Source organism: Carassius auratus, chromosome 32, assembly GCF_003368295.1.
Source record: "Carassius auratus strain Wakin chromosome 32, ASM336829v1, whole genome shotgun sequence".
Classification (NCBI taxonomy): domain Eukaryota; kingdom Metazoa; phylum Chordata; class Actinopteri; order Cypriniformes; family Cyprinidae; genus Carassius; species Carassius auratus.
In genome coordinates this window covers 35,282,586-35,342,078 of record NC_039274.1, presented here as the reverse complement: position 1 = coordinate 35,342,078, position 59,493 = coordinate 35,282,586, and the positions used below count along the sequence as shown (strand labels likewise).

At 37.6% G+C, this 59,493-nt stretch overlaps 2 protein-coding genes across 5 annotated transcripts; one reads left to right on the top strand and one right to left on the bottom strand.

Moving 5' to 3' along the window:
- Positions 1–15,436: 15,436 nt before the first annotated feature.
- Positions 15,437–19,401, top strand: LOC113052349 (acidic leucine-rich nuclear phosphoprotein 32 family member A-like). 2 transcript variants are annotated; one of them, XM_026216809.1, is made up of 7 exons: positions 15,437–15,600; positions 17,621–17,770; positions 17,882–18,004; positions 18,265–18,463; positions 18,554–18,684; positions 18,770–18,824; positions 18,946–19,401. In XM_026216809.1, the coding sequence occupies exons 1-7, from the start codon at positions 15,547–15,549 to the stop codon at positions 19,008–19,010; spliced, it is 777 nt and encodes a 258-aa protein (XP_026072594.1). In that variant the 5' UTR covers positions 15,437–15,546; the 3' UTR covers positions 19,011–19,401. The 2 variants fall into 2 exon arrangements, with proteins under 2 accessions (XP_026072594.1, XP_026072596.1); XM_026216811.1 differs by having other exon boundaries at positions 15,439–15,600; positions 18,566–18,684.
- Positions 19,281–57,298, bottom strand: LOC113052346 (coronin-2B-like). 3 transcript variants are annotated; one of them, XM_026216808.1, is made up of 12 exons: positions 57,085–57,298; positions 39,066–39,266; positions 28,682–28,798; positions 27,901–28,050; positions 27,468–27,632; positions 26,902–27,021; positions 26,127–26,231; positions 25,328–25,424; positions 24,742–24,854; positions 23,298–23,388; positions 23,068–23,207; positions 19,281–22,976 (listed from the first exon to the last, which is right to left on the bottom strand). In XM_026216808.1, the coding sequence occupies exons 1-12, from the start codon at positions 57,097–57,099 to the stop codon at positions 22,809–22,811; spliced, it is 1,482 nt and encodes a 493-aa protein (XP_026072593.1). In that variant the 5' UTR covers positions 57,100–57,298; the 3' UTR covers positions 19,281–22,808. The 3 variants fall into 3 exon arrangements, with proteins under 3 accessions (XP_026072593.1, XP_026072591.1, XP_026072592.1); XM_026216806.1 differs by lacking the exon at positions 57,085–57,298 and adding an exon at positions 40,310–40,915; XM_026216807.1 differs by lacking the exon at positions 57,085–57,298 and adding an exon at positions 40,310–40,907 and having other exon boundaries at positions 26,902–27,018.
- Between the last annotated feature and the right edge of the window lie 2,195 nt (positions 57,299–59,493).

Sequence of the window (59,493 nt, the reverse complement as noted above, 5' to 3'; positions counted from 1 at the left end):
ACCGGACATCACTACACTGCAGTGCGTGAATGCGCTCACAACAGACCTGGAAGAGAAGATATTTTTGGACCAAAATGTATTTTCAATGCTTCAAAAAATTCCAACTGACCCTTTGATGTCACATGGACTACTTTGATGATGTTTTTATTACCTTTCTGGACGTGGACACTATACTGTACACACACTTTCAATGGAGGGTCAGAAAGCTCTCGGACTAAATCTAAAATATCTTAAACTGTGTTCTGAAGATGAATGGCGGTCTTACGGGTTTGGAACGACATGGCGGTGAGTCAATAATGACATAATTTTCATTTTTGGGTGAACTAACCCTTTAATGTTAATCCAAATGAAAGCAAGAAAACCACTCAAGGCTCTTCACTGAATTTCTTTGAAGTTTTAACCAGAATTAATCCACAGTCAAACCAAAAATTATTCAGACACCAGTGAGTGCAGGGCACTAGTTCACTTATGTAAGTGAGTACAGCTAAATAAAATAAACTGACATATTATACACAAAAATTCTTTATACAGTGGACTACCAGTAAAATTTTAAAAACAAATTTGGGACCTCTTTACTTCAAGATAGGTTTCAACACACTGACTGGAGTATGTTTGCTTCTCAGACTACCTGTGGCTCTCACACGGACATTGATATCTTCAACTCCTCTGTACTGGATCACAGTGCGGGCTTTCAGCAGAAGTCGCACCTCCTTGTTCATCCATGGCTTCTCAACACCACCACTGACAGCGTTACAACAGAAAAACAGATAACAACATACTCTAATCAGAAGCCATGGATGAACAAGGAGGTGCGACTTCTGCTGAAAGCCTGCACTGCCTTCAGGTCAGATGACGCTCAGGCCTACAGTAAATCCAGGGCTAACCAGAAAAGGGGCATCAAAAAGGCCAAGTACTGCTACAAGCTGAAGGTAGAGAAACACTTTTCCAACTCTGACCCCCGACGCATGTAGCAGGGCATCCAGATCATCAGTGACTACAAGTCAAGCAACTCCACTCCAACGGTCACGGACGTCTCCTTCATTAATGAGTTAAATGACTATTATGCTCTCTTCAACAGCGACAGCAAGGAGACAGCCACCAAAATTCCACACTCAGCAGACCACCAACCTCTCAAACTCAACTCCACAGATGTCCACACTGCATTGAGCCAGATCAGCGCACGCAAGGCTGCTGGCCCGGATGGCATTCCTGGATGTGTGCTTAGGGCATGTGCAGAGCAGCTTGCAGGGGTCTTCACAGACATTTTCAACCTGTCCTTCACTCAAGCAACTGTGCCAAAATGTTTTAAGTCCACATCCATTGTGCCAGTACCGAAACACTCCTCCACAATGTGCCTGAATGACTATCCCCCCGTAGCACTCACACCCATCATTATGAAGTGTTTCGAGCGACTGGTCCTAGCACACCCCAAAGACTGTCTCCCACCCACACTGGACCCACACCAATTTGCCTACTGCAGAAATAGGAGCACAGAGGATGCAGTATGCACAGTGCTGTACTCTGCACACACACACCTGGACCATAACAACAAGTATGTTAGGATGTTGTTTGTTGACTTCAGTTCAGTATTTAACACCGTCATTCCCTCCAAGCTGACCGCAAAACTTGGAGATCTGGACATTAACACCTCCCTCTGCAACTGGATTGTGGACTTTCTGACCAACAGGCCTCAGCATGTTAGGTCAGGCCACACCTGCTCCACCACCATCACACTTAACACTGGCGTACCACAGGGCTGTGTGCTGAGCCCATTCCTTTACTCCCATTACACCCATGACTGCAAGCCTGTGCATGGATCCAACTCCATCATTAAGTATGCAGACGACACCACGGTGATTGGCCTCATCACAGACAACGATGAGACTGCCTACAGGGAAGAGGTACAGCACCTGGCCACATGGTGCGCTGACAATAACCCGCTCCTTAACACCAATAAGACTAAGGAGCTCATTGTGGACTCCAGGAAGAAGAAAGGAAGCACGCATGACCCCATCCACATTAACGGAATGGTTGTTGAACGTGTCTCCAGCTTCAAGTTCCTGGGAACCACCATCTCGGAGGAACTGTCCTGGACCACAAACACTTCCAGCCTGGTCAAGAAGGCTTACCAGCGCCTTTTCTTCCTCAGGACAATGAAGAAGAACCAGCTGTCTTCAGCCATCATGGTGAACTTCTACCTGTGTGCGATTGAGAGCATCCTGACCAGTTGCATCAAGTCTGGTATGGGAACTGCTCAGTGGCTGATCACAAAGCACTGCGGAGGGTGGTGAAAACTGCCCAACACATCACAGGGACACCACTTCCTGCTCTTGAGGACATCCAGGGGAAACGCTGTCTCCGACGAGCTTGCAGCATTCTCAAGGACTCCTCTCACCCTGACCATGGACTGTTTAACCTCCTGCCCTCCGGGAGGCGCTTCAGGAGCCTCCGGACAAGGACCACAAGATTCAGGAACAGCTTTTTCACTAAAGCTGTCTCCTTGCTGAACTCTGCCCTCTGACACCCCTCAACACCACACACACACAGACCCCCCCCCCCTTTCAACACTACATCTGACTGATTTATTTATTTATTTACAACAAGCAAAAAACTGTAACTTTTTATAACTTTCACTTGTCTGTTCATCCAAGAACACTGAATAATCAATTTGCACACTTAAATACTTTCTATGCACTTTACTGTCTATTGCAATAGTGTAATTATGTTCATATGTACATAGTTCTGCCTATATCTTACATACACTTTTACATAATCCATCTGTACAGTATGTTCATAGTACACCTATCTGTATATCATGCTAATAGTATTTAAAATCTGTAAAATTATGTCCATAATACTTATCTGTAGTTATTGTACATATTGTAGACCTTGTATATTCTGTACTTACTGCTTATTGCACTTCTGGTTAGATGCTAACTGCATTTCTTTGCCTTGTACCTTACATGTGCAGTGACAATAAAGTTGAATCTAATCTAATCTAATCTAAAAATTATTCAGACTCTTAGAACTGACCATGTTTTGCTTAAGTATTCTTTTCTTTAATTGCTAATGCAACCTTTTTACACCACAGACGGAACAAAACAAAAATGCCATTGCTTGGTAATTGGTCAACAAAGTATAGATAGTTGTGTAAATATTTTCATACTAACAGTTGTCAGAATTTTTGAATGATTGCACATCATTAAATAACTTTCTATCAAAGTTATATGATGTTATCAATATGCAGTTTAACTCTGAGTTATTGTCATATTTGATCACCATTTTCTAAACTATAGCAAATAAACTGTTATAATTTGAGAAATTTGAGAAAAGTTGTCTGAATAAATTTTGGTTTGACTGTATAGAATTTTTACACTAAAGACTATGCAGTGCTATTTTACATTTGATTATTATGGTTCTGTACCTGGACACCTACAAACTTGAAAAAAAAAAAACAGCACAGGTAAATACATAGAACAAACATAAAAAAATATTTAAACAATTTCAAACAGGGCCCACTGGTACAACCTGCACCGGGGCCCCGCAAACCCCAGATACGGCCCTGGTCATGTGCATGTTCACTCTCTCTTCCTCCACGTCATACTTTATATTTGAAGCTATGAGCATCTGTATGTGTTCTGCCCGGTTAAAGCTTTTGGTACTAATTAGGCTAATGAAGTAGGCTATTGTGAATATATTAAAGCTATATTTATCTCATTTTAGGAATATTCCAGTTTCAAGACAACATTCAACAAATCAGTGTCATTTAATAAATCAAAGTGGTTTCTCAAATGCTGTTAATAGAGAACGGTATTAAACACTTAAAAAAAAATATATAATTAATAAAACTTTGATAAGCACATTTTAACATCCACAAGTGAATGTAAGTTTCCATGCTTCAAGCCAGTATTTTAGATTTTTTTCAACTGCTGCCTCTGTGAATGGTTTTACCCATGAGACTCATTATTAGAGACACTGACGTCTCTCTTCTGAGAACGTGTGTGTGTGGTGCACAGATTAACACAATGAGTCAGTTTGCAGAGTGAAGGAGCATGACAATGATCCTGTACACCGCCACTGTACTGCATCACTACCCACGATCCATCTGGAAGCAATCCTAATGACCAGCCCAATGACCCTCATGAGTTCCCCAGCAAAACATGTCAAACTGCGCCAACAGTCACAAAATGCTTGTGATTATGCACCCACACACTGTTCCAACACATAGTGCTGTGATGTTGAATTAACTACCCCCATTCAAAATATGCTAAAGATAAGGGGGGAAAAGCCTTTGGAACAACTTTAAAAGCCTTATCTTTTATCTTGACAGTTCTCTTCCGGAAGTCTTTTTAGATCGGTGTTCAGTTAATTTAGTTAGACATAATGTCACCCTAGCTCCTACAATTAAATGCCTTGAGCTATTGTTCTACTTTTTTGTCATTTTATTGATATCAATTTATATTAAACTTCTATAATAATATAAAAATTTATTCATTTGTCTATTTTTGTCTATTTGTTTGTTAATGAACTAGATTGACAAAGAATGCTTTCTAGTCCATGGCTTCTTCACCTGTCAGACTCTAACCACAGCTGTAAATTAGAATGCATATTCTGAAATCTGACTATGAAATCTATTTTCCTCTATCATTTTGCTGAATGCCAAAAAACTATTCTGAAGAAAGGGCAGTCTTGGGTATGAAATGGTCCATTCAGCTCTTGAGTCACCACAGTCAGGGACTGCAGGATTCTTTGCTCCTCGGCAGCTGAAGAAGAATTACAAGTGAGAGGGAGAAGGCTTCAATGCTCAATACAAAAAGATGACTGATGTTATCTCACTCTGTGTATGTGTGTGTGCCTGAGCCACCGAGAGGAAAAGAGGGCATTGTTCTTGAGGTATATTCAGTAATTTATAGTCCACTGCAGCTCTAGATTTTTTCATAAAACATGATGATGCCCCTTTTGATGCTCCAGTGTCCTTTCGTGATTATCACCTTAATGGAAAACTTTCAGCTTAGAAAAAGAGAGAGTTGTTGGGTAGAAATGATTGAAGGCAATAATGCAATAACATTCAAGCACATTGAGAAAATATGAGACATTTCAAGAATATTGTAGATTTTCTGTTATCGTTTACTTTCAGACATTGTTTCAAACCTATGTAATTTTCTCCCTAAATTTTGAAGAATGTGGGAACCAAATAAAATCTATTGTATCCCTGCTATATGAAGAATCTGGCTTTTTAAGTATTGCTATTTACATTAGGACTGTCATATATATATATATATATATATATATATATATATATATATATATATATATATATATATATATAATTTCAAGAGATTTTGAAATTGAAATTTAGGCTTTAAGCAGTGTTAAACAGTGTTAGGGCTCCTAAAACAATGCAAAAGAATTCAAAATGAATAGTCTTTTAATAATAAATACAACAGGAACACTCAAATACACAAAATAACAGGAGAAACAATGGCACAAAAACTGTAAGATAAGCAATAACAGAAAAGAAACGGACAGGAACACAGGACTTAAATACTAGAAGTGCAATTAAGGAAATACAGGTATGACTGACTAATTAACAACCAAAAAAAAAAAAAAAAAAAAAAAACTAACTAGAAAACTCACACGAACTGAAGGCCACAAAAAGTTAATCTTCTTTGTCTATCTGTGTGTGTACGTAGTAAACATGTTAACATGTTTATGTCATGCACATATATTTTACTACTGCAATAATCCACACAAATTTGACAAAGCCAGCTTTTACAAATTATATTGTTGTCTTTCAGAATACATGTGTTTCTCTGAACATAAGGTCCATCCTTTCAGACATTCTAGACAACAGTTGATTGATTTCAGGGTTGCTGTGTGTGCTTGCTGCAATCCTTTGTTGTTTTTTATTGTTGTTGACCTCCAAGCATATAAAAGATTCATGCGGACTGCTTACTGTGTTTGATAATGTACTTCAGCGAGCCGCATCACCCAGCCAGAGAGCATCAACACCCCCTTCATAAATATTTACTATGCCTGGCCTCTTCTTCCTTTTGCTTTCCTCTTCTCTGCATTTCTTTGATTATTACTGTCACTCTGTTCTTGAGATCTCGCCAATGTGACACTGGCTGACAACATGGCAATCTGAAAGGAAGTAATGATATAAGGATGGAAAAGAATGGTTATTTTTTAGGAACTGGTGGGTATTTCTCATATGTAGGTCAGGAGTATACTGATCAGGTACATGAAAAAAAAAATTGCATATCATTTACATTATAAATCTCTATAAAACTCCTGAAAAATACAGGTACTTTTACAGTTAGATATTGTTCAAATTATATTTTGCCAGTTTTCTGTTATATATGAGCCACTTAAAATTTACAGTGAATAATGATAAAATGATTTTCCCTGTGTGAAGAAATCTGTTTTTAATTGTATTTTGCATTTTGTTTCTTCTTATTTTGTTATTTATTTTTATTTTGCATAATTTTTGTCGTATGTTACCATTGTTTGTTTATGACTCTGGATGGCTTACATTTTTACCACCTGTGTGGTTTTCTGCACATTTTAAGGTACATGCAAGTTATGGAAGTTCAAGTTGGTCGGTATTGGGGAAGTTTTAGCCTAATGGTTAGAGAGTTTGACTCCTAACCCTAAGATTGTGGGTTCAAGTCTTGGGCCAGCAATACCATGACTGAGGTGCCCTTGAGCAAGACACCAAGCCCCAAACTGCTCCCTGGGCGCCGCAGCATAAATGGCTGTTCATGGTGTGTGTGTGTGCACTTTGGATGGGTTAAATGAAGAGCATGAATTCTGAGTATGAGTCACCATACTTGGCCGTATGTCACGTCACTTTGTATATTAACATTGTACCACTTTAATATGAGTTTATAAGTTGTAAAATATTCAGGTAAAATATACTCCAATAGACCTGAAGCATTGCTACTGTATTTTCATGGTGAATTCATGTTAACCACAGCTAACATTTTTTATAGCCTACATTTAACAGTTTTTTGTTTTTTTTACAGTAAATATAAACATTTTATCAATTCAAGCCCCTGCTATGAAACAGAATTCATCCAAGACGTTGCAGATCTTTTTCAGCTTCTCACCCTATAGAGTCTCTTTCTTAATGTCAGTGTGTGGTTGTTTATTTCTGCTGCATGTTAAGCAGAAGTGTGCATTCCTCTCCTGGGTGACACACAGAAATGCTGCGAGAAAGTGAGAAAAAGAGAGGTTTGGGGGTGAGGGAGCTTGTGAAGACAGTGGCAACGGGACCACTACTGCTCATCAAATTTCCATCTTTCTCTCATCCCTCCCCCTACATGCACATACTCATTAAATCCTCTCCTCAGTGTCTATACGTCTGACAGCTCGGCTGTCGATCTATTCTACTTCTACTCTCATCATGAGCTCCCCTTCCAAGCCTTTTCACAAATCCATCTATTATATTGCTCAGTCTGCCATAAGCCCTCTGTTTCTTTCTTCTTTCTGCATCTCAAAGACTGTCTCCTAGAGCAAGGTACAATGAGCGACAAATTGTCTGCTCATAAACAAAATGCAAATGCACTCTAGTTTGTCCCTTAAGTGTCACAGAACCTTTAAGGTGGATGGAACAAACAGCTGTGTATGTCTCTAGCATACAGAAGTATTCATTCTTTAGGGACAGAAAATATTAATTTGTATATTAAAAGAATATAAATAGACTGTTAATAGTGTCTGTATTCAGTTTTGAAAAGAAACGTATGAAAGTAAAAACAAAGTAGAAGCACAAGCAAAACCTTATTTCACATGAATATGCACAATAGGCAAGCTATCCATAAAAGTTTCTGTTACAATCTTTCACTGTCGCAGATGATGATCACTTTGTGGATCATTATTTATTGCTAAACATGCAAAAGTGATGGTCTGGCTCAATATATTATAATAAACATATTGCCGATACACCACACTGATAACAAGAGAATGAATATCAAGTTATCATCCAGATCTGGTCATTCAATTCTCCTTACCTCTTACTTATAAAACAGCACAATGCTTACAATCTCAAAATACCAAGAATTGACAGAAAACGTGAGAGAGAGAGAGAGAGAGAGAGAGAGAGCAAGAGAGAGAAAAGTTAACTGGTTAACTAAGTTGCTTTACAGTTTTTTCACCAGTTAACTTTTTATCTTCTCTCTCTCTCTCTCACACGTTTTCTGTCAATTCTTGGTATTTTGAGATTGTAAGCCTTGTCTCGAACTTCTAAAAAACATTAAACATTGTCTTTTATTATGCTGTGAATCATATAAAACATTTTAACTATAACTAATTGCACAAGTTTCACACTTAACAGCAAAATATATGTAATGGATCCCCAAATTAATGTAGAATCTATATAAGGTAGACAATTTATATAATATTTGATTCATGGCATGTTTTTACTAAATACTCTTAAGCCTATTTTGCTAATACAAATATCTTTGCTCGAATGACACTTTGTACACTACATATACATTTCTAGAGAGGTATCTAAAACTCCTAGTATCTAAAAAGGAACGTGCTCAAGGACACGATGACTGTCATTGTAAGTAAATCAGTTTGCCTTATCATGAATCACGAATCACACTTTCGTGATAGTGAAGCCAGTCTATAGAGGACAAGGGAGCAATTGGAAAGAGAGAGAGAGAAAAAAAAAAAAGAGTATGAGCTCTCTGCAGGGAGAAAGTTTAGTTCAGCCTTGGGATATCCTATTAACAAGCTCGCACTGGCCTCTGTTTAGATGTGAATTGCTAAATTGGTCATTAAAATCAGTCCATCAACTTTATCACTTGATAACCAGATAGCAGGAGTCGCACTTACAATATATCTCATAACATGTGGCAGATTTCCATTTATAGAACCCAAAGTTACTGTCTGTCTGGTTCATGTCCTTCTGGCACCAGTGTGGCGTATTCCTGACAGTAAATAAACAATTATGAGGCCACTGCTGCACTACAATGTGATTATCTACAAGATAGAGGATGGAGCCATATAAAAGGAATAAAGAGAGAGATATTAGGAAAGGGAAGTGAGAGAGAGACAAAGATTTGGAGGGAAAAAAACGGTTCAAGAGAATTCAGTTTGATACAGATTCAGCAGACTGGGCTCTTTTAAAACTGAGAGATCTTAAATAAAAACAGACGAGACGTTTTTAGATTAAATGTTCTAATTTTGTGTCACAGAAAAACTGTGATTTATGAAATTGAATTATGTTGAATATCAAAGTTTTGTTGTGCTAATTTGTTAATGGTGAATATGTGGGCTTTTTTTCAATTAAATACATTAAAATACATTAATTAAATACATTAATATGTAATATGTATAAAAGTCTTATATAAGTGGAACTCATAACAATATAAATATAAAATATAAATAATACATTTTCCTCTCAGATCTCTTTTGCTGGCATTCTGATTTGTTTGTCATTGTTTATTCAATTATTCACATCAATTGTCAAAACACAATTTTAAATAGTTGATTTAGTATTTTAATGACACTGTGAGAGAATAAAAAAAACCTTATTTAAACAATTTGTATCAGTTTTTCTGGGTAGACTTCTTGCCCTACATGTACTTGCAAGAAGTTCTTAAGTGGAGCAACTTCCCTCATATTAATTATTATTTTATTTAAGTTAACATAAAGAAGATACAAAGCAATCCTACAAAATGATGTTTCTTTTCCAATTAACTAGTACATTTTGTCTTTTGATAGTTTTCCCAAACTTATGTACATTGTTTTGCACCAAAATGTTCAATTTAATCATGCCAATAAAGCACATTAAAACTGAAACTGAAAATTTAAAGAAAGAAGATGAGAGGTGACATTTCAAAGACTGTGCAGGGGGAAGGAAAACAGACCACTTGAAGACAATATCTCATGATCCTGTTGGACAGACTGTCTTCATAAATGTTTGAGAAGATGGACTGAGAGCTGCATTGTTAATGATAAAGAACATGACACTTTCTTTTTATCTACTTTGCATATAGCATTTTATTATTATGGCCATCTGTTCCTTTATTTAAAAGCTGTGCACCACATAATCACAAATACTTTTAGAAATTAACATGATATAAACTACATCTAATCAGTATTGTCTAACTGTGCTCAAGAAAAAAAAAAGAAAAAAAAAAAAGATGTGGGCATGTTCTGGTCGCCCATGTAAGTGAATCATGGAAAGTTTCTGAATCATTGCACTGCATCTGTGTGTAAACGCTGTTATGTTTGCTCTCTGAACATGTGGTGTTAAATCCTGTCATTATTTACTCATACTCATGTCATTATAAACCCATATGGTCATATTTGGTTTACTGAGCACAAAACAAGAATGTTTGTTTGCACACAGGTGGAATATGGAGTTAACATTACAGATACAGATTTCAACCCTTGGAAAGCCATAAAGGTTGTGCATTCATAACAATTCCTGAAATCTAAATCATGGCCCTTTCAAGGCATGAAACTATCTTGTGCCACTTGTAATATTAACAATGAGATGGCATAATTTGATTCAGCCACATGGTCTAGAATGTTTTTGTATAGCGGGATATCCATAACATCTAAGTGGCTATCAAATTACAATCTCCATCTTAGATCTGATCCTAGAGTCAATTAACATTAATAATGAATGCAGGGGTTTATTTCAGTTTGCTTCATCTGGCAAACACATATTGGTCTCTAAAATATACATATTTGTACCTAAATAATACATAACTTTTGAAATGGTACTGCCCCAATGAAAGCTTTTATACCTTTTCTAAGAGTTTTTTTTATTACATATCAGCATAAAAATCTGAAAAATGTAATAGTCTATAATTTCTGTTTCTGTTTATTCAGAACTGACACTGAGTTTTGCTATAGAATTATTTGAATAAGAAAAAAACTAATAAAATAATACATATAGATAGTCTCTGATATAAGTAAATAAGAGATCATTTGTTGAAATCATTTGTCCAAGTGTTTTGTACAGTAATGGATCAAGTGTTTGTAATGAATCTCATTTTCTATCAGTAGATGCGCCTGGGACTATTTAGCGGAACATAGATTCTAAATAATGACAGCTGTGAGCAGCAGAATCTATGAGCCTTACTAACAATATTCACACTTTCCCTTCTTCTTAGAGTGCCATCTTGTGGTCGATATATTTCACTGCAATGATGACCTAATAAAGTATACATGTAGTCAATAAAATATATATTTCTAAGGTTGGAGGTCGCACTTAGCTGTATGTATGATGTAACAGGAAATTTACCATCATGTGACTGTACTTTTGTGTGAGCTAAAATATATATATATATATATATAGTCTTGTATAAATGGGAAATTGAAATTCACTCTTAACAGACCTCTATATTAGTAAGGTCAGCTTTAGTGAATATTAAGGTTTTATATTCAGGAGATTGTGTTTGTTTGTTTGTTTGTTTGTTGTGTTTAACTAATGAACCAGTAGATGGCAGAAATATGCCATCGGTGTATTAAATGTACTTTCTGAGAAACGATATAATATTCTTTTAGAGGGGAATAAAAATAGTATTAATTGAAAAAGGTTATAATCAATTCAGTGACTCCCTGAAAGAATGCCCCAAATCTTAGCCCCAAATACATAATCCTTTTTAGATCAATCCTCACAAGTATTCTACTTATAGTAATGAACACATTTCTTAAAGAGAGCTTCATCTATACATTTTGTGTAATTTAATGAAAATCGGACGTGAATTAGAAAATGTATTCTCATGATTCATCCATAGATCATAATCTAACGCAGCCGTAACACTGGGTTCACCAGGCTATAGTTTTCAGCCTATGAAAGGCTGTCATCTAGTGGTGTTTCAGGAGAATGCAACCTTTGGACATGTTGACAAAGATAGTTAAACAACCTAACACGTGGGTCAGCATAAAGGTCACTGTCTTTCACCCATATTTATTTTCTGAATAATTGTGTTTAGTGAATCTTAAATTATCGAAGTGAGCCCTCAACAGCACACTTCGAAAATCTACAAAAGTCAGATTAGTGGGCTTGTGCTGTATATCATATATATCACTATATTAGATTAACGTGTTATTGAAACACAGCTATTGTTGAGACAATCATGTTTCCATAGGCCAGTGTCATAACTGCATCATGAGATGCACCTTCACAGAGTGTAAAACATGATGTTCTCCATGCAAATGTTTCCTACTTCAATTTTGCATGCGTTTTTACAGCACTGGCTGTAACCTGCCCTCTATCAATGCAATGCAATACATAAAAGGGATGAAATGTGGAGATGAAATTACTGTCAAAACCCTCAATCCAGGAGATGCTTCAAATCATAAAGCAACTCATAAACTATCATTAAACGGCCCATAAATTTATACATTCTCACTAGCCTGCACTGAATACTCCCCAAATCTCTCCATTTACACGTATGTTAGTGCTGGGCAACTATTAATAGTGATTAATCGTATCCAAAATAAAAGTTTTTGTTTACATTATATATATGTGTGTACTGTGTATATTTATGAATACACTCACATAGAGTATATGTTTATTTTATATTCATATAATTTATATTATATATAAACATATTTTTCTTAAATATATACATACGTGTGTGTATTTATATATACATAATAACCATACACAGTACACATACAAATACTAGGTAAACAGAATCTTTTATTTTGGATGCAATTAATCGTTGCCCAGCACTAGCATGTTCTCCTCTGGTGCTTTCTTAACCAAGAGCAAACCATCCAAAATGTGCAAACAACATGGAAGGGACATAATAGTTTATGGAATCTCTAATAACATTAGTTCTTGCCACTCACTCTACTGTATAAGTAATACATAGGCCTGCTGCATGACAAAATAATAATAATAATAATAAAATTATTTACTTTTTGTCCAGAAATTATTTGTAGCTAGACTCTATGCAACAAAATAATTAATAGACCACTAGTATGACAGCTGATTCATCTGTAACATTTAAACACACACGCACGCACACACACACACACACACACACACACATAAAACACATGACCATCATTCATTTCCCACTAAACTGCTCTACGTTCATATGTATCATGGTTGTTGATTTGACTAATGTTATGTTTCAGGGCGTTTCTGAACTGATCTGGGGCTGGGACTTTAAATAAAGAAACTGTAGTTAAGATCTGACTAGTTTTCTAAATGACATCCTAACTGAAAAAAATTCTGTAATGCCCCCAATATATTATTTTGAATGTGTTAGCACTGTTTTCACTACTACGCATTCGTGACATTATTCAGAAACAAGGGTTATGCCCTATTGATTTGCATTGTTATCTGAACTTTTAAATTACAATTGTGCATGTACAGTGCTGCTGTGACAAAACATAAAAAACGCCCATGGTACTCCAGTTTTTTTAAAACGCAATGAACGCCTCTGACACTGGCTAACAAAATAGCCGATCTCGTGTAACGAAGATGGTAATCAAAAGAAACGCATTGTTGTAAAGTGACACTGACATGAATTATCAAGGTTGATGATTGAACATGTCACGTGCTGATCCTTTGCTCCACAATTTTAGCATTATAGCAGATGCTCATCAATCCATCTGTCCTCTCAAAACAACCCCACGTTTTTCCAAATATCTTTTATTCAAATATCTAACCCTTCTGGGGAGAGTCACATGATACACGCGCTCTTCATTGTCACTGTCAAAACGATAAAAGTCTTCCGCGCAAGAAACAGTCTCCTGAATATGATTTCTGACTTGCATGAGCAAACATGTTCGTGCACGTTCGCTAATTTTCTACGTTTCTGTCCTGATGACGTTCCTCGCCATTCACGCACAAAAGGTAGCAGTTGGTGGTGTGAAAAGGAGCAACTGTGTGCCACAAAGCGTGCGAATGCGATTTGGCTCTGCGCACATCGTGCACGCACTCTGCAATGCAATCCACACACACAGTTGATGCAGTACTGCTAGCAAGGGCGTTCAGACAACGAGTGAGACACACCCAGAGGAAAAATGGTCTCAACTAATGCGCAAGTACAATCAAAAGGACTTAAGAATAGTCCGCTTGCGCGGGTTGGCGTCAGTGGCCAGATCGAGAGAAGAAGATTTTTTTCTGTTTTCTTCAAGGGCAAAATGTCCTGGTACGAAGTGATTTCGAAATAACGTTGTAAAACGACAGAGTCGCCAGTGAAATGCGCTCTCTCAACAAACAACCCAGCAGCTGCACTTGTGAAAACAATCATGCGCCAAGCAGTTGCTCTACAGTTTTAAGGGCTAGCGGAGCGACACACAGACATGACATCAAATATAGGTAAAGTCTATTGCTTTTTGTTCGTTTTAAGAGTCAATAAATGGTGTTATAATTATTTGAATGTCTTGTATTTTGCGAATCAAGATGGCGCTGGGCACAGTCAGGTGACCTTGTTTTTTCCCCCTCAATACCAACAATAGTCAAAGCGAGAAGCGGAAGTGAATGCTCCCCTTCAAATACGATTGGTTGGTTTGAACTGTAGGGGAAAGCGTGGGCCCGTGGTTGGTGTGTGAGATGTGGCAGTCAAGTGCATGTGATAAACTTGTTTTTATTAAGACCAGTGGCTAGCGGTAACTTATGGGCTCTGCTTTAGTGGGGGCTCGTTCGGAATAATTAAACTACGGCGATGTATATCATATCACCGCTTTTCGCTTTGTAGATTTCATACTTGTTTGTGTTTTGTCTAGTGCATTTTTTTAGGCAACCGTTCCTTGGTTCACACTGAAATATCACGCTTTATCTGTTTAAATCGTTTTTACATAAAGCGTTTATGTAACTCTTTAAAAAAAGCTCATTTGCACGAACCCCCGTATTGTGAGATGTAAGTTAGTGAGAATAATGCCCTGTGTTTACTGCGTAAACTAAGAAAGAAATAAAGATTTGTAGACGCCACCGTGTGTTCCCTCCAAAAGGGGGAGGGTTCGTGTTTTCCTGACGGTTTACCAATTCATCGGTCCAAAGTGACTGTACTTACCTGCCAGGAAACTGTGCTTCGAGACAGAAAGCAGTAGTTTAACATATTTAACACGTGTACAGCCCTCGCTTACATTACACGAGCGTTGCATTTATTGTAACCGACACGGCAGCTTATTTCAAAATGTCTCTGTAGTTCTATAACTCTTATATCCTGGTCTAAGTGTGGATAAACCCACTCTAAACTAAAATAACTACCATACCCCCATTTAGTCTGCGCCTTCGACAGTTCATATGATTTTATCGCAGATGTCACCCTAAAACAGATTCGCTGGATCAACCTAACAGTTTCTGTAACCCCACCCAGTTTGTGATCGACCGCTGATTGGTCGTCAGTCTAGTTGTGAGCGTTTTAACATTCCATTCTGCGCTTCTAATTGGCCACCGGTGACGACAATCCCACACCCAACTCCCACCCACCGAGACATCAAGTTTGTAAGACTCGCAATAGCTAGTTTGTTAAGAGGCTATAGCTGAATGTGCAGCAAAGACTCTCAAGTCTAACTGCGCTCTTTGGTTTAAATACTCATTTAGAGTTCAGTAAGATGGATATGAAAAAGAGAATTCACCTGGAGTTGCGGAACCGGACGCCGTCAGACGTAAGCATCTTTATTATTCGCGGAGTGATATTATTTTAATATAAAACTGTTGGTTTGGAGTAGTTCTGCGTGGATGAACAACGCTAGATGTGCACGCGTCAAGTTGATGTCTTGAATGAAAAGTTTGCGGCGACTTTGTTACAAGCCTGGAGCCTTGGATATTGTTATCTCCGTGTGGCCCACGAGTTTAACAGTTTTACTGCTTATTTTTTCCCCAACTTTCGCGAGACCTTTTGATGATGCTGTGGTCGGAGACTGCAAGAGCTCCGTGCATTCAGTGTATAAACAAGGGAAGCGGCGCGAGGAGCCATGTTTGTAACTTTGTAGCCCCTGAACGCGCCCTTTTCCTTTGCATCCTCAGTGCTGCGAAACTCGCCAGCCGTCAGTTCATGCCTCTCTCACACTTTCGCCCATCCATTTTCAGTTCAACATCCACACTCGCCAGTCACAGTGGTCCTCGGCCAGTTCGCGAACTTGTTGTGGGACGCATTTTTGTGAATTGCTGTGCGGGCGATTTGACAGATAGCTTGCGATAACCCGATCGCTCAAATACATTTCGTGGCATCTCTCCAGGCTTTTATTGATGGGTTTGAATCTAAATCTAAAGCATTTCCGTTTCTCAATCAAAGAAAGTTGTGTAAATACTTAGTCGGGATCCTTTCGTGTGCTTCTGGCACGTTGCTAAGCGCCTGTTTAATTTGGATTGGAAACCGAGCGCATTTGTTGTTCGGTCTCGGTATAGAAAGGAATCGTGTCACAGCAGATCCAGTTGCGTAAAGGTGCCCAAACCTATTTAAACCTGCATTATATGTCGACAACGTTACCGGAATGCAAAGAGCAAACCGGCACTCTCGCTTTCCTAAATATCCTCCGTGTTTTCTTACTATTTTTTAATTCCCGCAAGTAATAATACCATCTCTGATCAATTTAATGCAACGTTATCGAGGTCCCTGTTATTGCCCCTGTACGCAAACCTAAATGCGCTGTAATAGATCTCGTAATTAAAATGTCATAACCGTGTTGTGAGCGCTTCTGTGCGTCTCCTCTGGCAGGAGAACGAGATCTCAGCCGTGTGGCTCTTGTTATTGACACAGACTGGGCGCTTATGTGAGCGCTACGCAACTTGAAGCTGCGCTGCTCTAGATGCGAGATCTAGGACAAGCCGCCATTTTAACCAGCAACAAAGACACACGGTATTTAATCGAGCAGAGAATCGGTGCCGCCGTCTCTATGCTTTGAACCGACCAGAACCGTTGAATACAAAGAGTCGAGCGTGTGCGTAGCCGGAAATTTCATTTTTATTCCGTGAAAGTCAATACCTTTCGCTTAAAGAGCGACTCCGTTGCATTATCATGCTCCTCTCTGCCCCTCCTACTCCTGAATTCTTGGGTCCGTCCTCGTGTTTTTGCCCTTCCAAGACAATGTAATGCATTTGTGTAACACCCAGGCTATCGTTTACGCGTCTTTACTTCGCTGTTCGAGCACGCACTACAGTAAAAATGCTCTACCTTCCAGGAAAACAATGTACACCGCTTGTTGCGGAGTCAGCCATTTTGTTGGATAGGGAGTCAAATGTGAGCCTTTGTCAAAGCTCCGAAACATGCACCCCTATCTGCTCCTGTAGACCGCATGCTGAAGTAAACTTTACAACTGCATGGCGCCCGATTCGGTCGAGGCGACGTGTTTATTTTTCTCATTCTAATCTGATTAACATAATCACTTTTAGCTAAACATGGACGCTGTTTTCTGTTTGTTCGAAGTTATTGCTGATAACAATAGGTGGCTATTTACATAGTTTTATGTTCAATTTGGAGCATATTTATGCCCTTTTGCTGGGTCATCATAAAGGTAAACCCACACAGTGATCTTGGCATGCTTCAAAAGTTAGAAACAGCCCTGATGTGACTGAATTTAAGCGGCTTTGTCCACCTCCCCATTAGTTTGAAGTTGCTCAGGTGGAGACCGTAACAAATGCTGTATTCATTAATCATAACATTAAATCTCATGTGCCCTTTAACAGGTGAAAGAGCTTGTGCTCGACAACTGTCGGTCAAATGAGGGCAAAATCGAGGGCCTCACTGATGAGTTTGAGGAACTGGAATTTTTAAGCACAATCAACGTAGGCTTAACATCAGTCGCCAATTTGCCCAAGCTAAACAAACTCAAAAAGGTAATAGATGGTTTCTTGTTTTCAGCTACAGTAGTATCAGAAATGTATTCTGGGTATGCGTGAAGTCTTTGCCAGGCTTGTTAATATGGCACTGAATCATGTTTTCCACAGCTTGAGCTTAGCGATAACAGAATCTCAGGGGGTCTGGAGGTCCTGGCAGAGAAGTGTCCCAACCTCACCCATCTCAACCTCAGCGGCAACAAAATTAAAGACCTCAGCACCATCGAACCCCTGGTAAGATGTGTTTATAGCATCATTGTGGTTGTAACTAATGGAGTTTATCAACTTAGTGATGAATATATTTTAATAATTTATTATTTGTGTACGCTGATGACACTGTTGAGAGACTTTCAAGCACTACTATTATTAATATTCTTGAATTACAGATCTAAATAATGACGGTGTTGCTTGACTTGGATTTAAGATGGCTCGCAGCGATAAAAACAACAATCTATTATTCCTATTAATTTGTTCTTCTGTCTTTTCCCCAACAGAAAAAATTGGAGAGCCTCAAAAGTTTAGACTTGTTCAACTGTGAGGTGACAAACCTGAACGACTACAGAGAAAATGTTTTCAAGCTGCTCCCTCAGTTGACGTATCTCGACGGCTATGACAAAGAGGATAAAGAAGCGCCCGACTCTGACGCCGAAGCTTATGTCGAAGGCCTAGACGACGATGAGGACGATGAAGACGGTATGTTTGTGAAGAGTCTGACTGGCACCGTCCTTCAACATGTATCAGTTTTTATACCGAGATCAAGCCATTCATTTGTCACTGACCTAGTTTTGTCTACAGAGGGAGAAGAGGAGGAGTATGATGAAGATGCAGCTCCAGGAGATGAAGATGAGGAAGAGGGAGAGGAGGATGACGAGGAAGAGGGAGAAGAGGAGGAAGAAGAGGACATCAGCGGAGAGGTTGATGCCAGAATATGATCATTCCTGATGTTTAACAAATATAGTACATGTGTCAATTTGTGCCATTTTTTTTGCACACTTTTAGGAGGAGGAGGAGGAAGAGTTAAATGACGGCGAGGTAGATGATGAGGAAGACGTTGGTAAGTGAATAGATGAAGTGTTTGTAAAGTTTGAAGGGTTACCAGCAGCTGTCGAATGCTGGTAAGCAGCGTGAGAGTAAGAGTAAACAAACCATCTGGTCCTCCTGTGTTGTGTTTCCAGAGGAAGAGCGGGGTCAGAAGAGGAAAAGAGAGCTGGATGAGGAAGGGGAGGAAGATGATGACTGAACATGCACTCCCCCCATTGTGATCGGAGCGTTTAACCCCTGTATATCTGTCCTATTGTCACTCTGCGATGGTTTGGGGAGGTATTCAAATGGTAGGGGGTGGGTTAGTATAAACGAGGACACCGTTTAAATATTTGTTTTTAGCTTTTTTGTTGTTGATGTTGTTGTTGTTTTCTTATGGTTTGGTTTGTACTTTCAGTTTGATTCCCTTCATTTTCTCCGAAAGCTCTTCAAATGGCTGACAACACAGTGTGGAAAATTATCATTGTTGAAAAAAAAAAAAAAGACCAGTATGCTCTTGTAATTTTTCCCTTGTCTTTACTGTTGATGCCTAAATGCTGGTGATGACTTGTGTATTAAAAAAGAAAAAAAACAAACAACCAAAAACCTTTTAGGAGTGCATGGCTGACTCTCTATTTTAAAGTTGACTACTGGATTTCAAGGAAGAACATTTTCTAACCCACTTTTTTATTGCATCTTTGTGTAATTAGTTTCTTTGGTGTTTTCATCATCATCACCCGCGCCGTGTGACGTGCTGTTTAGGCATGAAGAACGCACCATGATGTCTGCTTGGACATGCAGAGTTCAACCTCTCAATGTGATTTTTATTTTATTTTATTTTTTAATGTTCAGAGCCGAATGTCTGCCCTTGTCAGATGAGCCCTAAACCCCTTCTCCCTTTTGTGTGGATAGTTTCAGAGGCTTTGTGTTCTTTGTAAATAATGACCAAATATATTTTTTTCTGATTCCCTTTGATAATGGCAGACATTTTCACAAATAATCTCAGTTGTAACCATTAACTGTAATAAAATGAATGAAAACGCAACCGGTTCTATGGTAGTTTGAAGTTCTGTTCTGACAGCTACAGAAAATCCATATATTGTAATTAGATGTGATTACATACTTGATCAACAGATTATGTATTTAAAGTCTTGTGCGGAAATGGCAAGTGTATGTCACCTTGCCACTGAAATAGCGGGTTAACTGATGTGAAGTGAAATTGCATAGTGACGCTCAGGGAAAATAGCTTATGACTGAATATTGTGTAGATATTCAGAAGCATCATGCCAATTTAAATAAAACATAGACAGTTTTAACTGAGATATGTCCAGTTGTCAGATCATACTGATTGAATTTTTTTATTAAAAAGAAGACTTCAGATTTCATATGAATGTCAGCATTTTTGTTCCAGTGAATATTTACTGTACACGCATGTGCTTTGCTAACATGAGCATGAAAGCATTGCATACAGCAGGGGTCTCCAACCCTGCTCCTGGAGAGCTACTGTCCTGCAAAGTTCAGCTCCAACCCCAAACAAACACACCTGAACCAGCTAATGAAGGTGCTCAGGGCTGGAACTGAAGTCTGCAGGATGGTAACTCTCCAGGAGCAGGGTTGGAGATCCCTGGCATACAGTGAAAGAGGTGTTAATTATGATCTGTGTGGATTTTTTTGAGTGAGATCGCAAGGTAAATTGAGCTAGTCTCGGTCTAGAGTCTAGACCATTGGTCTTAAACTCAATTCCCTGAGGGCCACAGCTCTGCACAGTTTAGCTCCAACCCTAATCAAACACACCTGGTCCAGCTACTCAAGGTTTTCAGGATTACTAGAAACTTCCAAGCAGGTGTGATTTGGAGCGAAACTGCAGATCTGTGGCCCTCCAGACCACTGGTCTAGGCGTTTAGATTTGATGAACCATTGGAGTAAATTCAACTCCGTACATTATTATTCTTCGTCAGGAAGAGGTTTTTACTTTGTATGCACTTACCTTTTGTGCAACATACTATAGTTAGTCAGTTAATCATAATGAATCGTGAAATACAGGGTAATGATTCCCTATCAATGTTACTCATTTTAATCAAAGACAAAGGTTAGCCTAATAGCCTCATAATTCCTTAGGCACTGTCAGCTTGAAATATTTCTACATTAATTAGGCTTGTGTAGGCAGTGAGCGCCTTGTCTAACACCAGATAAAAGGGGCCTGAGTACAACATAAGTATTCTGGCACCTCACACTGTGAACAAATTAATAACCACTTCACCTCAACATTTTCAATGATGCACAATTATCAGGCAGAAGATTTGGAACGTAACCACAGGCCATGCAAACAACCTGTTTGTCACTCTTTGGCCCATTTAAGTAGGCCCAGTGTTAGTATTAATTCCAGTGTTCCTTAAGTACTACTGCTTGTGTCTGAACTGCTCTTTCTGAACTGCTCTTTTATCATGTTAAGAGGATGCTGTGTAGTCCGTTTCATGGCAAGCGTAGGCCTTTCAGTACGTGACGTGAGCAAGTCTGTGGCTTTACCGCCCCCTAATGTCAGAATACCTTAAGTGCACTTTACCTCAAAACGCGCTATTACTATGCAATAAGAAGCAGAGGATGCTGGGGATTGTGTTACTGTTTTATGAAGCAAAATATTTACAAAGCTTGAGGCTCATATTGTTTTCAGGAAAATGGCGAACACGTGATGGTTGAATTCAGAGGTGAACCGGGCTTTCCGCGTTGGTCAAGCAAGGTTAGTTCATTTGGCAATCAGATGATCAATATATTTTTAAAAGGGACAACACATTAGCTCATAAGTGCTCTATTAAATGTGCCGTCCAACCTTTTTTTTTTTTTTTTTTTTTAAACTGGTTCAGTTTGTTCTGGACAAAACCAATGTTTAAAATCACAATTACGTTAACTTCTAGAGTGCAGCGCGCACTGAAGAGCGTGACTGCAAGGATAGCCTAATTCATGTTAACTCAAGACTCTTCACTTAAAAGTAGGAACTGAAAATGGAAATCAATAAATACGTTTGATTTAAAATTTAATAAAAAAGTAACTGTATGCTTTATGAATCACAGTAAGTCTTTAAAATGAAGTATTGCCATTAATTGTAACCATTGTTGTGTCTCATTATCGAACATTCTTTTTCTCATGTTCTCTCCAAACTTGACTTTCCTGCAGAAATGCAGTGTAAGTCTCTTATACCTATTACTAATTTATTTCATAATTGCATTTTACAATTTGTGGACTTTTATATTTTCATCAGGTGCAAACTGTATTTTTTCTAAATGTATTCTGAGATTATTCTGAGCTTTATTTAACTTAAAAACCCATTCGAATTGCCGTCATTAACTGACCTGAACATACTTCACATATGAGAAGCAACAGTGCACAACTTGTATTAGTAAAACCCAATACTTCTAGAGTCAATTGGATAAATACCATCTGTGGTGTAAGATTATTGAACTGGGGTGTTTGAGTTTCTACATTAAAACAGCACTGTGCAGTCATATCAAAATGATGCAGTAGACTTAGTGTTTACATGAGATAACAGCTTGATGGGTGAAGCATGCCTGTTTGACCTTATTAAAACACGTTTCTTCTCTATATGGAGTTTATTAAGCAATTTAGCTTAGCTAACGAGGCTAAGTTGCACAAAGAAAAAAATATGAAATAAATAATTCTAATAATTAAATCTAGTGAGGTCTACAATTATGAGATGATAATGCAATGAATAGCTTGTACCAAACCCAATCCAAATAGAGAGAATCAATCCACTGCATGTAGACCATCAGTGTGGCTGAAGGTCATGTTATGGGACAGTTTTCACAGGGTCAGTGAATCATCACTCCAATAAAGTCGACTTGGCACACAGCAGCTGTGGGGTCCACACTGGGGGTCAGAGCGAGACACTGCTTTATAAAGACAAGCGCTTGCTCTTCTGTGGTCTTGGTTTTAGGAGAAGGAAGCCTGTGTGTTTCAGCAGCGCTCACTTTAGGAGATCACAAGACACAGCACAAATCCAGTGTCAAATGCTGCTACCATTGCTGCTGCTGTTGTTATTGTTGTTGATGTTTGGGCTGATTCTTATGTTATTGAGCTCCAGCTCAAGCTGTCGAATCTTAATGTCCCTCTGCGTAAGTTCGTCCTTCAGTCGCCGCAATTCCTCCTGCTGCCTGAAGAACATCCGCAAGAGCTGCAGAGAATAAAGACCAGGGTTAAACACGCATAAACACCTCTCAGCTAGAAACACGATCTGCTAAACTGTCCTTATAACATGGTAACACCTCGTTCTCTGTACGGGGAGGCACGTTTTCTAGCAAGTCAATCCCATTGACCACTCCACCCTTCTTCTCCTTCACAGGGGCCTTGAACACCAGTTTGTTTGGTCTGTTGTAGCCCTCTTTTAAAGACATGAGCACTGGACCTAGACATGCGCATGCAGATGTGGAGTTGTTTTATTTCAGCATTTCTCTTTTCAGATATTTTTATTCTGAAAATAACTGCAGGTGTTTACCTCGGTTGATTCCACTGAGCCATTCATCGGCAGACAGAGCAGGTTCTGTCCCAGGAGTCATGGGATAAATGTCCTCCTGATATGTCTCTGACTGCAAAGAAAGAAGGATTTGATTTGCTGTTATTTTTTTATAGTTCGATGTAAGATCTTCATTAGTATTTGGTGACTCTGGGCAGGTAAACTAGTTCAGTTTAAACTAATGTGTGGAATCAAAGGCTCACAGAAGGTACACTATTATCCCTGAGTTCACTGTGCAGAACACGAAGGGTGCTCCAGGATGTGTAATTAGTGTACTGTGAGAAACTATGGATGAAAAGGTAACTCAGTATCTGAGTGAAAATAATCCCAGGTATTCAGGGACTTATTCTTACAGGTTCATGAGGGTTGGCTGAATGCCAAAGTTTCTGCTACAAATAAAACAAAATTACCAATGTTTCGGCTATGAGATAACCTAGATGTTTTCAAAACATGTAATGTGTGCAACCTCCAAATATGATGATTTCCTTCCTAAATTATAAAGGCAGCTAAAAGTATAAATAATATCTATTGTGTGATGAATAAATAAAATAAAATAGTACATTTGTTGTTTCCCTAATTAAATTATAACAATACTAATTGTATATTTGGTTTGCCATTTGACAAAAATATTAAAATTTATATAACAAAAAAATTACAATATTAAACAATATTGGTATTTTTTACCAAATATTAGAGAATTCTTTTTTCATTTAAATCTATTTGTATAACACTTTACACATTAATGATAATATATAAAGAAAATAGTTCCATAAAATAGGAAGTCAAAGGTAACGGTGCTAAAAACAGATATAACACAAATAAATACAATTCTTGAACATATTGTGTGTATGTTGCGAGGGGAAAAAAGGCATATCATATGCATAATTTATTCATAATATTAAATGCACTGTAATTTTATTCCTCCCAAATTTACAGAACACCCTCTCGCGTCCTGATCTTAAAAACCCTTGGTTATACTGTTGGCTGGGCAACATCTTCGCCCTGTATGAATGATAGATATGGATTGATAGGTTTCAGGACCCTTTGCACTGAAACACAACTGGCGCTGGATTTATTTGGGTGTCTTTTAAAATTTTGGTGTTGATAGGATGCTGCCCTTCCCACTGTTTTTAAAGCCTTCTGATAATGGGCCAACCTGCCACTGCCCATTGTGTACAGAGAACAAAACACACATGCTGTGTCTCACTTGGAGGTCATTACATGGCTCACTACTCTCGTCTCACTGAGGCGGCAGTTACACCAGCAACAAAGAGCTGATGGATTCCTCCATCCTTTCAGACGGTTTGCTTAAAAAAAAGCCATTTTGGCAGGATAGCCCAAAATTTCTCTCATCCTTCAGTGGAACTCTCAATGATTCATTTAATTAGGAACTGTGGACTTATAGCTTCATGGTGCTTATGCTCACCCTTCTAGGCACGATCATAGAGATTGGCTCAATCAGACCCTTTAGAGTGACCAACTTATAAAACCTGAAGACTTCACACGCTCCTACATCCAGCCCATGCTTCGGCATCACTCCTGTCAGAACACACATACAAGATGTTTAACAGTTTTACATACAACATAAAGCTTTGTTGGTGTTGTCTTGATACTGAACAGACCATAACACAACATGTATTTGATTTATTAGGAGAGAGTCCTACTGAGAAAATAAAAGAGCTAAGGTTATACATACAAAATTCCAGGTTTAACCCTAGAATGCATAAAGACATGAAGTCAACTTGATAGGGTGTGATTCTGAATATTTAGTTAATTCGTTGCACTGAAAATTAAGAGCAAACAAGAATGGCTTTCTATGAAGAAAACCACTAAATCCAATATGGGCCATTCTGACCCCCTTTTATCGATATGTATATGTTGTTTTGGTTTCTGTATTGTGCTTTTATTTATTTATTTTTGCATTCTAGGGTTAATTTAAAAAGTTTCCCTACGCCATGTTACAGGTGTTGCTGGAGTAGTGTGTTCATCAGAGGGTGTGGATTCAGTTTTACCGAGCCCTTTCTGTGGTGCAGGGGACCTGAACTCCATCAGATACTGCAGGTAGGGTTTCTCCAGGGTGATCTCATAGTAACGGATGTTCCCATCACCCTGCAAACACACCGTCTTAGTCAGTTCACAGATAATTACACTTTTTTTAAGCTGATCATTTGTGATGGCAATTCAAGCAAGTCTGCAATATCAACATATGATGCCCTACTGATGCATTAATGTTTGTTCAGTATATAACTGAGACATAATATTTATATATCTAATATATTTTTAAATATACACTACTATTCAGCGGTTTGTGGTTGGGATTTTTAAAAATGTCTCTTATGCTCACAAAGGCTTAAAAAACGACCAAACGTAATAATGTGAAATTATTACAATTTCAAATATCGTAATAAACGTTTTTACACCAGTCTTCAGTGTCACATGATCCCCATGATTAGAAATTATTTTATATGCTGATTTGGTGCTCAAGAAACATTACACATAATTTTCAGTGTTACTGCTTTACAACATTGCTTTCAATATTGAGTGCTTTTTTTGTTGTGGAAACTACGATTTGTCAGGATTCATTGATGTCTAGAAAGTTCAAAAGAATATAATTGATTTGATTGACACTGACCTCCTTCTGAGGTCCTTTGGAAATCTTTTGTAACATTACAATTTAATATGTTGCTGATTAGCATTATTTTCTTAAAAAAAAAAAAAAAAACACATCTTACTGACCCTAAACCTTTGATTATCTTGCACATTTATAGTACAAGCATGCAAGAATTCTTAACAGTATGGAGTTATATGTACCTTTCCTGCCAAGTAGAGCATATGTGTGTCTGCATCATAGAAAGGGAAAAGCAATCCTGAAAGGCCATCAATCTCCTCCTCAATGATTGACATGGACAGATCCTCCTGTCATGAGAGACAGTGCAGTATAAGAGCAAAAACCTTTGAATCCAGATTTGCAGAGAGCATTTTTCCCGTTTAACAAAATATTTTTGCAATGCAGGGTTTTCCCAGAACCCTGACAATGTCCTAAGAGCAACGCAACCAGCTTTCTCTTTACATGCATTCTCTCATTACTGCAGCTGAGTGTAACTGTTTAGCTACACTTACAAAGAACAATGAATGTGATTATCACACAATAATTACAGGGACGATGCTGAGAAGAAAACATAATGACTTTCAGCATGGTAATCATTAGGGTAATGCATACATCAGGGACAATGTGTATTTCTGGATGAGATTTGGGAATTATTCACCCAAAAGGCACACAGACATTTGTTTATCTGTCATGGTGAAGACTTTTCATTAACTTCATTTGACTTTATACTGAACTAATGATATATTGTAACCCCTTAAGCTACACAAACCACTAGCCCTGATCCTCACAAACCCATTTTAGCATTTACAGTTTAATTAAGACAATATTTTGTGTTTAATTAATTAGTTTTTCTTACAGGGCCTGTTGACTGGTCGCAGAATGTAGGTGATGTCAGGTTTAACTACGCTTGCAGGGTCTTTTTATTTCAAAACTTGACCCACACACACACACACACACACACACACAGGATGTTCTCACCTGGTCCCAGAGAGCAATCTGGCGTGTGTTCCAGCGGGACACACCTGTCGTTAGGAGTCGTTTCATGTTGCCTAGGAACACAACACGGCTCACTTTGTGGTTTTTAAAGTTCGCCTCCTGCTTGACAATGTAAAACAACAATAAATGAAAATTTCAGTTAATTTTTCAGTTAAAATTTCAGCAAACAATTTGACTCAATAGTGCATTTACAAATCATGCACGAAAAATAGAATTATTCTATTATATATTCAATTTAATATGCTGATTTGGTGCTCAAGAAACATTTCTTATTGTTGTTGTGCTGCTTAATATTTTTTTCAAGTTTCGTTGATGAATAAAAAGATCAAATTAACATATTTGTTCAAAATAGATTTTTTTTTTGTAACATTTGAAATGTCTTAAATATACATTTTGATTAATTGTATGCATCCTTGGTGTATAAAAGTACTAATTACCTTTTTTCAAAAGGGATGTGAAGTCTATGTTTATGTTCTATTGAACACGATTGAAATTTGACATGAGTGTGTCTGCATAGATGAGTAAGACTAAATGCACACAACCCACACCTGTAACACATTGCCAGAGCGAGGCTCGATGACGCGGAGCTTCTTGTCCTTGCAGCTGGTGGCCAGCAGGCTGCCCTCTGTGTTAAATGACATACAGAGGATCACGTCTGTGTGACAGTCAATCATTTTCACCGGCTCTCCAATCTCAAGATTCCAAATGAGAATCTACAGAAAGAGAAAAAAACAGTTGTCAAACAGATACAGTCATTAGATTGTTTTATTTTTTTAGTGAATGGCACTCACGTTCATATTATGGACAAATAGAATTATTATAAAAAAAAATTATTACAAAAAATCTTTAGTAGCAACTGTCTACACGGTTAATTTAAAAGATTAAATAGTAGTCTGGTGTTTTCATTTTGTAGCTCATATTACTGAATTAAAGTACTTAAAAAAATAATAAAAATCTAATTGTTGCAAAAGATTTCATTACCTTGTAGTCATAACCAGCACTGAAGAGAATCCCACTAGTGGTTGGGTGCCACTCTATGAGCCCCACACGCCTGCTGTGGCCATACAGTTCTAACACAGACTCTGTCAAATTCCTCCTCAGTCCACCATCAGGAATCTCCCATATCCGCACCTGACACGTACACGTACACGGGCAAACGCAAAGATGCAAAGATGCAGAACTCAGGCAAATAGCTCTTTTGAATTAATAGCACAATTAAAATAGGAAGGCAGTTTTAAACTCTATTGTCAGGTTAGTTATTAATCTATAACTTCATAAATGGTTAAATTAGACTTGAATGACAAAAACAACATAGGACATATCCTGAAGCATTACAGTGATCAAGTATTCCTGAGAGCCATCTAATCACCATCATCATTATCATCAGTGTGTGTGTGTTTTTCTTTTATCAATGTAATGTTTAACATTTATTCTGATTTTGCAGGATTAATTCACATGATTAATGTAAAACAAATTTTGACACATGAAAATGACATTAAATGTTTATGCCTTTCCTCATATATAGGTTTAATAAACAGTTTGTATTCTTTAAGTGACTTTTTTTTCTGTTCGACAGAATAATGTTTCAGGTTCATGTGTTGGTAAAAAGTCTTCCACAACCATGCACATTATGAAAAACTAAATGCTGGTTTTCTAATCATGAACCAAGTTTTCATTGCACAGAAAGAGGTTTCCACAGATTATTTGAATGCAGCTGACTAATTTGACCATTGTGGTGATTTTATATTTGAGGTTTACTCACAGAAGCATCCTCTGAACAAGAAGCGATTATGTTGTCATGAAAAGGATTCCATTTGATGTCCAGCACATTGCCTTGGTGACCGCAGACCTTCGGATAGTGAGGGTCGATACGGCCAAACTGCAAGAGAGAAGTATAGGTTAGTGACCTAATGTTGTATTTTCCCCCAGTGTATAATCTAAAAGAGTTGAAACAAAAGAATGTATGGACAAACATAACAAGATTAAAACATATACATATGGACAGTTGAAAAGATTCACATTTTCAAGAGTTGTCTGATATATGTGTATACAATCTGACAATATCACACCTGCAGATACAGCTCCGTTGTAATACAGACAAACCGCCACTGTGTGGCGCTACATAACTATAGTAATACCGTCAGTAGTAGACAATGTTAATGTTATGATGTCATGTATGTTTGATGTCACTTTCGTCCATTGACCTCCTTCTGAGGTCCTGTGGGATTTGTAGTTCAGCTCATGCATGAGCGTGTTTATGAACGACTCTTCATCTATAGGTCAGGCCTTCAACACAAAGTGAGACAGTACTGCTGGTGATCTAAGAAGAGTCATTTCATTGCTGAATAATTTTGTATACTTAGTCAAGAGAGATTTTGCTTCTTTTGGTAGCATTCATGAAATTAATGAACCCAAGGCGGTCACAAATGTTCTCTGTCCCCATGGATTTGCTCTCTGTGCTATTCTCCCAGATTAGGGTGATGGAAATCATGTCTGTGATTTGCTCTGTGTTAGATTATTGCATTAAATTAGCACTTGAGGGGTGTTCATTTAGGAGATCAAAACTCTAAAGAACAGAAAACATGAACAATTACAAAATAGAAAAGCTTTTACTACTTTAAACGAAGCCCTCAGTTAGACTTGTTCAAAGGTTTGCATACATGTGAGGATTTCTGATTTTGTCATGGTGTTTTCCAAGACTACATATAACTCTTAGACTGATCCTTTGCTCATTCATACAAACAATTATAATTAAAAAGCTAATTTATTAGAACTTTTACAACCAAAATTATTTATACAAACGGGGCATTACTAAAGACACCGCAGCCCAAAAATAAAAATATTAAATACATACATAAATAAAGTGACTTTAAAGTATTACTTTACTAAAAATACTTACATTATTAGTTGACCTTGGGGGAATAAATTAGTAAAAAATTAACTAAAGGTATAATATGACCACTTTAACAATCTTTCAATTGCATTTGCCAAAGTGTGGTAAGGAGATTTGGTTCTTATAGCTGTTTTTCAGTTTCCTAGCTCTATTAAATTATTATTACTTTTTTTTAAATTCTTGCTTATTGTTATTCTTTGTGCAAAACAGTTAGGGATTTGTGTGTAGGAGTGTGTTGGGGGCAGGCGATTGTTGACAGATGTGTTGGCTGAATAGTCGCTGTCTGAGATCTTACAGTCAGAGACAAAAGGAGATAATATATTTAGCCACACCCTCTATTGTGAGCAACACAATGATGCGTGAGGAACAGCCATGTGATTAAACTAATTATGATGCCAGTGGATGTGTAGACTACAGTCTAGACTGCCATAACTCTGATAGCACATTCTTGTAAAAATTAAAAATAAAAAAATACATTCTTAGTTGACTAATTTAACATCCTTATCAGAGAAGTTCTATGGGTTTGCTGAGCCTCACTTCAATTAGTGTCACATGAATATACATCTAATTATTAAGTCAATATACCATTATTATGAGACAGTCTAGAATACGCTATATAAGTGTCTACTGTGTACAGGTTTAGAAGTTTAGGTTTGATTATGATGTTATTATGTTATTATGTCCTAATCACACACTAAACACATTTCTGAATATACATAATCATTTTATAATACAATAATAAATGAGTTATGACTCACTAGACCTACTAAAACCTAAGAGGCAGAAACAATTTTTTCTAAATGTTAAATGCAGCAAACATCGTTTCCTCTTGTTATTAAAGTATAAACATTTTTTTAATTTACCTGCACAAATCCTACTGTATTTACAAATTGGTAGCATATTATAAAATGATAATTGTTTGCTAATTAATAAATTATTTGTGGCAAACTGATGATTGGCAGAGCCTAACAACTGATTATTATTCAGTTGTAGATATTCAGAGACAGCAGGAGGAGTATGGAGTATTATACATCATCAGAACATGACTGGCTTTTCTAAAACCTGTTCAAAATGATCCTGGATTCTTCTAACAATTTCTGAACAAAATTTTAAACAAAGGGCAATACAGTTTCTGAGTTTACTCTATGCTAACTGAGGCATTATAAAAATGGGTGTGGTCAGTAAAAAGCAATTTAGGCCATGTTAGTCTGAACTGGTTGGCACTTTCCTATCAGTGATGCCAGATGGCCTAACTCCCTTTTGTGTGTGTGTGTGTGTGTAACTGTGTGCCTGCCTGCTTGAGCCTACATTATTTTAAGAATTCAAGAAAGTCAACAGCAGCTTCGCAGGTCAAGGAGAGGAATGGTTTCATTTCCAAATGGTTAAACAGTTAAGGATGACATCATCTCGAATACCAGTCTTCTTCTATTCATACTCTTTTTTTTTTCATCTCCATCTCAACATGGTTTCTGAATGCAGTTTCCATTCAACAACTGAAGCTCCTTTGTCATAAGAGGAATTCCATCTGAAAAGTCAATGTTCTGCAACTATATCGCTCCCATGTGTCTGGCTTTCAAGCATGATAATTGCTTATTCTTAATCAGACAGTTGTATCTGTAATATAGACTAATGTCTTGGGTTGAATAAACACATTTGAAAGATTTAATAAACTACATACACACATTACAACAAACACAAAATTGCATTAAACTGCCAAACTCTCTCTCTCTCTCTCTCTCTATATATATATGGTTATAAAGTGATAAAAGGTAAACACATTAAAACATATTGGTTACATAATGCAGCCAAAGATGACCTGTAGCTTCACAGTGATTTCTCTGATCTCTATGGCAATTTCTAAGTATTACAGTATGTATTTAAACGTCACAGGGAGCTTTCAGTGCTAAACAGAGAAAGACAGACACACAAGGGAGATGCAGGATCAAGAAGCTGGGAAAAAATAGCTCCACATGGCATCCAAATAAACACATATGCGGAAGTCAGAGGGACTAAACTCTTTTCCAAGGCCGTGGAGCACATTTGGAGTCTCAAACACTCTGGATTAAGCACATTAAGGGCACAAAGCTGGCCTTCTTCATCACACATTAACTAGGCGACTCTGAATGGTCATCACAAAAGTGCTATTGATAGTTTATCCAAGTTGTCTGAGATCATGACCGAGAGTCAGCAGGCCCACTGGGCAGTGTAGCATGACCGGATGCACTAAAGAGGAGGGACAGAAGAATAGACTGATAAAGAGCGGAGATAATAGAAGAATGGGATATTGTCATATCAATGATAAACAGAGTGTGAGAATTTTTTTCCTGTGGTTTTTGTACATTCTGTCCACTTGCTGTGGAAATGGAATTTGGAGGCACATTTAAATTCACTAACTTTGCATTTCGTATCTTTAGGACTCAGTAACATGTATAAAAAATATAATAACTTAAAGGGATAGTTCTCACTCAAAAAATATGTTGGGATTTTCCATTTACTTACCTCATGATGTTCCAAATCGGTATTCGCTTGTTAAGTCTGACGTCACGTAGCAGCGCTTCCGTGTCCAAACGCTCTTATCAGTTACCATGAGAAAACAACAAAAGGTGCTAATATAAACTCACAATGTGATAGAATACTAGCAAAAAAGTTAACTCCATACTGAAGTCCCAGATAGCCAGACAATGAAAATATAAATATAAAAAATCTATATAAAAATTATTTGTGTTTGGGACGCTGTGAGCACGGAGACTGTAGTGTATACCGTAAGTTTGAAAGCGTTTAGCTTAAATGATTAATATGAATAAACAGTGCTCATAAACGGCTGCTGGGGTAGTATTCTCAAGTGAAGCGAGTTGAGGCTTGGACCCGGAAGCAGCGTTTCTTACGTCATCACTTAACAACCGAATACTATGACTTATTTTCTTACATTTAGTCAGTTATTAGATGCTTCTATCCAAAGCGACTTAAAATGAGGACAATAGAAGCGATCAAAATCAACAAAAGAGAAATGATATCCAAGTGCTATAACACGTCTCAGCTTAATGCAGTAGCAGTACACATAGCAAGGTTTTTAAATCATATAATAAATAACATATGACATATAAATCTCAATTTTGAAAAATTTACATTTAAGACTGATTTTGTGGTCCAAGGTCACACACACACACACAAACACACACACGTTTGTTTTTGTGAAAAGTGGGGACATCCCATAGGCGTAATGGTTTTTATACTGTAGAAACTGTATATTCTATCACCATTCACCAACCCTAACCCTCACAGGAAACTTTGTGCATTTTTACTTTCTCAAAAAAAAACTCATTCTGTATGATTTATAAGCGTTTTGAAAAATGGGGACATGGCTTATGTCCTCATAAGTCACCCTCCCATTGTAATACCTGTGTCATACCCATGTCACTATACAGAGTTGTGTCCTGATATGTCACAAATCATGCCCACACACACAGTAGTCAAGATTTGAAATGGATCAAAACCTTTCATCAAAGTTGTCCTAAAACCAAAACGTGTTCTAGTTTTGGGTAAACTATCTCTTTAACATACAGAAACCCTGTCTCCTATCTTTCCATATGAAGCAGACATACAAAGCTGTTCTGTTCCAGCCAGAGCACATTGATGTCTACATTGATTCGTCCACAACACTGTTATATCAGTGACAATCACCAGGAGTTTAAAGCTTCCAGTGTTGTCTATTTTACAGCATTAAAGCCAGAGATCAAACAAAGGAAAAGTATCTGCTCTCTGTTCACTTGTCAGGCTTTTCTTTTGAGCCTGTGAACAGGGTAACAGAAAGATTCAATTTAGAGCATGTCAAGCCAATGGGTGAGGGACGTCATGGTTCCATGGAGTCAGGAGTAATGGAGATAGCAAACTTGCTCTTAAAAGATACAAAAACAAACATCTGTTCCCTTCAAAATTATTAAAGGGGTCCTATTATGCTTTTTCACTTTTTTTAAATTGTAGTCAGTGTGTATGTTCAGACATAAAAACGATCTACAAAGTTACAAATCTCAAAGTCCAATCCAAAGGGAGATGTTAAATTTTTTTTAAACTCCCTTTTCAAGAACTAAAACGAACGGCTCATTTGGACTACAGCATTGTTTTCTGGGTTTTGTGATGTCAAAGCGTCCCATTAGAACATCAGTAAAAAGAATTCCCGCTTACAGAAATTCTAATGTTTTTTTGGGTGGGGAGGGAAGAGGTCATGGTTAGAACGCTTGGTTGAGTGCATCAGAAAAGACGACGAAGGAGAAGAAGTGCTGCTGCAGAGTAAGTGCATCAGAAAAAACAAAGAAGAAGAAGAGCTACTGTACTGTAAGTTTTCGCAAGTTATTACACATGCACTTGAATAATTGTGTATGTAAATATGTATGTTAAAATTATTAAAAAGACCGTGTAAGCTTTTCGCCAATCACAACGCACTGGGACAACTAACCAATCACAACACATTTTGTTTTTCAGATGGCAGGCTTTCATCAAACCTGAATCGAGCCATTTGTGCCAGGCTGGGGACAAAGGTATTTTAATAATGTAAATTATGTGAAAAAGAATGCGTTTTCCGAACCACCAAGAATGAGAGCATTTTCTAGTACAATCCCAAAACAAAATCAAGACTTTGTAAAAGAGCATAATAGGACCCCTTTAAACTACAATTCCCCTAATTTTCAACAGGGCAATGGCAATAACATGATATTCTGCTCATTAATTTGACTTTATTGTGCTGTCTGGATGCAATATAATCATGCGTAAAGAGATATTTTCATTCAGAACAGCAAGTAAGGCTGATGATACACAGGGCAACTTTTTGAACAATGTTGCAGTCAGTGGGCAACCAGGTGAGACACAAGAGCCATGACTGATCTAAAGTATTCATATAGAAATTTGTTATCCATTCACAATGGGAAAGTGCCCAGGCAATATTACAACAAAAAAAAAAAAAAAATTGCTCAAAAAGTTGCCGTGTCATCACCTGTTTCGAGTCTTTGGGTTTGGGTCATCATGTGACCCCATAAGTTTAACCAATGCAGTCTGAGCCGGAAACAGACTTAATAATAATAACCAACTCTTTATTACCTATTTTTTACAACATCCAATCTTATGGAAAAGAACCAGAAATATAAACTGTAAGAAATAAAAAGCTAAAATTTGAGACCAGAAATGCATCATGTAATTGTAAGAGTAAATAATAATGATAATAATGATAATAATAATAATAATAAGTATGCACCCATTTGTAAGAAAATGTATTTCTCTATCCAATGCTGTCAAATCATGTGACAAAAGAACGAACGACTCAAAAGACTCGATAGATGAACTAATCAATTCTCTTTCCGGCTCAGACTTCATTGGAAAGTTTATGGGACTGTCACGTGATGAAGAAACTACTCAAAGCCGAAGACTTGTCAGATTAGAGGTGAGGTGAGCTAATCATAAACTGAAGACCCAGGAAAACAATTAATTGATCTTTGCTGTTTCTTATAGCAGTGTAGTTTTGTATTATTTGTGTTGGGGAAGAAACATGTAACATTTTAATAATTTTGCTAAAACAAATTACATGAACGAAATTACTCAAAAAAAGACTTCAATTGGCTGAAAGAGACTTAAAGGTCAGACTCGGTAAAATTAATCCCTACAATATATGTGCACAATAAATGATAATACTTCATGAATATTACATGTAATGCTATTTTGGCCTCATTTCTAAATATTTTGTATATGTATCAATACACAGCTATCAGGGCCATCGCTAGTGGGGTGAAAGGTCGTGATGATTATAGGGGCCCACAACTGAGGGGGGAACCCTGGGGATCTCAAGCACCTAAAGTGATGTTCAGGACAGTTGACAGTCCGTCTTCACGAAAGCTTATAATTTTCACCTGTTTTTAAGCCTTGCCAATTTAAACATTCAAAAGGGTTTAAAGCATTCAAACACAACACGTGGAAAAGCTCAGCTCAAGTATGTTTGAATTATAATTTATAAATTTATAAAGATGTCGATCATAAAATACTACTAGAGAGTCTAGAGAGACTGGTCGGGCTTTCTGGGATGGTACTCAAATGGCTCAAGTCATACTTAGATGGGAGAGGCTATTATGTGAGTCTAGGAGAGCAAAAGTCTAAGTGGATGTCCATGACATGCGGAGTCCCACAAGGTTCAATTCTTGCAGCGCTCTTGTTTAGCCTGTATATGCTCCCACTTAGTCAAATAATGAGAAAGAACTAAATTTCCTATTACAGCTATGCTGATGATACCCAGATTTACCTTATATCCAAATGACTACAGCCCCATTGACTCCCTCTGCCAATGCATTGATGAAATTAATAGTTGGATGCACCGGCGGCGCCAGGGGGGTCTTGGGGGGTCTCAAGACCCTGCCAAAAAATGCCTTGACCCCCCATTTGACCCCCCAGCCTCTTCCTGATTAAAAAATATATATATTCGGGATAAAGATCCAAAAATGTTTCTCTTCAAACTGCGCAGAACAATAATAAATAATAATTATTTCGACATTTATTCATACACTGAACCGAGAACCGTTTCTGTCGGACGCGTCCGATTCGAGAACCGATGAGCTGATGATAACTGCGCATGCGTGATTCAGCGTGAAGCAGACTGACACAGAGCGCATCTGAACCGAACTGATTCTTTTGGTGATTGATTCTGAACTGATTCTGTGCTAATGTTATAAGCGCGGGTAAACCAAAGGCTTGAATGAAGTGCAATCATTGCCAATGATGGCATTACATCGAGCGCAAAAGAACCGGTGAACCATTTTTTTTTTTCAGCTGGTTTATTTGATCGAATTGTCCGAAAGAACCGGTTCACTTGAGCACCTGCTCCTTTGCCCCTTAAGTGCCCTTTTGTCAAAGCAAAATTTCCTCAATTTTTTTTTGTAATAACATAAACTTTTGTGAATGCCTGCCCACGCCCAATCATAATATTAGTACAATTTATTAATAATAATTTAGCCGTAAATAAAATGACCAACATGATGACCGTTCACCTGACTACGACCTCATCCAACCGGGAAGATTCGTCACGCTGCACGCGCATTTTTTAATTGCTAGAGGATATTTTCAACATCGTGGCAGCTGGTAAGTGGTGTTTCATTCTCAGCGAAGTGATTTTGGTGTTTATTTACTTATTATTATTTTACAAGAACGATGTGATGTGAGAACATGCAGATATGTTGTTTATATTGCTGTGTGTAGCCTGTAGTGTAGAAGTAACACTAGCGTGCTGTTTGAGGGAGAAAAGTTTCACAGGCATCGAGGGGTCTGGTCTTTTTATGTTATTTGAATAAACTTTTATTATATTACAGTACTTATTTATTTTTAACACGTAAAAATAATTATCACAACACTGGTAAGGCTTATTCAGATTTTCTCATTCTCTGAATTATCATTGCAAATATTTTTTCTACAATAGCAACAGTGTTTACAACAGCAAGACCACTTTAGCCTGTAAACTCAATAATATCTATCTGGAAATAAATGTAAAAATATCAATGTCAATAAAAATGCATAATATACCTGACATGAAAGTGCAGTGTGAAGGATATGAATAACAAATGTAGTCTGTCATTTGTTTACATTGCAAAGGTGTTTTTGTTGTTTAGTAGCAGAAATATGCAGTTATTAGCCATGTCCACTGTATTTTTTGTTGGTTTTCATGAGACCCCCCTTGAAAAGACCAGGACCCCCCCATTTGCCCCCCCAATCAAAATTGTCTGGAGCCGCCACTGGTTGGATGTGCCAGAACTTTCTTCAGGTAAACAAGGACAAAAATGAAGTTATTGCATTTGGAAACAAAGATACAATTTTCAAGGTGAATGCATACCTTGACTCTAGGGGTCACACAACTAATTCTGGACACAGACCTTAGTTTCAGTCATGTCAAAGCAGTAACTAAATCAGCATACTATCATATAAAAAAACATTGCAAGAATTAGATGTTTTGTTTCCAGTCAAGACTTGTAGAAACTTGTTCATGCATTTATCAGGGTGGACTATTGTAATGGGCAACTCACCGGCCTTCCCAAAAAGACCATTAGACAGCTGCAGCTCATCCAGAACGCTGCTGCCAGGAGTCTGACTAGAACCAGAAAATCTGAGCATATCACACCAGTCCTCCGGTCCTTACACTGGCTTCCAGTTACATGTAGGATTCATTTTAAAGTACTTTTACTCATATATAAATCACTCAATGACCTAGGACCGAAATTTATTGCAGATATGTTCACTGAATATAAACCTAAAAGATCACTCAGATCATTAGGATCGAGTGAGTTTGAAAAACCAAGGGTTCACACAAAGGTGTCTGAATAAATTTTGGTTTGACTGTATATTTTATTTTACATTGAAGACTATGCAGTGCTATTTTACATTTAATTATTCAGTTTCTGTCCCTGGACACCTGCAAACTTGAAAAAACTTAAACATTGTGTAAATAGCACAAATAAATAAATAGAACGAACATACAAATGAATCAATTTCAAACAGGGCTCACTGGTACAACCTGCACCGGGACCCCAGGTTGCAGTATACTGAAAAATATAAGCTTTAATTTCCCATATCAAAGTGTATTTCATAATTTACCTCTTGACTGATTGCACAGACACTACTGAAAGAGAGTCGAACTGGATGATTACATCACTAAATCATTAATGAACTTACTTCAGCTAGAAAAAAGGACTTTTTGTTATTGTCCAATTGCATTATTGCAACTATTTTCCTGTTTGACACTGTAAAGCTTTGACAAAATCATTATTTGTATAAAGGCGACTTATATGGCCTTATATTTTGCAGTAGGCCTATCTACATATATTTTTGTTTTTAATGGAAGTTGTCAATTTTGTTTCACCTTTGTAAAAAAAAAAACAAACAAAAAAAAAAACAATAAAAATAAACTACATATTGGACTGTGGAGTTAATGACTTACATTTCACCATGTGGCTCATTCCTAATTGGTTAAAATTATGCCAACACCCCATTTCACAATACTTAACGGTGTACCCTTTACGCACCAACTCAACCACATTGCTTTGCTACAGGTTCCTTTTTGAACTCACTGCCTGGATGTATGTTGCAAAAATAAGGCTCTTGAAAGGTTCGCATCATTCACGGCGCTGTCTGACGCCCTGCATTGTGTAGGTCATGAATTCAGCCTATCACATAAAACAAATCTGTCTGGAGAAAACACTAGTACATGCGCGTGCTGTGTCGTCGTGGTTACCTGAGTGACCGGGATAACAACGAAGGTTCCTCCTCCCGCGCTCTCCGTTACTATGGCAAGGAACTTAGCGTTGACCGCGCAGAAGTGGTTGTCATGGACGTTCTTTGTGATCGGGATGCCCTCGAAGCAGTGCTCTCGGTTGGCCACTTTGCCATAGACGTTTCGAAACTTGGAGCTCCGGTAGGTCGGCCGCCATGACATCTGCAAAACCCATGCAAAGAAAACAATCTAGATTACGAATTTGACATCCTTTTTTATTTATTATTATTTATTATTATTATTATTATTTTAATCTTTATTAAAGTTGTGACGTGGGCTGATGGGGCTGTCCGTATCAAGCCTGCATTAAAAAAAAATAAAGGTTCTAATTAGAATGGAGCTCGAGCCGTAGTAATCTGTTTACTTTCCCGTACTGGAAGGAAAACAGGTGAGATGTGCATTTTGTTCGTTAGTGCTGATTTGGCTGATTTGGCTTCATTTTCCAATATGAAACCGTTTAGAGGACTCTGCCACTCAAACAGGAAGCGGTTTTTGGATGGTTGTAAAATTTCACACAACTGAAACCGCCGTTTGTAGTTTAGCCTGGAGGAATGTGCAAGCAACAATTTAGGCTCTAATGAATGAGACTGTGCCATGCAAAATGAGCTGCGATTCGAACAAATTGTGGTCACAAGTAGTACAGGAAGTGTTAAATCACCAGTGTATGATCTGAATCTTTATGAGAAATTGACATCACTCATGACTAAAGACTGCATTGTGAATATCCGTCTGCTTTTGTGTGAAAACATGAACAACCTTTAGTCTTTAGTTGATTTCTGACATATATGATGACTAATCGGTAATTGTGTTAGTCAAAAAGTTAATCATGCTAATCATGTTCTGTTAGCAGTGAGGCTTTAAATTGCATCTGAGATCTTCCTGTCCTTTTCATTTTTTTTCTCTCTTCCACGTGTGTAATTTTCAACTCTCGTGCTGTGTGAATGTTCACAGCAGTCCTAAAGCATTCAGAGGTTTGTGTGCTTTTGTCATTTAATGCTGCATGTACATACACACTCGCTCAGTTCTCCAAAAACCAACCAAAGACTTTGCACCAACTGACCACTATCTATCTGTGTGCCATCTGTATTTGAATATTTCAATATATGAATCTACAAAATATATTTTCTTATAATATAATATACATCATATTTATTACTAGATTCTCCTCAATGTCTGACTCAAATTTATTGAGGCTGATTTCCTACCTTTCTTCTGGTTTTGAGCACCACCCTCTGAATTCTGCAGTCATCTACAAAAAGAGCTTGTATCTTCTTCAGCTTTCTTAGTGCATCTAGTTTGCCGGCCTGAGTTGCTTGCATCGGTTTCTCTCTTTCCCTTTTTTCTCCAAGCGTTCTCCTCCCACAGCCTCCTTTCATCCACCCCTTACTACTTCATTCCCTCCCTCTTTCCAGGCCCAGCCCCACGTCATCTGCTTTGGCGCTACTGTAATTGCTAGAGGTCGAATATCTTTTTTTCTCTGCCTGAAACACACAAACACACAGTTTCTCCCTTTCTAACATATACACATTAGCTCCCTTAAAGGCTCAAATTGTTGCTCCAGCCTTTCTTTAATGTATGTCAGTATTTACTTATTAATGTATTTCTGCTCATTATCACCATTAACTGACAACACAGATCCCTCAAAACCTATTTCAATTCACAAAACATATTGATTTAAACTAAAAGACAATGTTGAGTTATATAATGAATATGACGCAACTGCACTCATCTCTCCACTCTCTGTCCAGTCCTCCAGATGAAATCGTAAATATTATGTACTCTATTTGAGATATGTAGTGTTACAGTTGCATGTACATAACAATGCATGATTAAAAGTTTCATCATGTTGAAAGTCCAAGCTTTGGGTTGCTTTGGATTAATGCAGCTTTATTAATTTCTTCCACCAAAAAAACCCTTCAGATCCATTGATATACAGTTTGATATGTATGATGTATGTTCAGTTTCTCAATGCATATTTTGCCATGTTAAACAGAGTAAATGCACTGTTTATTTATTTTTTTGGTAGGATGTCCTAAAAAATAAAACCCTACATGAAGAAGATATGAGAGCTGTTTTTTAAACTTCTCAAATAATTATAATTAGGTTATATGATATTTTTTGATAAATAAAATAAAAAATAAAAAAATAAACAGGGGAATGTTAATAAGACCTTGGACATTTTCTGGGGCATTCTCAGGTCTATGTTAAAACAAATGTCTCTTACTCTCTCTAATAATGTTGAATGATTAAATGGAATATTTTGCTGGCCCTTGACAACCTCAATGCAGACAGACCAGATTTATTTTACTTTAGTGAGACAGCACTCTCTCCTTGGCCTTCCCTTCAGCTTTGCATTCTGTTCAGCATGTGTCTGTCAAACGCCCAACAGATATTTTGTAGTCTGGGCTGTTGCACACATTGATGCAAGTACTGTCCAGAGAATATTTTTGACAGTATACTACTCATCATAAGATAATGTTTATTTACCTGAGAGCGTTTATATACTGGTAATCTAGAATAACTAGGACTGATAAAGGTTAGAGGTGAATTAGACAATAAACAAAGTCACGTCATGTAGATGTAGTACTGATGTTTAACTTCAAGAAAAGTTAACATGTTAATTTTGAGGACTTATCTTTATGTAAGGAATGCAAGGGGATGTATGTGTATGCAGGCACTGCTAATTTGATTGGCTGCATGGTGCTGCCCAACATCTAGGAATAAAAACACAATGATTTTTTTTATTTAAAAAAATGATTAAAAAAATAATAATAATTGCCACGGGGCAGCACCCTTAAAAGTACACCTTTTTATCTTATCTTTATCTTATCTACCCCGTAAAAAGTATATTTTAGTACCTTTACTATTACTATTACTATTACTAACACTAGTCTGTGAAATAAGCAATACATGTTATTTTTTTGATGGAAGAAATTCTGATCAGATCATCTGGACAAAATTTTTGTTCTCTTTATTTTTGCTGTATACATTTTTCACGATTATATATATATATATATATATATATATATATATATATATATATATATATATATATATATATATATATACTGATCTATCTAGTCTATTTCAAATCTTTCTTTCTGCCCTCCATTAATGCATTTTTGCACCATTACTGCATATACATAAGTTATACTTTATATCTCCAATTTAGTGAACGTGAAAGGGACTAATGCTTTTATCTTATTATTACCAATTCTGGACTGATGAAACTGAATGGCAAAATGCAAGGCCAGCTCTCGTTCATTACAGCATCCAAATCTCCCCAACCCAACTCTGCCTTATTCATGTAAATATTCATTCCAAGAAACTGATATTCCAACAGCTTCCAGTTCAGGATGCAAGCCTCTTCTGTTTTTAAAATGGGACAAACCAGAGTGCCATAGCTGGAGATTGGTTAGCCCGTCTTTGTTGGGCATTAGAGCAGCTAACCTCCAGCTCCCACTTCTGAGTAGCACGAGGGAGTTCTGATGCCATTCTGTCTCTGTGTGAGTTAAATAACTCTGAGCCTGGAGACCCACAGCTTTGGCCCCAGCTGTGAATGACATACAGCTGAAAGAGAGCCAGGTCAAGTTGCATGCTGTCCTTTCACACACAGAGAAGTCAGAATGAATGCTGGTGACTGTAGAGACAGCTTTTAACATAGGCCTTGATAAATCTTGTCCATAAATCTGCCAGCCCCGATCTTTGGGAAACTTGCTAGAAAATTCAGCTTTTACTTTACTGCAGACCTAGATATAATGAGATAAACATGGGATTTACCTGATATATAGCTGCCAAGTGGCAAATGATAACACTGTACGTTCTCTGTTATTATATTTGTTTTCACTGGAATCGCTAAATTTTCGTGCACACACAAAAGTGATGAGATCATCCAAAGCCACAAATTTATGTTATTAAACAATGGAAAATACCTTGAGGAAAAAAATTGTATGTATAAGTTAAGTTCCAGAACAGAATCATTTTGTCAGAGCTGAAGGGCATTTAAATCCCTTCAATTCTCTGTGAGGGCAGAACTCAGGGGAGGGAGGAAAAGGGCAAGATTGGATAGAGACCCTCATTACTGCTGTACTATAGGGGATTTTGTGTACTGGGGTGCCCTTTGATTGTTATTGGCTGTATTTTTCCTTCACCAGGGAGGGCTGATGCACCTGTAACAACTGACACTAAGATTTGACAATTTTGCACACTGTACTTCATATATAACATACTGAAACGTGTATCTCATTGTAAATGATCTCTCAGTGTAAAAAGAGAAAAATTATGAAAAGTCAGCCTTGAAACAGGAGGTACACTGCCATACTGCCAATTATTGTCTGGACTGATTTCAAAGTGCAGTTAATTTGTATATTATCATCAATAATCATCTGTTTTAAGCATTCGTTTAAAGAACCAGCTGATAAAATTCATTTGTTTTTGAATCAGCCTACTGTACAGGTTGTGCACTATATTTTTTATTTACTGTAAAGAATTGGTTCATATGAGTCATTTGTTGTGTACCCAGACACAGTCTTTTTTTTTTTTTATAATCTTTTTATAAAATATATTAAATTATATATTTATATTATATTTTCAATATTCTTTTCACATAAAATGGTATTTATTTTGCCATGATGCTGAAGAGCAGGATGTTGATCTAAGAACACATGGGAAATTTATTGAGTGTGTCATGACATACTTCCTTAAAAACACAAGAAACAAGACAGTTTCCTCCCTTTTCGTCTCTGTAAGGGATCAGACAGACAGGATGGGTGCAGTCAGGCTACAGGACTATAGCTCAAAGACAGAAGGGGGGGGGTGGGTTGTTGACAGAGTGGGGAGACATAATGAAAGAATATAGCTTTTACACAATATTATATTCAATTTGGTCTTAAAGGTTTTATTTTGATAAAAACAAAAAAACTCTATACAAAAAAAAAAAGTAAAGTGCTGCAAGAGTCATCTGCAGATATAAACTGTATGTTATCATTCATGCACGTAGGGACAGGATATTCTTAAGAGGGTTATCAGAATTTGATAAAGAAGCAGAAAATAATGAAATTTATTTGATGCCATGTTGTGAAAGACACATTGTCAAGGACGGCCTAGCTCTGCTCTTAAGGTCCAGTTATGCTCATAAAAGATCCTTTCTATCATAGAAATGGCAAGTTCTAAAAAAAAAAAAAAAGAAGCAATACACTTTTGACTCAAACTCAGTACTAAAAAGACCTGTTCCTCCCATATGTCCTCCCATGTCCTTGTGTCGTTTAGTGTTACTGCAGTGACTGAAAGAGCATCCCCTAGAGATTGTCATTGCCAGGTGAAGAGCTGTCTGTTGTTTTCCTTCTTCTAACCTCCCTGTTGCTAATGGTCAGGGTGTGATAAGCAGAACCAACAGATGGATAGACGGGGATTATGGTGGGGAGGTAGAGAGAGGAAAGACAAAGGATGGCACACGTTAGGAAGTGGAGGGGGCAGGGCAGCAAGAAGATGATACGGGTGGGGTGATCACTATGGTCACCATGAGACTAGACCGTGACTCAGCTTTCTGCTGATCTGTCAATCAAATTACACAGGATTCACTAATCACATTTTGCTGCATTAAGACATGGCTTATTCAGCATGAAATGAGGAAATTTCTTAATGACTTTTTTGCATGCATAGAGAATACAGAGTGACTGCTATGTGCGTGAGCTTTCTGACGCAGCTTGAGATGTCCTGATGCCAGCTCTGAACTGCATGCAACAAAACCATGAGCCCCAGCTGCAATGATGGCCATCTGGCAAGTGCTCAAGAAGAATATTCGTTACTGACTTTTCGCATCCAGAGACAAACAATATAAACCAAAGTCACAGCAGTATTTTCAGAGAGGTGCATCAGAACTGTTCTCTTGGATCTGGTCTTTTAAGAGGGGGTCAAATGAGGAGTTAAAGCATGCAAGAATTTGAAATGCAACATTTCTTCACCACAGGAGCTGCTCTCTTTCATTATTTAGAAAGCTCCAACAAAGATGTAGATGCACTTTTCAAAATTGCTTCCAACCCGACCCTACATATTTCATAGTTTGGAATTCCAGGAGTCCAGCAAAAAACTGCATAAAGACTAACAGCACGTCATCTCTGATTCTGTAGATATCCACTTCACCTGTCAGGAATAATTAATTAAAGCTGCCTTGTAGCTTTTATAGCAGCTTGCTTTTTTTCGTGATTGATTGATACAGTCTTGAGAGATAAAACGATCAGTCTTGAGAGATAAAGATGTCAGATGTTTTTCTTGGATGAACTGTGCACAGTGTGACAGCACATGGAATAATCAAACCTGACAAAAAGCTCTGTCAGTGACAGTATTTTAAAACTAAACCCCACAGTCTGTGCAGCCTATCTTTTCCTCAATTGCTGTCCTCCTCAGTGGCTCTGATTTTGGGAGGAAATAAAAACTCTTTATGTTTACTTTTACATCCAGCTACAACACATTACATTGCTTATGAGACGTTGCTGCTACAGCTACTCGAGCATGGACAAAATTTATGGTGGAGGGTGACTGAGGGTGGAGATATGCTAATATGGGACAGTCTGTCAGCAGCTGTGGGTGGGGCCTGAACAGTATGATGTCATAATACTCAGAAAATCAAGACAGCTTGAAGATAGAGACTTTTTAGGTTTTCTGGTGATTAAAAAAAAAAGAGTGAGTGAGTGGATTTTTATCATTATAGGGTGGTTGTGTCCACACACTGCTAAGACACATTATAAGGCATTTTAAGGCATCATAGAAATACTTCTGAGATAAAGACATTTAAAAAATGTAAAAAATCAAATTCTTTATAGAATTACATATTTTATGTAAATTAACATCTGAAAATGCTAATTTAATGTATGCTCATTGGTGTGAAAATAGCAGTGCCAGCTTTTGAATTTTAGAGCATTAATGTGCATTTTAACAATTTGAAGTAAATAATTTTGCCTATATGAGATTAAATAATTATTTGGTGGCTTTCACACTTTACTAAGTCTCATCCCTTGTACTTCTCAATCTCTGTTGTGCTTTCTAATGCGATGGAAGCTGTGCATAAGTTAGTCCCTCTCCTGCATTCTCAGTCTTGGAGAAAGTCCCTTTATAAATTGGATTAAGGCTTCCCATTTGGCAATGTTTTGTTGACTAGACAGACTTTATCTCCTGCTGTCTCTGGCTCCCTGTGCAGTCTGCTCCTGTGCTACACAGAAGAGGAAAATCATGGCTAAGACTTGCCATCTGCCCTGGATAAATTAGCCAGACACACCACATCCAAACCCGTATAGTCACAGTGCCATAACCTAAGCATTGTGTAAAAGCTATAAGCAATATTAAGAATAGTGGTCAATCTAGGTTTTGAAATGGATTATGCTAGTAGATTGATTTTTGTTTGATTGTACTCATATTTCTACATGCCTGCCATGTATACTCATTTCTATATTACTGTATTCTACCCTTTTCTGCCTTTTGGCAGACTTGAGAAGCAACACTGTGATTGATTTAGACAAAGCGCTGCCATTTCAGATGGTGCTAAAACAACATCAGCCAGACCTCAGAGACTTGCATCCTTTAATAGTGTTATGCAGCCACTGATGATGAGCACCGTGACCTTCCACAGTGACATGACAATGTCGTATTAGCCTGTTGTGTTCTTGCTTGGCTAATCTCTTCTGACTGTTTGTCATTGCTGGCAGGATTCTGTTTCAACATGATCGCCAGCACAGCACTCTGAGCTAAAACTGGCTTTTGCAAGGTGTGCTCTGAAATGTGCTCAGGCTAGTGTCAAATATAAAACAGCTGTATGAGAGGCTGAGTGAGATGCTGAGTAAAACTATTAAGACAAATATCAGGGGAGATGGGATTATCAAGGGAGCATTCAATGACAAAACCAGTGATTTCTGTGAAATGTAATCTAACACGTGCACAAGTGAAAAATTGAAAATGACTTTTAAACCTCATTTTGTATTAAACAGGTAGTAAACAGGTAAAATGTCCATTTCAGGCTTTTAAGAGCCTCTTGAAAACCGGGTAAAATCTAATTGTGTCATTAAAATGTTTAATTATAAGATAGATGCTTTAACTGCAGGAATATGCATGGCAAGTGATTATTTTAATTAATCTACACTATGATGTTTATTCTTTAAAGGTGCCATATGCAAAAATTGAGGTAAAAATATCCATAACATGACCTACACACATCAAAAGAATGAGAAGAAAGGGCGAGGATGTCATTAAAAAAATGTCAAGTTATAGTGCTGCAGAGATATCAACCTTAATTAGCATTAGCATTACTATCCCCGGCCCGACAGGTGTCGTAATACCAGTTTCGGCCATTCGGCCTGCAATACACGAATAACTCGCATGACTTCTGGGCGTACCTGAACCTGATGTCAATCATGTGGAAAGTACAGCCCAGTACTTTCAATTAAAGTTCATTGAGCATTTCAGTTCAGGGAAGAGAGCGCCACCCGCTAACAGGGAAACAACCGCGCTCGGAATCACAAATCAAATTAACATCGGCACTGCTTTTAATCGCTGGAGACAACTGATGGACCTGAAAGAAATTAGGTTCGACTCCGAACTTGCAACATTTCTTTTGTATTGGTAAGTTAGATGCTGTTAGTAGTTCGCTAGAAGTTTGTTTTATATGTTTGTGTATTTGTTTTCGGGAAGTTATAACATAGGAATGTATCGAAGGCTGTTCGATAAACGTGCTACTGTTAGCGATGGCTAACCGTAGCTGCGTTTGATAATTAGCTAGCTATAACTTAACGTTACCCATTTGATTATATCATAACTAACCTGCTCTGTCTAGTCTGTTGGTCTCCGTGTCCTCTTTGCTTCGTGGTTTTTCTGTGCGTGAAAAAATTGATGTGTGGCGTGAAAGCGTGTGAAAAGAGTCAATTGCGTGTGTCTCACGGTGAATGCTTGAGAGTTGGCACATAGAGGACAGGTTGATTATTGCTGTTTAGCGTTTGTATTAGTCTATGATGTGTCCCTGTTTGCGTACAGGGACATAAAAAATAAATTAAAAGTGATACGTGGACCAAGGTGTCTGAGATTGTTCATTTTAAGTAAAGGATCCTAATATTTCGTCCACAACAATATTTAATGAGGTTAACTTATAACTCCCTGTGGTTAGTCTGCACGAGATCAACAAGCTTGTTACAAAATAAGCATTCGATCTACGTTAGAGCGTCTGAGCGCTCATAAATCTTTCTGCAGCGTCGTGAGCAGAACGGCAAGAGCGATTTTTGACGCTCTAGACGCCGGCGGGTGTGAACGCACAGTTAGGCTTCGGCAATGGCTGTAGTGTTGTTGTGAAAGTAGGGGCGGAACATAGAGACTATGCCGTTTCTCGTTTGTTACTCTAGAGTAGACCAATTCACTTTATTGAGGCATACTGCCCCCATCTGGTATGGAATGTCAAGTATGATTTGATTTTTTTTGCCAAATATTACAGATGGCACCTTTAATAACCTAAAAGCTTGTATTTCAAAGAATAAATTCTTAGAAACAATCGTCTGTCTAAAGACATACCAGTGGATGTCAAAAGGTTCAAATCTATTTTATGATGCCCATGAGAAAGCTTTTTGTTAATTGGTTGTTTAGGGAATGTAAAATGAATTAAGATATAAAATATTAATTTAAGAAATTAAATATAATTAAATATAATTTGCCTCTCCGTATGATATTTAAAGACCTTTAGCTTTTCTGTAGTGCTTGCTTTTTGTGTCACTGACGTCATTAGCAGAAAAAAAAAAAATTCTTTATTGACAGATTTCTATTTCTGCACAAATGCATGCACGTAAGTGTGTGTCCTATCTGTCTTACATCATGTGACCCATTTTGGACTCATGCATGGATTTGAGCTCGTGAAAAAGTTAATGTTGATTGGATGATTGTGTCTTTAAATAGTGGTATATTTTTGAGTAGGTTCCCAAACAGATGCAATAAACTGAGTGTTAGAGCTGAAATCTGTGTCAGTGGGTCTCCACCTGGCGATCTGTCTGTCCAGGCCTCAGGCCTTGACTCGTTATTTTTGTTTTGCTCTGAAAATGTCCACAACATAGCCTAACATAACTTTTTTTTCTTAAACATCCTCTCTAGTGTCTTCTTTATGCTTCCTTTTTGTTTCTCACTCTTTCACATTTCTCTTTTGTCCTTCAACCTGTATCTTTCTCCCTCCAGCTCAGTTTTGTTGTGTGGGATTTGTTTAGTCAGTGAAGTTTGATTAATTGGAGGCTGGAAGCAGAGCTAAGCGCTCTGAAAACTGCCTGAAGGAAGTCTGTGCTGCCGTAAGTCCCGGATCACATGGGGTTAGATTCATGCCTCTTTAAACTGCCTTCCACAACACTGACTTTCTTCCTGAGGACTGTAATACATGTAATGCATTTCTCATGCCAAGTTTGCTTTCTATTCAGCCCATGTTTTCCATCCTGATTTCTAAAATTCTAGAATGTTTTTGTTGGCCTTAATGCAATAGAGAGTGTACAGATTTGATATAGAACTGAATTTGAATGAAATGATTGTATGTTATCATGTTCTGGCTGGCATTTATAATAATATTGATCACTCTTGCTGGAATAGCTATCCCATGCTGTTGTGAATGTGCAGTGTCTAACATTTTTTCCTAAACACACTCACTCCTTTTGCTCCTTTGGACTTTCTCACTGATGCATTTTCTAAGGAAATAAAAGGCTTGGGGTTTTGGAATATCACTTTAAAAAACACTGCTGAGGGCCAGAGAATTCTGGGAAGGAATGTGAACCTTCACGGTGCTCAGCTGACCTCTATTTTTCTTTCTGCTCACAAAAAAAGCTGCTCTCTTTTTCCTTTTAAGCGGCAATAACCTCAGACAACTTGTAGGTATTGTTTACTTCAGCCTGAAGTATCAAAACATTTTCATAATGTTCTCATTGTGCTTTCTCTCTTATGACCAGGCCCAGATGGAATCTGCTATCTTTTTTCACAATTTCTGTGCTTATTTTGTGGAGGAAGGGGAATCTGGGAAATGGATTTAAAAAAGAGAAAATGTGTTAAACCAGGATGAGAGTACTAGACTATTAGTAATATATGGAATCACCAAATTAGCTATAATATAATACGTGCAAAAATTTAGGAATGGATGTGTGATTGACCAGCATTTTAGTTCTGTGGAAATCTGCCGGAACAGATTCTGCATGGGCTGGGATTTTGGTGTTTTTCTTCAAATTTTGGAATATTACATTAAAAAAGTTAAAAAATGTATATAAAACACATTTGCTTACTTCAGGATGAGATTCTGTATGAAGACATGCACACACACTATGATGGAAACAAATTTAATAGTTGAAAATACATTTTAAATGATTTTTTCCTGCCTAAATTTCAAATTCATCTTAAATGAAATCTGAAATTTTATCTGAAATTTCTTATGAAGGAACTGAGCATATCAAGATTTATAATGGAAGATCAGAGTGAAATTTTATCATAAGGCAACTGGATTACTGTATATTGTGTGGAACGTGTGCGCCATCCTGAAGTGTCACATCCCCACATTGTCTTTATGTATGTACAGTATTGGTATGCAGTCTATTCTTTGTTTTGATTTACTCATAGAGGGTAAGGTGTGGAATTACAACACAAAAGTGACAGGAAACCTGACATGTACATGAAAAAAAAAATGTTTAAATGAGAATATATTATATAAAGACAGTGAACATTAAAGAAGTCCATGACTTCAGTCTAGCGTGAATGATACATTTTTGCAAGGACCATTTCAAAAAGGATCTCTTACATTGCATCTGCACATTGTTTATGATGAGAGAATTCATGAGAGTGCAGAGATTCAGAGTTCAGTCAGTATGCACACAGTAAAAAAATAGTTGATGAAACAGAACCAGAAATCAAAAATTAAAATCAACAGAAATGTGTATGATTGGTTAATAATGCTCAAAGCTGCAAATAACGCATAAAAAGAAATCTAATGCAACATGGGCAGATTTAAATATAATGCTGTAATTGACAAATTTCATAAATTTTCAAATTTCACTTGTATTATGACAGCCAGAATAGATTTAGCTTGTGCAGGGGCATTTTTTTTTCTCAATGGAATGTGCTTCTTAATTTTGGTGGCATTACTGCACCAAACCTGAAAGTGTGTAATTTACCAGCATTTTACTGCAGCCGACTGCTGTTCACCTCTAAAATGAAAAGAGTCTTTGGTGAGTGGGATCACTCAATGGAATGTGTTGCAGTACTGCATTACAGATAATGAGCTCCATTTTCATGAGACTGTGTTAGTAGGAGAAGCATGTTGAAATCTTGATAACGGAAGCATTTGACCCATCTTCATCATGCTGTCATGCTTTAGTTCCCTCTCCCACATTGTTTGACTTGTGTAGGCTGTAGCGTTTCCTTAAACTCACTTTATGGTTCTGCTAATCAGCTGTGGGCCTGCTATTGTCTAGAAATGTGTCAAAAAATGTAGAATGTCTGTTGTACTTGGAGTCATGATAAAGGATGGAGCAATACTTTATTGGGTCTTTACTACCAAGCTGTGGGTCCGGTTCACTTACATACGAGTAAAACAACTTTTTTCTCTCTGATTCTTTCTTTTTAGAACAGAGTGAAGCACTATTATTATTATAATAGGATGTATTATTGATAAGCCGTAATTCAGTAATGGTGATGGGTGCTCCGTTTCCGACATGCGCTGCATGCAATAGACCAATCACAACAGACTGGGTCATTGGACCAATCAGAGCAGAGTAGTGTCACACAGAGGGGTTTTACATTGTGAGTTATTCTTCTTGACTCTACAGCTTGTGAGTGCGTGTATATGTCTATGCATCTAGGATTGCAGTGGCAATAGATACAGATATCTTAAAGCAAGAATTTTAATATAATATTTTCTCGTTTCTGTGCCTTAAAGTAAGAGTGAAAAGAGTGCAAAGACAGACAATGAGAATTACAAGATAGTGTGAACAACACACACTGATGCCTCACAGCTGCTGTTTATCTACAGCCCAGGACCACAGGAAACATATCCTCTTCCCAGGGTCTCTCCATCACGTTCACTACAGCTCTCCAGGAGCTGAGCAGGATATTTATAAATGACATGATCTCCTTTCCTTTTCTAAAGAGAGTCCCAATGAAACTCTCAGTCTCTGTGGAGTTAGAGCAGTTTGTTCATATTCGTCTACATAATATTGACAAGGGCATTATCATATCTGCATCAATTAATACATTGTTTTGCACTTTCTCAGGCTTCATAAAAACAATCTAAAAAGTTGACTAAAAATGCCAGACTTTTAAGTTTTTGTTCATTATCTGCATAAGCACTTTGGCCAGCGGGAGGTTGGTGTTGCTAGCTGCTAGGACTTGGACCAAATGTGACTCTTCTCAGCACGTGTTCACACTACTTGCATAGGGCACAATAGCCTGAAAATTCAGTCCAGATTATAAGATTCCCTCTGAGGATAAAAGAAAAACTACAGAATCCAAATCAAGCTTGTACTCAAGGTTGCTAGGCTTGCTAAACAGTGTCATACTCCTCTGTTTTCATTAAGCAGCTCAAAGTCTCCTTTCCAGTGTCCCTCCCTCACAAAACTCATCATCTAGAACAGAATTATCATTGGTAAGATATAAAAGCATTTCAGTCAAATAAAAAAATTAAATGAATAAATAAATCACCTAGTGGACTGGGAATAGTTTAGAAATATCCTAATTTCATATGACAACCCAGGCCTGCCTCTGTTGGTTATTTCTGTTCTATAATATATTCTGTGGTTTTTTATAAGTGCATGTATTGAAACAAACCTACACTAGACAAACAGTTTTATTGTCTTTTTTTTTTTTGGACTGTATTTAAAGAGCCAGTAAGATGAAAATTCTAAGCTTCCTATCACTGTTATAAGTCCTGTACATTAGGTTTAAATCCATCCAAGGTTAAAAAACATTGTCATTTTGTCAAAATATCATTTTAAAATTACCTCAATTCTCAGAAATCCCCAAACGGTTCGCACGAAGCTGTTCAAAAGATTCAGTTTCGGTAGAATACTGTGTTCTGATTGGTCAACTGACATAGTTTTGATTGGTTGTTCTGCACACACCTCCACGGTAAACTATGCATTAGCATCTGTTTGGGGTGAATTATGTCTTATTCCTCTCATCGCAAAGCAAACAGTAAAATAAAAAACTTGAACAGTCTCGCTGCTTTTTCTTCTGTGGGTGTATTCAAGCCGCGAGCTTCAGTTTGAATAGAATAGCGCGTTAAGCGCGGGGGCGTGGTCACATTGGATAAAACGAAGGGAGACATGAAAAACAGACATCGCGTTGTTTTCATATGGATTACTTTATCACAGAATATATGTTAGCAGCTTGTTTAGTTTTAAAGTAGACATGTCAAGCTTTCTATAGATATCTCTCTCATGTCTCTTCGTTGAGTATTCACGGAGTTACACTTCATTTTAATGACGTGTTTGTACATGACGATCAGCGCAGACAGGCTGCAGACAGCACACATACTGATAAGACGCTCGGGAGAAAACAGACACATAACTTCATAATCATACTTCGCGTTGTGATTCGGAGATGCTCTAAATAAAGTTGGTAATGAACCATCTTTTATGGCCAAACGCTTTGAAAATCCCGCTGTACTCATCGAGATTAGAAAAGCAGTCATCAGTGAAATGTTGTCAACACAACAAAAGGGATTTGTTGTACTGCTCTGGTATTGTGGTGAAAATGAATTTTAGCCATTGGTTCTTCTGATCTTCATTCTTTGGCAGTGAAAATAAAACAAACGGTCTCCTCGACACGATGCTATCACACCAACCAGAGCGTCTGTGTGGGGGGTGAGGCTGCTCAGAGTTCCGTTTCTCTCAAGATGGTAGGCGGAGATTATTATGCAAAGTGTTCCTAGTGACGTACATAGAGATGGGCAAAAGATTTGAAATCTATAACGACTCATTTCAGCGATTCAGAGTCGACTCCTTACTTTAGAAGCCAATAACTTTATAAATCGTGTACTTTTTGGTTTAATTATTTGCACATTGTTTACACAGATGGACAGCTACATCATACACTGTAATACAGGTAATTTTTGATTTCCCATCTGTGTGGCTCTTTGAGTTTTGCTGAAATATCCTGTAGGGGAAGTATGATTAATATTGAAACAGAAACTTGGGCAGGACATTAAAGGGTCTGTTTCTTTTCTTTTCTTTTACTCTTTTTTTCTTTTATGTCATTTCACCTGGCTTTAGTTATGTCACCATGCTTTGCTACTTGCTAGTTGCTGAAGATAATATTAGAGGAAGAGCCTCTTTTTTTGTTCTAGAGAGCATTTGATTGGACAAAAATCTATGTAGTGTAGAATGAGTCATTCATATTTTTTGTGCATTTTTTTGTTTTGTTGTTCTAAAAACAATAATAAATAAATAAAGCAACCAAGTTCTGATGATATGATACTCGATTATATGAAGTCATTATAGCATTGTTCATAAAGTTACTTAATTACTGACAAACACTGTTTAATACATGGGCTTTTTTCTCTGAAATTATAGCAATGAACAAGTTAACAGTCCTCCTACCAACGCAGTGTCTTCTCAGCCACTTAAACACTCCTGACAAGTGTGTTTCTGTGCATTTGATATGTGAAACTTCCTACCTGCCTCTCGACCTAATGACATGCAGACATGTGCAAAGCCACCCACACACACCATAGATGAGGACCCTTCTCACAATCCCCCAGTAAATACACTCACAGCACATTCAGTGATATTGAACATGCAATGTCTGCCTGGCTCTGTGCCTTGATATTGGGGAAAATATTCACTGGAGAATCTGATGCCTGTTGGCATTTCTGTCAGACTAAATTATGTCCCAGGGTGAAAAAAATGCTTAAGTTTTAAACAAAGGCATGAGGGTTTCATGCTTTGACCTTAAACTCAGACAGAATGATCTCTTACCCCTCCTCCATCCATTCCTCCAGCTTTCTTTTGCCTCTTAATATATAATTGATTACAATGTTTCGGTAGATTTCATACCTTTTAAGTTAGTGTGGTGTGGGATTTAGGGAGTAACTTTGTGGTGCCTGGCTATTCTGATGTAATTTTAAAGATCTTATCATTTCTAAAGTTTTTTTTTTTTAAGAATGCTACCACTAGCATGCTACCATTTTTATTTTATTTTATTTCGGTTGATAATTAAATAAAAAAGTCAGTTATATGTGCTGTAAAGTAGTGCTAGTAAGCTCTAACACCTGTTATATGGGGACTTTTCTTAGACTGTCTGAGAGACACATTTTTTATGAATACAATATTTAGCTTTCCTTCTTTCATGAGACTTTTTTGCCTTTAGTTCATAAACTGTATGAAATGAACATCCACAGTGATTTATTAATTATCGCATTGCGCTGTGTGTGACAGGAAGTGACGTGCAGCCAGCTGTTTTATAGCCCTGCAGTGAAAGATGCATCTTGTCCTGTTCATGACAGTCTGGGTGTGTGACCATTTCAGTCCCAAGAGTCTGTGAGGATATCCTGCCACACAGCAGTGTGGTTAAACACTAGTCTATATGTGCGCTCACACTCTCACATGCAGACGCACTCTTTTGAGTGGAATCGCTCTCTGTCTCTCACTGTCTGCCACAGAGTGCTGTTCTGCTCAGTAAGCACACATGCACAAACACTGCAAGGTCATTTAGCTCTGTACAGTACCCATCACTCGAACCCCCACTCAACATCTCACCCTTCTCCGTCAGAGCAAAACACACACACACACACACACACACACACACACACACACACACACACACACACACACACACATCAGTTCTTACACAGTCAGCACCTGCATCAAGCCAGTAATTCTGCCAGGCATAACTGCAACACACATCACTGCATGAAAACTGACATTGACTGAGATTTAAGTGAGATATGCATTGCATAAATGAAGAAACTGCAACTCTGAGTAATAATATAATACTGTATAATATAATATAATTATTTATTATAGATTTGATATATTTTACATACAAAACATATATATATATATATATATATATATATATATATATATATATATATATATATATATATATATATATATATATATATAAAATGCATAAACATATGCACAGTATATTTGTCTTATAAACAGTGTCTCTCTGTGTTTATCTCTTCAAATATCAGCTTTACAGACTTTACAAATCTGTTTGATTGTATACTGCATTTAAGATAATTTCATATAATTATTTAGTTAGTCCAACTTTTATGAATTATATTCAGTTAGCCAGCAGCTCATGACAACTATGAGAGTCAAATGACATAAGTCAAACTTAAAACTCTTTTATAAACATACAAACAAGAACAATAAAGACATAATTAGCCTGATCCACATTGATACTTATACAATGAATTCAGTTAAATTGATATTGATATTATAATCTATGTCAAAATAAAATAATAATGTCAAAAAGTGTCCAAGTTGACCTGAATTCTCCCTATATCCCTTGGCCTACCCCTTCTCATCTTGTCCATTTCCCTCTTTTTCCTTTTTAGAACTGTCACGCATACTGTAGTATGTTATGTGACATGCCCAGTCTCTCCTCGGAAAAAAAAGCACAGCTCAGCCTTTATGCAGGGCAGCCCTGGATTAAAAGCTCCTCATCGTAATCAGTTTGCTAAAGCTGCACACATACACACACGCTCACACATAAACATGCCTCACCCAGCCAAGACCCACTGCCCTACTGCGGGACAGGCTCTCACATATCAAACACTCACAGAGAGGCAGCTGGACAACCACACATAGAAGTTTGTACTGCACAGCAAATCCAGCAGGCATAAGATTCACCTGCATTACCAAACACTCTCCACCTGTCCGGCACTGCGGTACACTACAGTCACAGATTCAGCAGAACATCCCACTGCAGTGAAGCCCAAACCCAGCAGCCCCTCCCAGCCTCACACGCTCCAGCACACGCTTACCTTTGTGACAGTCATGCAGAGAACAGTGCAGAAGAGTCCGTTTCTGTTCCTGAAACGCTGAGTGAGACAGCAGGACAGAGAGAGAGAGAGAGAGGACTCACTGAGTGTGTGCAGCTGCAGTCTCTACGACAGCAGAGTGAGACACAAGAGATTGAGAAAGAGGAGAAGAGAAGAGAGAGAGGGGGGAGGAAGGGTTTGGTTGCTGTCTCTCGCTAAGTATCCAAGCCTATCAGTGCTGCGGTAGCTGTGGTCCTGTAGTCAGGAGGATACTGCAGTGAAGCCAGCTCAGTTAGTACTATGACTCTCTCTCCTTCCATCCTGTCAATCTGATTACTGCATGTGCTAATGATGATTATTGATATCCACAAAGGCATCAGTGTTATCATCAAAGGCATCACTGTTTACCATGTCTTACTCTCTCTTTTTAAATCTCTGCAAACCACGTATAGCATATTAAAAGTCATGTTCATGTTTTTTGGGGGTGTATTAAAGCAAAAAAAATAAAATAATAATAATAATAATAATAATATATATATGTATATGTATATATGTATATATATATATATATATATTTATAATATATATAACATTTCTTAATTAAAATTATATACTTTAACATGTTTATTATACTCTTACTTAAGAAGTTTAAACCCAAAAACAAACATATCAAGAGGCTATAATTGTTGCAAGAACTTCAGAAATGAGAAAACATGACATAGAATGAGCTGTAGCTTTATGTTTATGTTATGCTGCCCTCTTGTGGGTCAATATTACATCACTAATTACATTCATTGCACAACACATTTAAATAGAAGTGTAGCCAAGTACTGTGTCCAATAATCGGAATTTGAGCTCTGCATTTAACCCATCCAAGTGAACACACACCGAAGTGAGTAGTGAACACAGATAGCAGTGGGCAGCCATATTTGCTGCGGAACCTGGGGAGCAGTTGGTGGTTCAGTGAGAAACAAATCTTGATTATTGAAAGTGAAAGAGAGTGTTGTTCATTCACTCTCCCCGACCTATAGGTTAACCCCTGCTAATACTGAGACTCAAACTGGGTTTCATGTCTGACTCTCTAATCGTTAGGCCCTGACTGCCCCCGAAAAAGCATGGTTCACCCAGAAATGGTGTCTTTATTTATTCGTAGTTATGTGGTCCCATACCTGTATGACTTACTTTTCTCTGTGGAATAAAAAAAAAAAAAAAAAAGATGCAATGAAAATTAATGGTGACTGAGGCTGTCATTCTGGCTAACATCTTGTGCTGTATGGTTGAAAGCCATGCATACCGGTAGTTTAACTTTCTAACAGAATGGCAATAAGTAAATGACAGCATAATTTGAATGCAGATCTCCACTTCTTTTCATTGAAATGAAACCTAAATGTCCCAGAAATGGCTGCTGTCATGTTTTGCTGATGACGTTTGGAGCCGGAGTCAGCGTAGTAGTGATCGTGAGCTGGAACCATGGTGTCTACTCAAACTCCCACAGACTCAATTGCAAGTACACAATCATGACCCCACATCCCATTTTTATAGCATGGAATAACCTACTAAAACCAAACACTGTAGACAAACAAACACTTGAACTTACATCATACCTTATTTATTTATTTATTTTAGCAGCTAACCCCTATTGGTAGAAAGCAATAATAATAATAATAATAATAATAATAATAATAATTTTCCAATACTGACAGCCATTCAAAACGAGTAGGGCTGTCCCTGACCAAGGATTTTCATAGTCAAATTGGAATTTTCGAATCTTGCCAATATTCGACTGATAGTCAAATCATATATTTGGGGGTGGGGCAAAATACATTGAGTCAACATTAGCCTATATGTGTCACACACCTGGACTCATTTAGCTTGTTTTCGCCCGTGACCCAGTTTCTGTCTTCCGTGTTTAGTTTGATTAGTTCCCAGGTGTCTATTATCTTCCTCATGTGTTCCATGTCCCTGTTAATTTAATGATTCCATCCACCTGTGTTTCCCCAATTATCTGTTGTTCATAAGCCGTGTCCCTTCAGTTCTGTTTTGTCGGGTCTTCTCACTTGTGACCACTTGCTACTTATGTGTGTCTACCTCTGTGCTCCATGTTGGATATCCCCTGTGTTGGATATATTAAAAGCCTTATTCTGTTTATCCTCGACTCCGTATTCCTTCAGGCAGCGTAAAACCGTGACAGAAGACCCGACCTCAAAAGAGAAAATAGAAAACTGCGTGTTCTTCCCTCCGTTTTGCTTTTGTTTTTTCACAGTCTTTTCTTTTCTTAGTGTCTATGGATCCCCTCTATCGTCCCGAATTCCTCCTCCTCCTGCTGAAGCAGGAAGGACGTTCTCTCGAGGACCATACCAGACATTTTTTCCTATTAGCTAATGCCACCAGCTACCCGGACGGCGCGCTCTG

Bases quoted from the DNA above. Each gene is read 5' to 3' on its own strand.
- LOC113052349 (XM_026216809.1), top strand. From the start codon at position 15,547: ATGGATATGAAAAAGAGAATTCACCTGGAGTTGCGGAACCGGACGCCG. The intron at 15,601-17,620 runs GTAAGCATCTTT...GCCCTTTAACAG, and splicing joins GGAACCGGACGCCGTCAGAC to GTGAAAGAGCTTGTGCTCGA. The intron at 18,825-18,945 runs GTAAGTGAATAG...TTGTGTTTCCAG, and splicing joins AGATGATGAGGAAGACGTTG to AGGAAGAGCGGGGTCAGAAG.
- LOC113052346 (XM_026216806.1), bottom strand. From the start codon at position 40,480: ATGAAAGGAGGCTGTGGGAGGAGAACGCTTGGAGAAAAAAGGGAAAGA. The intron at 25,425-26,126 runs GTACATATAACT...GTGTGTTTGCAG, and splicing joins TGCTCTACTTGGCAGGAAAG to GGTGATGGGAACATCCGTTA. The intron at 23,208-23,297 runs GTAAACACCTGC...GCGCATGTCTAG, and splicing joins GCTCAGTGGAATCAACCGAG to GTCCAGTGCTCATGTCTTTA.